The 66,604-nt window shown below is 30.7% G+C and overlaps 1 protein-coding gene across 1 annotated transcript; it reads left to right on the top strand.

Annotated features, from left to right (window-relative positions):
• Positions 1–20,744: 20,744 nt before the first annotated feature.
• On the top strand, positions 20,745–33,138 carry LOC147816099 (uncharacterized). The gene is made up of 4 exons (XM_087158153.1): positions 20,745–20,853; positions 22,778–22,805; positions 26,877–28,427; positions 32,087–33,138. The coding sequence occupies exons 1-3, from the start codon at positions 20,747–20,749 to the stop codon at positions 27,786–27,788; spliced, it is 1,047 nt and encodes a 348-aa protein (XP_087014279.1). The 5' UTR covers positions 20,745–20,746; the 3' UTR covers positions 27,789–28,427; positions 32,087–33,138.
• The last annotated feature ends 33,466 nt before the right edge of the window (positions 33,139–66,604 follow it).

Below are 66,604 nucleotides of genomic sequence, written 5' to 3'. Positions count from 1 at the left end.
TTTTCATCTGCATATGAAAAGAATTCACATTCTAATATCATGTGCAATATTTTCTCATTTTGAATGAGGAAGAAAAAACACATGAGTTTATTTCAAGTGAAATGGACCAATGACCAATGTCGACATATGACAGATTTTCAGAAGTAAAAAAATTATCGAACAGTGTTTTTTAAAAAAAAAAAAAAAAAAAAAAAAAAAAAAAAAAAAAAAAACGGCTGAAAATTTTTTTTTGAAAATTTTGAGATTAAAACTATGTTTAGAGATCTACTTTGAAATATGACTCAATAGGGAGATTTGTTAAGACACGGTTCCCACCAGATCACCGAAGTCAAGCATCACTGGCTGCGGTCTGTGTGAGGGTGGGTGACTACAGTCTGCGTAGGGATCGAGGATATGAGGTATTGGTTCTCGTTCGTTAAACACTGCTACTGTAAAGTGTAGCGGGGATGCCATCTCCTCTGCAGAAGATCAAAATCGTAATGGCATGTCTTCGGATCAACCTCAGGGATGTTTCTTAAACCGTCACCAAAAGCCCATTGTGCAGCTCTAGTGCGATGTAAATGAACTACAACAACAGCAATAGGGAGATTTCGCACGTTAGCTTTCTTACGTAAGATTTTAATTAATTGCGCACTTCTACTGCGCATATATATAAAAATTATATGATATAGAACTATCATATAATTTTGTATGATAATGTAAAATTATATGATACAAAACTATATATCATATAATATTATTGGTGATAGTATATTATGATATACTATACTATCATAAGTACAATTCAATCGTAATTTTTGTAAAAAAAAAAGAAAAAAATGGAAGATAAACCTTTTATCTGCAATGATTAATGAGAAGGAACCACGAGGGTTGGTGAACAAAAGGCAGAGCCTTCTAGTTTTTTAAATCATTAGTTTTTTAACAAGCATACTTTAAAACAAATAAGAAATAAATTTTTTTGTATTAAGAAATAAAAGTTAAAAACTGTCATCAACTGGAATAGAACCCACGATCTCTAAGTTTTGCCTTAGATTTCATAATCATCAGCCCCGATTATACACACCTGCTTTGCGGGTTTTATATATTTATTATTATTTTTTTTTAATTTAATAAATTCAGAGTCATTTGAACACTTGACGTTCCTGATTTTGATGAAAATTTTCGATACCTTCTTTATGTTAAACTATTAGACACGCGTTTTTTTCCATTCAATTTTGCGAGAGAAAAAATTGAGATGTCAAAATAGAAGACCTTCTAAAATATTATGAAAAACATATCTGTTTGCATGCTGCAATACAGTATCTTTTATGAAATGTGATCCATGGTACTGACCGCACTGAGAAAAAAAAAAGCATGGTCAAAACTATATAGAATATAGTAAAATTTAGAAGAGCACCAAAAACAGGATAATTTTATTCCGTAACGATTCGGTCAAAACTTCTCATGAAATTAACATAAAAATATAGTTTTTTACCTTACGGTTCGGTAGCAAATTTGGTAAATTTTAGTAGTTTTAGCTCGATACCGTAGAGAAGTAGTTCTAAACTGTGTTCTATGAAACTTTAGGGTTCTAGGAATGTTAAAGAGGTTTCGCGAATTAGTACTTTTCATTACCAGGGATAAATACTCTTATAACTTCTGGTTAGTACTTTTCATAATCTCTGATCATATTTAGATCCAATCTATAAATCATATCTTATTTCAAATTTTTAGTTTCCTTCATTAAATTATTTGAAGTAAAATACCAATTAAATCGAAATGGCATTTTTTAAAATTAAAATATATTTCTAAGAACAACATATTGAATGTATAACAAATTAGGAAAAGAATAAGTATTTATAAAATATTACATTAGTATTTCATACTACACGGTTTTAGCATTACCTTAAGAAGACTGATTATTTAGGGTTCCGAAGCCTAAATAACACTTGGGAACCGCTGAGCATGGCAGAATAATCAGTAATTCAGTTAATTTCATTTTGCATTTTTATTAAATGTGTGATAGTAAGAGCAATAATTTTTAAAACCAGAATTTTCGATAAACTGTTTGCAAATGACCAAATGAATGGTTTAAATATTTTGATTTCATTGGCCAAAATAGCTCTTTTTTCCTTCTTTTGCGTCATTTTGTGTTCTTCCACCTTAACTCTTTAAACATAAATACTAAAAATGGACTTTAGCATTGAATGTCAAATCCGCTTTTGAAAATAAAGCTATTTTCTTACACTTTGATTTCTACACTTATTTCAAATAATAATATTGCAGGTAAACTATTTTTATAAGACAATGCAATAAATTCATTTAATTTTCTTCTCTGTATAGCAATTAATACCTTACATTTTATTTACATAAAAAGTGTGTATTTTTAGAAAAAAAAAAGTTTTTTTTTATGTATTCCTGATTTTGGTACTATCAGTAAATTTTCTCGTTTTTTAATGTATTAGGTAAGAATAAATTATAATCATCTAGCAATGATGTACTTGTTAAAAAATCAGCCATGTTGACTAAAGAAGCAATATAGAGAAAAAGCTAATCGCTACAAGGATGAAAACGAATGCAACCAGCGACCCCCCCCCTCCAGCTGTTTAATACCTCCTTATTCCAGTTAATAATCGAAGTAAATTTTTCAACATTATGAAATATACAAATGTTTTTTTATTCTTCTTCTAAGCCCTACACCCTGGAGCAGGGGAAGGCCGGTTATATTAATACTGTTTGTAAAAAAAGAATAAGTTTGCAAGCTGATTTTACTTAATTGATGTTTACATTAAAAATATTTCTTCATTACGTTTGCTTTCTTTTTAATTGTTTTAAGTGCATTTGTTTCATTTTTGTGCTAGAATAAAAATTATCATTTATGTATATTTTTTGGCTTACATTTTTAAGGATTTATTAAAGAGTCTATTAAATATCAGAGAGAATAAATGTGACGGATTAGAAGTATCAGCTCTGCTCTTACCTTTTTTACTTAATTTTTTGAGAGAAGTTTAAAAAAATAATATCCAGGGCATTAACTGAAATTAAATTGGCTTTTTTTTTGTATGCCTTTTTTACTTACATCATCCACACTCAACTATCTGCTCTAAATAATGCGAGCATGAAATGAGATAGCAAAACAAAACGTCTGGAGTTATCTGAATTCATATTCAAAAGTATTAGTTAATTGTTTTTTTAATTGACAATTTCAGTCATTTTTTAGGTATTTAAAACTGCTGCATATCACATGAAAGCATTAAATGTATCATTTGTGCAATTTTAAAGTAAAATAAAAAGGAATTGCGATCCTTAGAAACAGATATTAAATAGTCTCATGAGCAAATGATGGGACAAAATTACCTTTTAAACAAATCAACAAACTCTTTTACCTTTAAAACTAAAAAAATTGCTTATTTTTAAGTAATTCATTAATACTCAAATTATTTAAGATATGATGCGTTCCTTTCTAATGACAACAGAAGTTTTTTATTTTATCCGGTCATTTATTTATATTTTTTAAATTTCCTTTTCATTTGTTTTTATTTTATTAAATTAAATGCACAGACTTAAAATAAAAACAAATCTGTCAAAACTTCATAAATAGTTTCCATTTACAATTTTAAAAACTTGTTTCGACTTTGATTTAAAAATTTAAAAGTCTTATAAAAATTTGAAAGCCTTATTACTTTAAAGACATAATAACAGCAAAAATAAAAAAGTTAAAAATAGAAGAACGTATGTTGTTGTTATTGTTAATTTACGTCGCATTAGAGCTGCTCAAAGGGCTATTGGCAATGGTCTGGGAAACATCCCGGAGGATGATCCGAACTCATGCCATCACAATTTTGATCCTCTGCGGAGGGGATGGCACCCCCGCTTCAGTAGCTCGACGACCTGCGCGCGAAGTCGAGCACTTTACGTTAGCACAGTTTAACGAGGACCCATACCGCACACCCTCGGTCCCTACGCAGACTGATCCAAATGGTCTCCCACCCGCACACTGACCGTAGTCAGTGATGCTTGAATTCGGTGATCTGCTGGGAACTGTGTCTTAACGATCAGTCCACTGCGGGACTGAAGAAAAGTGTGATTGATAAACATTTATGTACGAAATATAATATTTTACAAATTAAACATATTTCATATTTAGGGAAAACATGAAAATTTGATCAGACAGGAGACTTGAACATTTTTTTTACATATATATTAAAACATTTGTTTAGCTAATGATCACTTGATTTCAATGCTGTATCAAGCAATATCACATGGTGTTTCTGTCTTTTAGCCGTAAGTAAAATTAAAATAAAATCAGATCTGTAATCTGAATTTCATCCAGAGTAGACCAAATGAAAAATTTTAGTAAATCAAAGAGGGAATTGAATAGCAGTAACTAAATAAATAAATAAAAAACTAAATAAATTAAAGAAACTAAATAAATAAATAGAAAAATATATATTTCTCTCCATTAAGTTCAAATTGCTGAATAAACCTTAATATTCATTCCTTAATAAGCATTAATATTAATATTTAACAATGTAGCTTCAGATTTCTTACTATTCAACAGTAAATAACAATAAGATTTGATGTTTCTTTAAGCAAAATTATAGCATTTTTTAGATATACTTACTTATTGCTTTGTTGGTTCACAAAATACTCATCCTGCAGAGCAAAGTGGGTCAAGTTACCCTTTAGTAAGAAGCTTTGGCTTAGTTCTTCACCTCTTAAAAATTATTTATAAAACATATTTTTTAATTTGACAAAGTTTTTAATTTAAGTAAAAAGTATTGATGTAAGCAGGGGCAAATATAATAAGCTATTAGATAATTGATAATTTCATTATGTTAAAAAATGTATAAATGAAAAACTGTGCAAACCTTTCACATGTTTTCCTTTACCACAAAGTTCATTTAATAAAAACCTTTACTTACCTCCAAAGGTGAAAAATTTATGTCTTCTTGATGTCCTTCAATATAGAAATTCGGAGTTTACGAATTCATGTGCGATTATTTTGGATTAATTAAACAATATAAAATCAATTACAATAATTAAGTAAATTAAACAATTAGGCTAGTTGAAACATTTAGGATAATTAAAGGAAAAAAAAGCCTTTATTATAAATTAGAAAAAAAGATCTAAATTTTGCAAAAAAGAAAAATTAGAAGTGAACGAGTGATACAACGGAAATCTCGAAGCAGAGTGACCCAAATAAAGAAATACGAACAAGACCTTATTAGCAGTCTTAGAAATTTTTTGTTCCAAGCAATTTATGACCAGAAATCAAACAAAGGGGTGTTTCTGTGGATATCCGATATTTCCGGAAGTAAGAACAAAAAGAGTCCAAGACAATTTAAAGAAGCTAAAAACTTTTTCCAACAGTGTGAAGTGAGGCAGCTATTTGACAATTCTGTGGGTGGTACCTACGACAGCAGGAATGTTTATATCAGTTTTATTGCTCTTTTGGTTAGAAAAGTGAAGACAATTATTTTAAATTTGTAAGCACTACGATTAAATTTTGAAAACCGTCCGCCAATGTGAAAAAGAAAAAAAAGATGTATTTTAGGTTTCAGAGGGCCCCAACTCCGGATAAAACTTTAAAAAAGAAGAAAAAAAAGGGGGAGGGGGGCCTTGCCATCTCGGGGCCCCAAGCTACAGCTTACTTAGCTTATTCTAAACGTAAATCCGGGCTTGCACATTGTGGACCCACTAATTTGTTGATAATTATGTCCTTTGGTAAGGTAGCATAGAGTATACTACAATATAGTAACTGGTCGAGTGTGAAAATTATAGGTTAATATTACGAGGGTTGTTATTTATATTTCTGGCCTTGGCAACAGTAAGTGTTGCTAGGCGACCGCAGACGATTTTCAACAAAAGTTTGATATTTTTAAACATAAATTCAGTAGACGACTTACCATTATAGCTTTATTTGTGTTGTTGACAGTAAATTGAAAAGTTCTTCTCTTTCAAAAAATGGAATTGAATCGTGAACATTTTCGTGCCATTATTTTTAATAACTTTCGACGTGGATTGTCAAGACAAGAATGCTTCGATGAACTTAATTCTTTATTCAGCGATAAAGCGCCATCCTACAGCACTGTAAAAAATTGGTATAACGAATTTAATCGTGGTCGATGTTCGATCCAGGACGAATCCTGTGCAGGTCGTCCAAAATCCGTTGTTGTGCCAGAAAAGATCGATGCTGTGCGTGAACTGATAAAGCAAGATCGTCTTGTGACATACCGTGAGATAGAGGCGTCTTTGGACATTAGTATGACTAGCATCAATAAAATATTGCATGAGCATTTGAGCGCAAAAAAAAATTTGTTCGCGTTGGATCCCGCATAATCTGACAAACGCTCAAAAAAAGGCTCGTGTCGAATGGTGCAAGGAAATGTTGGAAAAATACGTTCAAGGTACATCAAAGGCTGTGTATAACATCTACACAGGTGACGAATCATGGATCTATGCATATGAGCCGGAAACAAAACAGCAATCAACTGTATGGGTCTTCCAAGACGAGGAAAAACCAACAAAAGTTGTTCGAGGAAGAAGCACATCGAAACAAATGATTGCCTGTTTCTTCGGCATTAACGGTCAACAGTGGCGTTAGAGCAACGCAAGACGGTCAATTCTGAATGGTACACGACCATTTGTTTGCCAGAAGTCATTGGAGAAATTCGAAAAAAGCAGAAGAACAGGCGAATCATTCTTCATCATGACAATGCGAGCTCTCACACATCGACTCAAACAAAGGCATTTCTGACGGAGCGAAAGATCGAACTGATGGGTCATCCGCCGTACAGCCCTGATTTGGCACCCAATGACTTCTTCTTATTCCCACATCAAAAATAAATTACGTGGACAACGATTTTCGACCCCCGAAGAAGCGGTTGATGCATTCATTTATTTACGCAATAAATAAAAATTTACAAGATTATTTGAATGAGCAAATAAATATTTTCACCACAAATCCACCTCTATTTTTTTTCGCTTTTTTTGTTTGCTTTCTCTCCAGAATACAAGAAGCAGCGACGTCTAAATTACGAAAATACGAGCTATCCCACCGATGGATAAAAAATACGGAAAATCTTATTTTCTGTGCGTGAAATCGGAGAAAATAGCTAATATAAGTAAACATGCGGAAGGATTAGCAGCAAGGACGTAGTTTGAATTTTCTGTTTTTCTTTGAAAATCGTAAATAAATATAATAATTTGACTTCAACGACTGAATTTTTTTTTAAAAAAAAAAACGGAATATTTATAAATAAATAAATAAAAAAAACGAAACTTTTAGAGAATCTGAGTTTTTGATAAAAAGGCTGAAATTCGAGAGACAAAAGCGAAAAAAATCTCATCCCTGTATAAAGGTCAACCAGTTTTATCCCAAGGATGATTTTTAGAGAAACTTCAGAGGGAGGAATGAGGACTTCAATAATTTCGCTCCGCGGAAAATTAAATTCCTCATAAAATATTTTAACTTGTGCAAAAAAACATTTCGCCGGAAATTAGCGGGAAAAATGGAAAAATCTGAGAAAAAGCGGAAACCCGCGAATCCGCGGAAGAATCTCATCCCTGTTATAAGAATGAATATAGTTCGGCTTTACCCTGTCCCGCCCCCATTTCGGGGCATCCAGGGAATACTGTTGAAGGATCGGTTTAGGCCAGATCCTCCATTCTGTTTTCAAAAAGTCTTTTAAAAATCTCTTCAATTCCTTTGTTTAGTTTCTTTTGGTTCCAGTTTCTTTTAATGGTATCAAAGTTGAAATTTCTCGGGAAAAATTTAATTCTTAAATCATCATAAACAGGACAGACAGTAAGTACGTGTTCGATATCTTCATAAGTTTTACAAACTTTGCAGTTCGGGTCTTTCCCGAACAATTTTGACTGATAACTACCTTGAGCTCCATGGTCAGTTAGAAATTGATTGATATACAAGTTAGAGTAGATTTTTCGATTGCTGACTTTTGGGATATAATATATATATATGAATACATAAAGGATGAATATATAAAGAATGAATAGATATTTTTTTTCTTCTAAATTTAATAAGCCACAATAAAGGAACCTTACCTTGCTACAATGAAGAAATCTCCCTGTGCAATTGATGAGCCTGTTATTCTGCTAGCACTCATTCGCCTCAAATAACAATGCCGCCTATAGGTCATTGAGTTCGCGAATACTATATTATAATATCTGGTCGGGTTTGAAAATTATAAGTTAATATAAAGGGAAGATATAGGTCATTTATAAATAAAATACATGAACAACAATTTTTCTATTTTAACGATATTATACGGGCCTAAAAAAGAAACAAATAATAATTTTAAGAAAATAAATCTTCTATTAACGCTAGAATATTGTAAAATAAATAAAAATCACATTTATTTTTATTAGATATAAATTTTACTTATTGACCATAACCGTGGTTCGAACCTCCGATCAAGCACTTCGAGTAACTGCAAACTGATTTGTTTTGCACGTTAATTCAATCAATTCGATTTTCAACTCAACTGGTTAAAGATTCTTCGTACTGTCGGACTAAGATTGGAAGGTTTTCACCATTAAGGACAGGATCAAGGATAACATTAAGGACAACAAAACCTTTCTACGAATCTTCCGTTCAATACAGCTCATAAGTTAAAAACTTGGCACTTAACAACGAATAATTTATGAGAACTATGGGCATAGCTTGAAAGGAGTGTTTAGAAAAATAAACATGGCTCAAAACGTGGTTTTAAAAAGAGATCTAGCATTTGGTTTTGTTTTTTAAACTTCTCTAAAAATTTATCTTTTTAAAAGAATAAACGAGTGAACCCTCATGAATTAATCGACCATTTATTTTAATCCTTTTGGTCCGAAATTTCCAGAAGAATACCAAAGTTAAGCATCCCTGACTGCTGTCAATAAGAACGTGGGACCACTTTCTTCATCCTGCTTAGGAACCGAGGGTGCGCGGTATCTCTTTAAAGTGTTCGACTTCGCGAGCAGGCTACGAAAATGGATCTCCTCTCCAGAGAATTGTGAAGGCGGATCATCCTCAGGGATGTTCGCCAGAACGTTGCTAATAACCCATTGTGAACCGTGTTAGCTCCAGGGGATAGAGCATTCACTTTCCAATGAGATGAACCGGGTTCGAATCCCAGCGATAACAGATCGATTCGAATTCTGCACTCGGCTTCCACTGACCACAGAGCTAACATAAAATATCCTCAATAGTAGACGGATTATGAGACTTCCCTTGTCGTCAGGCTAACCGTGGGAGGTTTTAATGGTTTTCCTCTTCACATAACGCAAATGCAGGTTGGTTTTACAGAAAGTCACCCACGAAGGCAAAATTTCTTCCTATGCTTGATCCAGGAGTTCCCTTGTCTTCTGGATCGGGTTCAACTGAAGAATATAGTAAAGTTAATAAATTTTATCTGAAATTTTTTTTTATTTATAATAGTTAGTAATAGTAATAATAAAAAAGCAATAGTTGTTACTTATCATATAAGAAGTTCAGTGCTACAGCGTAGGTGGAGAATTCGAAAGCGAGTGTAAAATTTCTAAATTCGCATGAATCGACCACAGTGCTGACGTGAAATATCTTCAGCGGTGGATAGATCATGGGTTAGAGTCCCTTTTTGCCGTCTGACTAATCGAGGGATGTTTTCATGGTCTTCCTCTCCATGTAACGCAAATGCAGGTTAGTTTCACCAAAATGTCCTCCACCAAAAGTTTCACCTAAATTTCGCCCTTTACTTGATCTAAGATTTCCCTTTTCTTCTGGATGGGTTCAAAATTTGAAGACTACGGACATTTGTAGTCGTAAATCCAAAAAATTGGGTCGGATGTTCAACGACGGTTGTAAAATAAATTAATAACTCATTGTGCTCATCTAGTGCAATATTAAAAAAGTATCTACCTAAGTCACTTTTTTTTCAATCATTCTTTTTCGCGATTTCAAAAATAATTTCAAAAAACTAGGCAGTTATTTCTACTTGGTAGTTCCGGGTTTAATGAATTGATAAATTGACGTTGTACAAATTTAGATTTTTAAAAATGACTTCATCGCTTAGTGTGCTGAACATGAAAAGATTAGGCCCAACATGGAGATTTGGAGCACGCTCCAAACTGTTCAGACATTGCTACTCGTAAACAAAAGTTAAATCGGTTTTCATCTTAAGAGGAAGCGATACCACGGGAGAAACTTTTCATTGTAAAATCTCTTCCACCTTCATAAAGGATTTTGAATATAAACTATCGAAAAATTGAGATCAGGAAAATAGTTTCAAATACTGAAATGAAAATTTCAAAATATCAGAAAATAGAAACTTTGTGAGAGGATAACTTAGGAACACGCTACAGGGAAGTTGCCTTCCAATAATTGATTGCATTTTTATTTTTTCAAAAAAAAATTTTTTAGCAATTAAAATTTTTTGACTAACTTAAGGGGTGCCGGAACTCACGTTTTCTTTGCTTGAATTTACACTGGCTTAAGAAATTAAGAGAATTTGCAGACTTGGTCGATTATCTTTAGAACTACAGGACCGATTTTAAGGAAATGTACTTACTTTGATGCAATACAAAACAAATAACTAGTTAACATTGTTATGCATGATCGTGCGTTATACTCGTTGGAAGGTATGAAATAGCTGTTGCAGAATAAACAAAGAAAATGGGTTCTTACAGGCGTGATTTCATACTTGAAAAAAGGCAGTTTATTATTGTCATGTGGCTATTTCATACCTTCCGACTCCAACGAGTGCACGATCATCATGCGTGTGTATTAAAATTGTGTTATTTGTTTTGTATTGTATATACATATCAAATCCGTTCAGTAGTTCTAGAGATAATTGTCTGAAAATTCTCTTAATTTCTAACACCAGTGTAGTTAAGGAGGTAGTACTAAACTTGCGAAGAAATGTTACTCCTCTTAAGAGATGTTCTGTTATAAATAAACAATTTTATATAGAATTGAAATGTTCAGAATACAAATTTTTCATTTTAATACAAAATGTTTTTCCAATGCTGAATCGATAATATTTTTTTTCACTTTTCCATCAAAATAAAAGAGGCAAGATATACCTATAAAGTACACATTAAGAAAATTAAGAATTTGACTAGCGCATTTAAAGAATCACTTTCAGTAGGAACATTCCATTAACTTATAAAAATTGCGAATTGCAGTTCATTAATTTCTACGCTTCATTTCTAGTTTAATTTTTTGAAGAAAAAAATTGAATTATTGGGAAAATAAACTGTAAAACAAATAGCAACAGTTAAACGATTAACTTCTCAAAAGTTTAAACAAAATTGGAGCGGGCCCCAATAGCTCTGTGTCACTGAACAGGCCCTTCGCCGGAAACGTTTTATCTGTAATAAACCCAGCAATTCCGACCCCGTAATGATTATACTTAGTGTTTAGTGGATAGATCGCTGGCCTCTCAATGAGGTGCCCCGGGTTCGATCCCAACGATACCTGGTTGATTTGAATTCCGCATCCGTCTCACACTAATCCCACTACTGACTTAAAAATATTTTCAGTGGTAGACGGATCACGAGTTAGAGTCCTCTTTTCATTAGGGCTAACCGAGGAAAGTTTTCCTGGCTTTCCTTTACATGTAACGCAAATGTGGGTTAGTTACATCAAAATGTCCTCCGCGAAAACAAATTTCTTCCAATACTTGATCCAGAAGTTCCCTTGTCTTCTGGATTGGGTTCAAAATTTCAATGAGGTGCCCCGGGTTCGATCCCAACGATACCTGGTTGATTTGAATTCCGCATCCGTCTCACACTAACCCCACTACTGACTTAAAAATATTTTCAGTGGTAGACGGATCACGAGTTAGAGTTCCCTTTTCATTAGGGCTAACCGAGGAAAGTTTTCCTGGCTTTCCTTTACATGTAACGCAAATGTGGGTTAGTTGCATCAAAATGTCTTCCACGAAAACAAATTTCTTCCAATACTTGATCCAGAAGTTCCCTTGTCTTCTGGATTGGGTTCAAAATTTCAATGAGGTGCCCCGGGTTCGATCCCAACGATACCTGGTTGATTTGAATTCCGCATCCGTCTCACACTAACCCCACTACTGACTTAAAAATATTTTCAGTGGTAGACGGATCACGAGTTAGAGTCCTCTTTTCATTAGGGCTAACCGAGGAAAGTTTTCCTGGCTTTCCTTTACATGTAACGCAAATGTGAGTTAGTTGCATCAAAATGTCCTCCGCGAAAACAAATTTCTTCCAATACTTGATCCAGAAGTTCCCTTGTCTTCTGGATTGGGTTCAAAATTACAAGGCCACGGAGTTGAACATTAGTAGTCGTAAACCCTAAATTGAGTCGGCTGTTCAACGACAGTTATAAAATAAATAAAGAAATGAAGTATACTTAGTGTTTAATACGCGGTGGATAAGGGTATAGAGCATTCACCTACCAGTGAGGTGTCCCAGGTTCGAATACCAGTGGTGGCTGCTTGATATAAATTCTGCTCTCGGCTTGCACCAACCACAGTGCTGAGGTAAAAAATATTCCCAGTAATAGATGGTTCGCGAGTTGGAATCCTCTTGCCGTCGGGTTTACCATGGGAGGTTTTCGTAGTTTTTTTCGCCATGTGAAGAAATTGAGGATAGGTAGAGTTCCATTAAAAATGCACCAACGAAGGCTAGTTTATCCCAATGCTTGATCCTGGTGTTCCCTTGTCTTTTGGGTTGGGACCAAAATTACGAAATATTACATATTATGTACATAATCATAATATGCTTAGTGTTTAAAAAAGTAATTCCTCTCTTAGTTGTTAAATTTGGGTTGAATATTGATTTTTTTCTTCAATTTTTTTAAACATATTTCTTTGATCTGTGTCCAGAACAAAAAGTTCACTGACTGCAGGCATATTTGAAGCTCAACACCGTAATTTCATATTAAATTAAATTGACAGTTCATTTTCAAGAAAAGCCATTTCTGTCCTGCATATCATTTAAAATACGCAGAACATTTTTCTTCAAACATTTATTAAAATCTTAAAGGCTTATAAGTGCTTGTATTTTGTAATTGTTTATTTTTTTTATTAGTGATATGAATTTAAATGATTATGAATTGTGATTAGGAATTTAATTTATTAATGTTTACGAAAAAATTTTATTAATGATTATGAATTATGATGAATTTAAAGTAAATAGGAAAAAAACTCTACTTTAAAGTGGTTATAATCTGGAGAAACTTTACACAAAAACCCTAATACAGTAAATAACAGTTTTTAAACACTTTCAGAAAAAACTAAAATATGCATGAAAGTTTCGAATTTTCAGCGTTTTCTCTAAAAGATTTGTTACGACAGTACTGTTTAAAATCAATGCAAAGAATAGATTTAAAAATATATATATATATATGTAAAATGTGTCCGAATTTAGAGTTTTACAAGTTAAGTAAAAAGTAATCGCTTTTTTATCTGATTTCGCCAATTTGTATGCAAACATAGCCAACTGGCTGAGATTTAGCTTCGTCATACTTAATCGTCATAATCTGGTAACCCTTCAAATTGTTTTAAACATTCGCAATTTTATTTCACTCTGTTTGATAAAACTTTAACTTGAGCTTGCTTTCTGCTTTATATTAGCCTTGCACTAAAAATTTAAGAAATCTTTGATTTCGACCGTTTGATAGATATATTCTTACTGTAAGTACATTTTATCTTAAAGTGCTAATTATTGTATTTTTTTAATGGAATTCTGATTACTTTAACTCTTATTTCTTAAAATTTTTTTTAATGTTGCCTGTTGAAATATTTTTCGAAAAATGCCTTTCATGATTAATATCAATTATATATATGTATGTAAGCCATTTTTTACCTAGCTCTAATTTCAACGAGAGCTTAGTACTGGTAGAACGAGTTTTTCTTTTTTAAGAGTTTTCTTTTGAAGTTTTTCTTTTTTAAGTACAATCAAAAAGTGCTTGCTAGAGTTTGAATTTTAACTCTAAGGTTGACTGCTATCTCTAAGAGATTGTATTGTCTGACATAATAAAAAATTAAGAGGGAGAATATGGCTCTATAGTGTCATTTAGTATCTAAAAGGTGTTATTGCCATATAGAAATAATGAAAAGAATATGGATCTTCAGTGTCGTTCAGTACAGAAATGTTGCATAAATTTAATTCTCATTTTAATTAGATAGATTAAAGAGTAAAATCAACGTCATTTTATTTTAGTATTCTGTAATTTATGAAACAAATTAAAATATAGTTTTAATAGTTATAAGATTTTTAATTTAGATCTATACAAAATAAACTTAATTTTAACACGGCAATAAATAAACAAATAAATAAAATCCAAATATAATAAATTCTGCTATTCTGCTGTAGCATGTTTAAAAATATTTATTGTGAAAAATGAAATATGTAATATTATGATTTGTTTTTTTTTTTTTTTGTTTTTTTTTGTATTCATATGATGGAAACTAATAAAATTAGCTGAATTACAGTTTTGAATTTTGTACGTTCTGAATAGTTATCAGAGAAATATAAACTATTATAGGTGAATTTATTTTATTTTTGAATGGAAAAACTGGAAATTTTCATGTGTCTTCATCATGTGTCATGAATCTTCAAGTGTCATAATTTTTTCTACTTTTTAAACAATTCTAAGATAAATAAAAGAAAAACAAAATACATTTGATAGCAAAGAAATCGTATCTTCCACCAATATATTTTAATACTTAATTTTCTCTCCTAATGAAAAAGCTAAAGAAAACTCAAATCTGAAATTCAGTAAGCAAACAATTTTAATAGTTTTAGACAGGATGATTCTAAAGCAGGGGTGTCAAACTCAAAAGCCAACTTGGGCCAAATAAACGATGCTTAACTTCAGGTGGGCGGCAAAAAAAATTCAATGTTCATAGAAACAAATATTTTTATTTTGAATTGTAATAAACATATATGAAGTTAAATTATTGTTTGCGTCCTGATACTTGACATCTCTTCTCTGCTATTATCTTTTCTATTTCGGGAGAAATTTTATTCTCCGAATCTACTTTTAAATTTGACCCAACGTGAGCTTTATTAATACGGTTTCGGACAGGAGATTTATTTCCATTCATAACAGAAAATAATTGCTCTCACTGATAAGTACTTCCAAACTTGGAAATAATGTCATGCGCGAATTTTCGAGTATTTTCAAACCTTGCTGGTAAATATTCATGAAATTTAGGCACACCCACTTCAATGAATTTTGCCTTCAAATTTGAGTCTCACTGAATCTCAATCACTATCATTTGCATATAACTGGGTACTGAGTCTATATTTATTGAGAAAATCGAAGAAAACAAACAAAATTTGTCTTCCAAAGAATTAAAATCTTTAACCCTTGTTTCAAATTCTGTTCTAAGATTTGAAATTTTTTTTCTGCGTATTTTTGATACGATGCAGTATCATCTAAACTAGATTTGTTCTTGTTGCACTTTGGGAAGTGCGTTAAATCTTCATTTTTCAGTTGCTTTTCCCAAAGATACAGTTTACATTTGAATGCTTTAATTATGTCAAGCATATTTGTAATGATCTGATCCTTGCCTTGTAACAATAAATTTAAATCGGATAAGTGTTTGGTTATATCAACCATATTTGATCGGAGAACAAGCTTGTATCTTGATTTATAGTTTGTAAAAACTTACATATTTTTTCTTTCAAATCCCAGAATTGATTGAGAACCTTGGAGCAAGATAACCAACTTACCTCGCTATAATAGGATAAACCTGATTATGTACTATCTAATTGATAGCTTAGTGTGAAATGGACTCCATTTCAGCCAATTCGAATTTTGCATTTTTGAGCGGACAATTTAAAATGATCCGTATAGTTTATAAATAAAGTATATTATAATTTTATATGCTGGTTTCGTTTCTAATTCACACTTCAATTTTATTTTTACTTTGTTTGGGATATATTGACTGGGCCTCATATGTTCATCTCGGGCCGCATGCGTCCCGCGTGCAGCGAGTTTGACACCTCTGTTTTAAAGTAATAATGGGTTAGTTGTAATTTAATAAAGAAAAACTGGAACATTAAATCATACTTGTTTTTTTGGTAAGAAGTTCATATTTTTACTAAGAACATCGAAATGTTTCGTGTTATTCAATCCTATCTTAACAAAATTAATTCAAGTGATGAACACGTTTCATAATATTTTTGAAAGTTTTTCAAAATAAAAAATGCTGGTAGCAAAATATGTGTTAGTTTGATTTCAGAAAAGTTCCAATTTTAAGGAATGAATATTTTATTTAATAAGCAATCTTGAATAGCCGACCCAATTATTAGTTTACGACTATCAATGATAAACTCCGTAGCCATGTAATTTCATAACCAATCCAGAAGACAAGGAAGCTCTTGTATCAAGCATCGAGACTTGGCGATAGAACTAACCCGCATTTGCGTTTCACGAAACGAAATACCACGGAAACCTCTATCGGTTAGCCCGAAGACAATGAAATTCGAACGAATGATCTATTTTTTGTCAGCGCTGCGGTAGATTAAAATCAAGAACAGATATCTCACCAAAATTCTTTTATATTTATTATCCAATTCTGAATACCACTTACATTAAAAAATTTTAATGAATATACTTGTTTTTCTTCGGCTTTTGTGCATTTTACAACATAGGGATAAAATAAAGGACTTGAAGCTGTTTTGCTTTGATACTCAAAAAGAATTGTGAAAAAAAATCTTGTAAACTGTTCGCACTTTCAAATTAATATTCAAGTGTATATGTTTCGAATTTTGTACACAGAAACCAAATATATATTTAGAATTTTGTTCAGAGAAACCAAATATATATTTGGAATTTTGTACAGAGATGAGTTGGATGAACTATTTATTCTAAATTTTAGTTTTCCAATAAGCACGCTAAGTCAGGTTGAAGCAACGTATGCAATAAGTGAGCTCGTTATGTGCAGCAATCGAAGGGAACTACGCAAGCAGTTCTATGAGCTGGCTAGCATTAGCGAGCAGGGCACATAGCATCCTAATATAGCAGTGGTGCCAATCTATTACAACTTAACCGTAGCTGTTACCATTTCATAGTAAAGCTTGCGATTTTACGATTGAATAATAAAAATTACACTTTTTAAGAAATTTCGTATTAATTTGCGTAAAATTAATTTTTTCTTCCTCTTAACTACTAAGAGTTTAAAATTTTGGTGTTCGCAATTAATTCTATGATAATTTATTTTCTACTCCCTAATCAACTCTAGCAGAACAAATAAATAAAAAGCAAATGATTTGATAGAAAAAAGAGTTTTTTAAGGAAGGAAATCTCATCCTTTTTTCTCCCAACAAACTATTAAGAAACTAAAATCTTCTCACCGCATGGAAAAGCAAAAGAACGTAAACTCAAATATGAAATGCAGTGGGCAGAAATTTTCAGTGGTTTTAATGCGAAATGGCAAAATAATATGGACTAGTTTGAATTTAACCAAAATCTTGACCATTGATTCCATGAAATCAAATTTTTTCATGTTATACCAAAGTCGAAATTTTTTATGGTTTTCTATTGATGGACTAACATAATTTTGATGGCAACCATCAATAATTTCATCATGGAGCATTTTATTTTTGATGGTGACCAACATAAGTAACTATCACCCTAATTTAAGAATTCGGACTGATTTATGATGGTCCAACGCAACTTGTTTTGATGGTTCGTTCATGTTGAACTATCAAAAATTTCCATCATAGTTTGTAAGAAATCAAATGCTGGAGCGATCATGAACCACCATCAAAACAATATAGGAAATATTTATGATATACTAATTGTTTCTGCTGAACCAACCAGAATTCTCACTAAACCATCTGGGAAATGTATTATCTTTTATGGAAAAAAAATTTTTTTTTTTATATGTAATTAGAAGCCCATGTGTTAATATTCTATACCTATATAGAATTAAATAGTACATACATCTTAAAATTGCACTAATTTTATCGCTAAATGTATATATTTCTGCCTTATTGTATTTCTGATTACTGATAGATAATTTGGGAAATTGGAACCTCCGTGAGTTTATTTACGTGTAAATGAAAATAGCTATGAATATTTATTAAGCATTATAATCTAAGTTATAAAATTACATACAGATACTTTGTCCCCTCTTTGAAAGCAAATATTGAAATGGTGTATAAAAAATAATACTTTTACTTAATTTTACTTTTAATTTATTATACTACAATATTGTGTAATTTTATTGTTTGTATTTTATTGTATTTCAGTTAATTTAAGTTATTGCACGTTTAAATCACTTTTTATGTGACGTAAAACGACGAGCAATTTTTACTTCAGAGATTACAGTGTTCTTGTGAGCAGTTTGCTTTTTCGAGCCTTTCTTAATTTGAAAATTTTTCTTTCTCGGGGAAAACTTAAAAAAAAAAAATGTTTACAAAATATTTTGAATTTTAGTTATTGTACTTGTTTGAACAAATGCATTTAACATGAAAACAATGGAGTATTTAAAGATCTAACAAAAAAAAATGTAACTGTAAAAAAAATGTAATAATAGCTTTTAAAAAGTTTCGAAACTTTTAAATTTTTTTACTAGTTTTTCATACATAATTCCATATTTGTTCTCTAAGAGGAAGGGATGACAAAATTGCGACAAAGTGCTTAAAAACTCATTTTTTAAAGAAGATTTATTCAAAAAAGGAGAACCATCTTTCATTATTTCCTTCCAAATACAAAATTAGCTGAATTTTAAATTTTGACAAGTTATGATAAAATAACTGGATTCTGGTGTTTCTTTCCTATTTCAGTATCGAAAATCTGGTAATTTCTGCAGAATTGAATTTTTTCCTATTTTTACATTTTTAGGAAAGCTTAAAAATTAATCATTGAAAAAGTTCAGTTTTTTCGTATTTATAACAACATGGTCTTATATTGCGTAAAGAGATACGGTTCCCAGTAGAACACGGAAGTCAAGCATCACTAGGGTTGATCACAACCTCTGCACAGGGGACAGCAGCGGTATCTGTTCTACCGAAAAATGCTCCCGCGCAGAGGTATTCGGGGCTACTAAGGCAGGAGAGCCGTCTGCAGAGTTTTAAAATTGCGGTGGCATGTCTTCGGATCAACCTCAGGGATGTTTCCCAGACCGTCGCCAATAGCCCATTGTGCAGCTCTAGTGCGACGTAAATAAAGTGTCTACCTACGACAACGCGATTTTTCAACGCCCACTATGAGTTGAAGAAAATTAAAGTTAGCAAGTCGAATTTTTCTCCCTAGGATTTCTCCTATACGAATGATCTCAATTTTGATTTCTCATTGCACTGACGAAACGTTAACGCATGTGTGGATTTCGTTTCCACTCGTTATGAAATAATTATTCGCTTTTTTAAAATTTTAATTCAGTTCTATTTATTTTCCTTACTATTTGTTATCTTCATTAATATCGGAAGTTTAACTTTCCACACGTAATTTTATCGTTAGGAGAAATTTATTTCTTCGGTTTTATTCTCTTTGAATTCTTATGTCGCAATTCGAATATTTTTGAAATTTATGAAGTCGAATTGCCATCGCGATTAACAATTCTCATGGTTTAGGACTTTACATGTTTTCCGAATCTTAATCATATCACCCGATTTACTCACTGCGAATCGCAATTTAATTTCAATACGAAAGTGCGTGTATATATATATATATATATATATATATATATATATATATATATATATATATATATATATATATATATATATATATATACACACACATACATACAGTGTTTTCATCTCAGAAAAAAAATGGGTGAGAATTTCTCACCCTTTCTCAAAAACAAGGTGAGATTTCAAAAATTAAAAAAAACAAAAACACAAAGAGACTTGAAAAAAAATCATTTCTTTAATTATAATGCATTTTTAACATCTTCTAATTTAAATCATTGAATATTTTTGCTGCATCATCATATGGAAAATGTTCTACATCTACTTTTTCATCAGCTATTCTCATTAGGTTGCTCAAATGCGTATTTGTTTCGTTTTGATCGTTTCTACCCACATTTGTTTCATTTTCATTTGTCCGTTTCGGAGAAGATATTGGCTTTACAAGGTATTTGTCCATCTTACATTAACAAGCAAAAAATTTGAACGTCTTACATGAAGAAACCTTACCTACGGTAAACACGTGGTTGCAGAGAAATGCGTTCTGAAAGAGGTTCCGTGGTTCGGAAGGATGGTGTTCTGTTGTTCTTAAAAGTTCTGAACAATACTGGTAAATAGGGAAGCTAGATAATGGGGCAGATGTTGAAAATAATAAAAGATCCAGGAAGAAAAGTGAAACTGATTTTATTCTAATTGGCGCAAATGAGAAATTTTTTTCAAAATGCGAGAAATTCGCGAATTCTGAAATTTGTTTACAGAATGCGCGAATTTCTCGCGGTAATCATTTTTTAATGCGAGAATATAAAAAAATATGCGAAATTCTCGCGCTGTAGTTATATATACCCTCTGCCTTAAATTTTGATTGATTTCCAAAGAAGGCTTGCTGTCTTGACAAGTGACATTAGAAACAATTAATTAAAAAAATATCAAATTTTTTATATCATTTTTCTATTCTTTTTATTCAATGATTGAAATATTGTTCAAATCTGTGTCAAAAATATAAATTTTATTAATACGGATTGATATTAATTAAGATAAAATCGACTAATTGTTAACCAGATGTTTTCTTCCTTTCATCATTGTCAAAAATTTATTGCGTCATATATTAAATGAATTAATTTTTTAATTTACTTATGTAGTTTTGACATTTTTAGATTTAAGAATGAAGCGCAGTTTTGATGTAGCTGCCGGGGGCTCAAGTGCTCCATCCGGATCAGCGTCTGCTTCAGGCCCTTCTGGTTCTGGACAGGAGGGTCAGAGTAAAAAAAGGTATGTTACATTAGAAACCTTTTTCTTAGTTTTGAGGGTTCATATAGTCGATTGGGTATTTATAACTACAATATACCAATTGAATATAACTGACTTCCAAGCTTCATTTTACTATGTATTATAAACGTCATTGAGCAGTCTACCCAATATTGGGTTTACGACTACTAATGCTAAATTCCGTAGCCTCCTAATTTTGAACCCAATCCAGAAGACAAGGGAACTTCAGGATCACGTATTGGGGGAATTTTTCCTTCGTGAAGGACTTTGTGAGGGAACTTACTCGCAGTTGCATTACATGGAGAGGAAAATCACGATTAGCCTGATGACAAAAGGACTCTAACCCATGATCCGTCTACCACTGCGGATATTTTACGTCAGCACTGTGGGCAGCGAAAGTCAGAAGCGAAATTCGTATCGACCAGCCATTGCTGGGATTCGATCCCGGCTCGTCTCATTGGATGGCTAACGCTCTATCCACTCTTTTAAAATGTATTACGATTATTTTTTTTTTCCAATCCATAATAATAAGAAAAGGCATGAAACTAATTGTTCTAAACTTAACAATTACTAGCCGAACTGAAATTTCGCCTTGCCCCTACTTCATATTTAAGAAAGCATTAAAGAACATGTAATTGTTATTGCAATAATTATTGCCATTGTTAGTGCAATAGTAGTAATATAATTATTGCCATTGTTAGTGCAATAGTAGTAGGAAGTCTGAAGATTTCAAGATTCCTGTAGGAATGCTTTCGTTGGTAAAAAATGAATGAGTCAGTATTAATGAATGAGTAAGTATCAGTACTATATCTTTATATAATATAAGAAGAGAGTGAAATGATGATACATAGCCAATCACAGAACATTTGCGTTTAGTAACGCACAAAACAGCCAATTAAAATTGAGAACGCATATGTGTGAAAAGGATTTTTATTTTATTTTGAGTGTCTAATAATGCTGTCAGAGTTTTCCATTGTTGTCCGTGCATTTCTATTGGCTTAAAAATCACGAGGTGCGATCCGGTTTTTCCTCATTCATTACTAATTGCCTTGGTTGTCATCAGCACAAAATTAACAAAAGTCGTAAAGGTAACGTTTTTCTTTAAATATTTTTGTATCCCTAAATTAAAGTTATTTTCCAGTACCGCTATTATTAACGAAAATATTAAATTATGGTTGTGAACTCATCAAATTTATTTGAACACTATATATATATATATAAGAATAACACTATATATATATATATATAATTATAAGAATATAAATGTTATTTTAAAAAATGATTGCTTCGAAAAATCACTTCTGTTCACCAAGAGATCTAAATGTTTATAATACTAATTGATAGTAATATTTGGAGGTGGGAAGTACAGGCGCAAGAGTAAGCAAACAGTGAATAAGTTTAACTTTAGTAGAAAAACTGTTTTTGCCAAGAAAAAACAATTATGGCGAAGCTATCATCGGGGTTGGTGAGCGGTAGCGAAAAGGGGGCTTAGCCCACTAGTGTGTATATATATATATATATATATATAATTGATATATATATATATATATGTATATATATATATATATATATATGTTCTTAAAAAGCCTTTAACTATATATATATATATATATATATATATATATATATATATATATATATATATATATATATATATATATATATATATATATATATATATATATATATATATATATAGTTAAAGCATATATATATATATATATATATATACATATATATATAGTTAAAGCATATATATATATATATATATATAGTTAAAGCATATATATATATATATATATATATATATATACATATATATATATATATATATATATATATATATATATATATATATATATATATATATATATATATATATATATATAGTTAAAGGCTTTTTAAGAATTTTCTATTTTTCTTCTAGAAGGAGAGGATTGGAAACGCCAGAGAAGGTAAGTTTATAATTTTCCTTACCTGTTTTAAACAATAGTCGCTTACTTATAAATAAAACGCTTGTTAAATTATTAAAATTAAAAGCCGTAGTAAATGAAAATTAACGTTTTAATATTATTTTATAAAAATAATTATCCAAGAAATTATGCAACGAGTTTTATGGATTAAATTCCAAAGTAAGTGTAAATCTGAATGCGGTTATTTATTTTAATTTCCTAAGCAGCAAGATTTCAATTAACTCTTTCAGAACATTCTCCAGACTAAAAATAAATGATAAAGATGAATAATAATATAAAAATAAGACATTTTGACCCATAATTTTTTATAAATGTTGTAACAGTTTTTAACACCTGTTTCAATTTGTGAATGAAATAGTAGACAGATTGTATTTCATAAAAGGAATTCTCAAGATAATCTAAATTTAAAAAATAATGAAAATACAATTCTATTTTTTCCTTAATGGGACGATTAGCTGTAACATTTTTTATTATTTTCTTCTTTTAAAGAACACATTATTTCTAATTAAGTCGGTTGTTTTACAGACATCTCTTAACTTTTTTTTAATTGCCAGAATAAAATAAAAAACAGGTACGGACACCTTTCATATTTAGGAAATAGAATAGCTTAGTCAAAAGTTTTAAGATAATAAAGGATGTCCCAAAAGTAACGCAATGTTTGAATTAAATAGAAAACTCAGTTCTTAGCCTTTTGATTGTTATGTTTGCATTGAATCATAAAGAACATAGGATAGTGTTATATCGGGCAAATGGGCTCCACGGCTTTCCTGGCACATGCGCACTCTTCTGTCGAAATTTTTCCTCTCCTTTTGCACAATTGTAGCTGAATTTTGTTGATGCAGTGTTTAATTCATAGAGTTGAAATACTGGGTAGAGAGAGTAGAATAACCCCCGACCCGTGGACAAGATAAAGTCACGTGACTGTAGCCCAAACTTGCCGTTCACTGAGACCGCTTCGATTCCCGTCCATTCGTTTAGCATTGCGATCGTCTGATGCAATTAACTGTCTGTCTTTTTAATTCAGAAATAAGAATGGTACAAAAGTCCTGAGCATTTTGCTGCACGGAGAAGTTTTCTAGGGACTGTCCGATAACTTTTTACAAGAAAGGGCGACATTTTTTTTCACTTTTTCTATTTTAAAATTAATTTTAAAATTTATCCGATGCTCAATCATGCTCTGATAATCATGTTTTATTTGCTTTAATAATCAATTACGCTCGTTTTTGCTCACTTTTTTGGCATTTAACATAAGTTTTTATTGTTTCTTAAACTTTAAACTTATAATGTTTAAGTATATTTCAATATATACTCTATTTTTAACTGAAATAGCTGCAAAGCTTTATTGGCTTCCTTGGCGAGATACTTTAGCGCCAATTTTTTTTTTCATTTCTGTATATTCTGAAGATTTTGTATATCTTTACCTCTTGATTACTAAAACCCAATATTTATCTTGTTCTAAAATGTTTCCTTTAAATATATATATTTAAATAAAAAATATGGTACATAAGAAGTTGTGTTTTTTAAATTACATAGGAATGCTTAAAATTTCTAAATTAAACTCTTTTATTATTTTATTTGATTAGTTTAATGCTTTTAATCTTATATTTTTCTCTATTCGGAGCTGAAAACTTTTATATTAGAATAAATATTTTATTTTATATTTAGACAAACTGTTAAGTATTAAGTTAAAATGCAACAGCAGTTTATTTTTGAAAATATCTATTTTAAGTGTCAGGAAAAAAAGAAGATAACAATAACAATAGAAATAACAATAGAAAATAACAATAGTTAAATGTAATAATAGTTATTACAATATATATTGTTAATTTTTTTTTTAAAATGGGTCTTTGCAATAAAAACATTTAAAAAAAATTTTCTGAATATAGTAATAAATATAAGTGATGCAGAATATCGTTTTTTATTTTTATATAATGAATAAATTTTAAGGAATAGTGTTAAGGGTAAAGACGAGAACTACTGAATTTTTTTTTTAATAAAGGCAGTACTTTAATTAAAAATTATTTGTTCAGAAAAAAAAAACTCATGTTTTAAAAACCCATTTAATAATATTAAAGAAATGTGATTAACGAAAATATTTTTTTTCCCTCTTTCAAATGTTCCGATTATTTGCGCATCGGTAATATCGAAATAAAGCTGTTTAAAAACTTAGTGCGCCAACATTTGTGATACTGCGCCAAGTATTGCACTCTTTCCATCACGTGATTGTAACTCTTTGCTTGCTATCTGTGGCGTGTCTTTTCGGATGGAATAAAGCGAACTTGGTTCCTCTACCTACTATTTCAACTCTATGGTTTAATTTCCTCTTGTAATGAATGGGTGGTTGAGGGCTTATAAATCCTTTGATTTCAAATAACCCCTTAAGAAGAAATCTAATGGAGTTAAATAACATGATCTAAGGGCCAATTCTTGTCATCGAAACGAGGGAGTACGCAACCAGAAAATGTCTCATGCAGTAATTGAATTGCCTCACTGACTGTTTGGCACCGTCTTGAACGCTCCATTTTTACCAACTCTGCTGTCAAATTGTTCTTGTTTCAATTGTTTCTCTCAGCTGTCAAATTGTTCTTTTTTCAGAGTTGTCAACAATTTACTGCATGATAAAAACGGCAAATTCAAATCTTATGTTTATTTTAGAACACTCTTTAGTTTAGCCGAAGAAATGGAGAAAACTGCGAAAAGAACTTTGGAAATCGTAATGAAACAGAAATTTTTAAAGAAAAAAAGCATAAAAACTAAAAGCTGAGAGGGGAGCAAAGAAAATCTGATAGTTTTATGTTTCCTTAGAATGTTCTGGGGGTTCACTTTAAGATAAAAATACAAAATTGATAATATGAAAGAGGATTATTTTAGTTACAAAATGACGCGTGTTAAAGTAATTTTAAACAAAATCCGTAAGTTTGTAATAAAAAATATTTGTTTCAAACTCAGTAAATTTCTATTTTTTCACAGATAAAGTTTTGTTTTCGAATTATTATCCTTTTATACTATTACTATTATTAATTTTTATTTTATCGTTGTAATCTTCATCATTGTTCCTTAACGCTGTTTTTCGAAGCTCCGTCGAAAAGAAAAATTCCGTCGAAACTGTGGCAGTCGGTGCCTCAATTTAAGTCTTTTACAATTGTAGCAGTTCGATGATTTTAAACTATAGATTATATATATTTTTTATTTTATAACCGTCGATGAACAACAGACCCAAATTTTTGTGTTTAAAACTATTAATGTTCAACTCCGCAGCCTTCTAATTATGAACCCAATCAAGAAGACGAGGGAACTACTGGGCAAAGTATTGGGAGAAATTTGCCTCCGTGCAGGACTTTTGATGGAACTAATCTGCATTTGCGTTACCTAGAGAGAAAAACTCCCCTAGTTAGCCTAAGGGCATGGGGTCTCTAAATCATGATCCATCTAAGACTGATGATATTTTATATCAGCTATGGTTGGTGCAATGCGGGATTCGTATCGACCAGCCATCGCTGGGATTCGAACCCAGTTCACCTCTTTGGAAGACGAACGCACTATCCTCTGAGACATCACGACTCAAACTATCTATACAATCTTGCCATGAAGAAGTATCTGGGCTTTAGTACAGATAAATAACTTAAATATTTTAAAACTCTTTCTTCGAAAATCTCCAATTTGGGGAAATTTTTTTTACCTAGAATTATCAAAATCACTGCCTCAGTTTTTTTCACATTTTTAAGAGCCCACGTAAAGCAGCATTGGAGTAAGATTTTAAATATTAATGCTTTTCACAAAACTGTGGTTCTTCTCCCTATTGACGTTTTGAGCCAATAAACGTAGTCAGCACTAACTTTAGATAGACTAAATTTGATCAAACAGTGATGAGTAACAGTTGAAAACTCACAGCAGTTATAAAAATAGCATATTATTCGCAAAAAAAGCATAATTTCGACAGAGCCATCGAAAAACAGCCTTGGAAATGCTACTTGTATCAGTATGTTTTTGAAATTACTCTTTGATTTTTTGTTATTTATGTACTGCAGTCACAATTCTGGCATTCTTTTTTAGGTGAGGGAATACAGGCAGGGAAAGGAGAAGTCCCAGGCCATGCGTGACATCCATGCTTGGTATGCTCAGGAAGAACGCCGCAAAGCCCAGCTGTACCAGAAGCGAAAAGATGAGCAGGAGGTGAAAAGGAGAAATGAAGAACGCCAACGCATCATCGAGGAAGCTAGCGCCCTAGCCACGCGACTAGCACACGAGCAAACCATCACATTAACGAATCGATTCATTGACAGGATGTCACAGGGAGCATCATTTGAGGAGGCACGAAATCAGCTGGCAACCGACATTGACGAAAGAAGTGAAACGCTGCGAAGATCGATTCAGGATTCTCTAAATCAGTCTTTCCCTCCTGAGGTACTGGATGTTGTTTCTTCTCCCCCAACTGTTTCTTCTCCAGTTCAACAACCTTCTCCACCACCACAAGTCCAGGATTTGCCGTCACAGTCACCTGAACCAGTACCATCACCGTCTCCCATAACTTCTCCACCACCACCGTCTCCCATTCCAGCAGCACAGTCACCTCCTACAGCAGCAGCACAGTCACCTCCTCTAGCAGCAGCACAGTCACCTCCCCTAGCAGCAGCACAGTCACCTCCCCCCGCTGCTCCACAGTCACCTCCCCCCGCTGCTCCACAGTCACCTCCCCCCGCTGCTCCACAGTCACCTCCCCCCGCTGCTCCACAGTCACCTCCCCCCGCAGCTCCACAGTCACCTCCCCCCGCTGCTCCACAGGCACCCGCTCCCTCTGCTCCAGCTGCACAACCTTTGCCTCAACGAAGAAGACCAGGAAATCCTGGCAGACGCAGCACAAGATTGGCCATGCTGTCAGAAGCGAGTTTAGCTTTTCTGAAGGTGGAACCATACATCGACCGTCTGAGAATGAGGCCTCTCATGCCAAGCCGCTACACAGCTTAAAGTCATCATGGTTCTTTTTAAACATTTAAAAGCTCCTCCTCCTCATCTAAAGTCTTTAAGTGGTGGTGAATAAAATAAGTTCAGTCTCCAGCTTTTTTCATCCAATATTTTTCCTACCTGTCATCTTAGAGTGTCGCAAAGAATCCTATCGTGAAGACGATCGGGACGTTCCCGAAGACGATCGTCTTTTACTCATCAGTAGACTTCGTCATCTACTCATTCTACCACTTCGTCATCTACTCATTCTACCACTTCGTCATCTACTCATTCTACCACTTCGTCATCTACTCATTCTGTCTCATCGTCTTCAACTTCATTATCTCCTTTCAAGGTGGTGGTAAAAAAATCAAGTACCCGAAATCTTCTCTTTATTATCTTCTGAAATTTACTATCCCATTTCTATATGCCCAGAACATTGGCTATTGGCACCATTAGTTCTCTTGCCTTTTCATGACTCAGAAATTTGCGCCAGAAGTGCATCGATTCCTATGCCTTAGAAAAATGAAATCTCTGAAATCTTGGACTATTTGAAAAAATCAGGCAAATATCCTGCATCCCATCTACAATTTCGTTGAGTGGAATAATGCTGTCTTAATCTGTGTTGCTATCAGCGTTGCTAGTTCAGCGTCCAACAATCTAGTAAGTTATTATTTTGAATTCTAGAAATTTGTCTTCCATTTATTAAATTTAAACGTTTACATGTGATCTTTGGCATTTAAAAAATTAATAATTCACTCAAAGCTTCTTTTCCGCTGGTGGCAACGTTTGCTTTGTTTTGAAAACACCAAAGCATTCTGCCCCTTCATGATGTGTTTCTAATCTAAAACATTTCGCTAAAAAATAACGAATTCTGAAAGAGATAAAAATAAACAACTTAAAAAATAAAAATGCTGTTGCCAGCCATAGAATTTTTTGAAAGTTAACTTAGCAAAATAAATCAATGACATAGAAGCGCAACTAGATCTAAATTATGATACCTGAGCGCTTGACGTAACAAATCCTTCAATTCTAAAAGTGTTGTATCGCCAAATGCCCACATTAACAATTGTGTTCTTAAAGAAATTCTATAAAGTTTTAAATAAACAACCTACTTCTACAACTGATTCTTGAAGAACTTGGCTCATTGATTAAAAATATTGTTTTAATTTTACAGTACTAACTTTACTTCTACTTTCATTATTGCTATGACCCTCTTTCATTATATTTTACAACTTCATGCTAAATTTGAAGACTTTAAGTTGTTTTGTGGTTGAATACTGACAGAAATGTGTACATAAAAAAATAATATTTAGAGGTTAAGAGTTGCCTCAGGAAATATTGAATTGTTGACATTGAACTTAACAATGGAAACAATCGTTTTTGTGAAAAATTGAATTGTATTGTTGACATCAAAACTAAAAATATTGTGTTTCAACTTAACAATACTACCTTAATTTATATTTTAGAATTGCCTCGGAGAAATTTGAATTGTTAGCAATGACATAAACAAAAAGTTTTATTTTAACTGACAATTACTATATTATAATTTTAACTTTTTCTGTGACTATATTCATTTTTTTGTGATAAAATAAACTTATAGCTGTTCTGCTTCTGAACACTGATGAAAACACAAAATGATCGGCTTCATCAACAATCAAAAATATATAAATTTATTTTACAAATTCCATATTATTAAGGTGGCACCCTTCAGAGAATTAAAAATACAAAATTATCTTCATCAAAACCGATGCTTTACATCCAGCGCTCAGTGGCAGACTACTATTTCATATTGTTTTACAACACATGGTTTTAGCCCTCTGGTGGGAAAGACTTTAAAACAAAACTTACAGCAGTTACTTTCCTCAACTGAAATTTAGAATAGTGTGATTAAGAAAAATATGTGAATTGTTTGCAAGTTCAAATTAATATTGAAATGTACAGATTTATATTTTTCTACAGTGAAAAGTTTTCGGAACTTCAGTATTCAAAAAAGTATACAAAAACTGGACGTTAAGAACGTATCCAATGAGCGAGCAAAGCGAGGATTGGATTGCGAAGCAATCCGAAATGAACTGTGAAAGCAGTTCCGGGGGTTGGTGAGCGCCAGCGAGCAGGGAGCGAAGCCTCCTAGTTATTATTATATATATAAAGATTGTATGCATACTGTTATAAGAAATGCCCTGGTGTTTTCAAAATATGTTGTGCTAAAGTTTTACTATGTACTTTTCCCAATTTTAAAAAAGCTTCTTTTCCTTTGGAAGAAATAGAAAATTTCAAATTGAAAAAACTATGAGAAAAATCACCACTATAAAAACTAACAAAAAGTGTTTATATAAAAATAATCCAGATTAATTTAAAGGTCATGATACTAGAGTGTACCTTATCTTAAGACATTAGTATTTTTATACATATAGCGTTTTTCGCTTTTCATTCAGGATGTCATCTCTACCGGAAAATTCTGAATACTCGTGGGTGTGTTAGCAATGTGTTACACGCAACTTGATTCCAAATATTATTATTTAGCATTAAAACTGTATCGAGCATAGTTTTAATCTAGAATAAAGAATATATTATAAAAACTCATACAACGGTGCATACTTTTTTGTTATCAATGTTAATTTTAATAAACTAATTCAAATAAATTTTACTTTCTATTTCCTTTTAAAAAAGCATTTTGTTTATAACAATAATTAAATGATTAGATTATAATTTTTCAAACGTTTATTCGTATCTAGAGCTTTGAAAAGCTCATAATGAGCCTTGTAGGCAGAAAGTTTTTAATATAGTACTTTATTTTTACTATTTTTAGTATTATTACTATTTTTAATAAAATTTAATTTTTTTTACATGTTAGTGCAGTTTTTTTATTCAACTTTTAAACTATAATCATTCATTTCATTATTTCATATGCATTATTAGACTCACTCTAAGATTCGATCTTAATGATCACGTGATACAGCTTTATTGTTCTAACGCGGTTCGGTAAGCGTATCAGTTAGTAAAAGTATTGCATGCAAAACATGTCATTAATAAAACACTGTCTAATAATTTGTTCTAAATATAATACCTGATATAATGAATATTTATATACCGTCTAATTTATCCAATCATCAAATTTACATTATATATCGTCTAATTTAACCAATTGACACACTAACGCAAACAAGTGCAAACCGGTTTCAGTCACGTAAAAACAATAATGCTGTTATAGTATCACCTGATATTTAGGATTTTTCATAGAATCTTACAGTGCGTCTAATAATTTGGCCAGGGACTGTGCAATACAAATTTTTGTTATTTGGACTATTAGTAAATCTAAAAATTTTACTTACAATCGAAAAATTTGTAAAGTTTAAAAATGCAATGCAGAATGTAACCTTAAAATGAATATTTATGTAAGAAAATAATAAATAATTAAGCATCCTTTATTGTCTTCTAATTTAGATGAATTCAGAATCACAAATATTTGATATATGCACATGAGCTGTGTCAGGCTATTTCTTAGGCTAATCTGGCCCATTGCTCTTTTCGAAATGCATTGTTAGTCCTATGCAATCACCACCTGTTTAAAACCCATATTTGCAATTTTCTAGTTTCTTTTTTAGAATCATTTTAATATACCAAAAAATAAACTACTTTTAACAAACTATGTTACATAAGATTTCACTCTCAATTCATTTTCGACCAAAGTTGCAACAACATTTCAATAAATATTTTTTTTATTAAAATGGTTAATGACAAATGAAATATTTTGAAAATGTCTGATTATTCCTTTTAAGATTTATCATATGTTTTTACGATGAGCTAAAGTTGCAAGCCAGAAAAAGAAAAAAATTTCATAAACACAAGCGTTCAGCTAAATGGTTTACGCATTAATTTGGTGAATGATGACTACATGCAGCATCTTATTTCTTAAATAAAATATAATTTTTCATACACGAAATATTTTTTTGTGTCTTAATGAAATATAAGCATATTTCAATGAAAATAATGCTACATTTTTATCAAATTTCTATATTTGGCCTGAAATGGGTTAAAATAATTTATTTGAATAATATTTCAATTGATTTCTTAGAAAGGAGAAACCAAATGTTTTACTGATATTTTTTTCAGTATTTCTTAAAATTTTAATTGAATAAATGCCTAATTAAATCCTTTTTGAATGTGTTTTCAATGATATAGATTTGCCTCTTCTGGCGCATTACTTTCAATTTAATTTGACAGATTATCTGGAATGTTTTTCATTTTATTTAACTCTGTGTTTCATTTTTTCATCTTGGCATTCAATTTTAATCTTATAAAAAAAATTCTTTTTTTAGAGCAAAAGTGAACTGGATGCCGTTTCTTCAAGACTGTTTCCATAATTAAAATGAGACCATGATATCTTCAATCTTCAATACAGAATATGTTGTGTTCAAGCTTGATGTAGCAACAGTGATGTCCTCTTCCAACATTTGATGACACAGAACTTACTAACAGATATGTAATTTCAATTTATCTACAATTATGTATAATTGTGAAAACTGTTTTAGTGTAACTCATTTGGTTTAATTTTTGTTAAAAGACAAAATGTTTTGCCTCAAAATGAATTTTCTGATTTTTGTGAGGGCCTTCCCCTTAGTTTTAGTAGCAAGACTGTGTGAAGTATTGGGGAGACATTTTCTTTTATGAACATGTAAACCAGATCACGTGACTCATAATGTTGACAGCATTTTAACAGCTGACCAAAAGAGTAGAGGGTGAAAAAAAAAAGCCCACAATTTATTGCAACCCACGAAATGAAAGATTTGTAATGAAAGAAAAAAAAAATTCAAAATTGTAATCGGAACAATATTCGAAACGATATTTAGGCGTATTCAAAACAGTTAAATGTGAGAAAAACTAAAAAAAAATCTTAGCCAATGGTAAAGATTATTACAAAAATTAAATTATTCAGAATTTCATAGCTAAGGTGGAAATATTAAAGTTCTAAAAAGTTAAAAGATTCTAAAAATGAAATATTAAAACTATTAGATAATGTAACAGGACAAATGTTTATAGTGAGTGCAGTTTAGTGAAAAAGGATGGTTTTCCCTCTGTTATACAATTTAAAAGAAAACTCTCATGATGTGAAGAATTATTATTCTCATTATGTATTAAAAATTCAGTTTTTTTCCCTGCAAAAATGAAAGCTAGCCTTCATCAGGCAGCAGAAAAGATATAAATTTTTTAAATTAGTGTGCTCAAAACTGAGGGAATAGTAAAATGAGAATCCAAAAAAAGGAACTAGAAAAAAAAATCAAAATGAAAGAATCAAAAAACGGAAACTTTCTTTCAATAAGTGATTCAGCACTCATAATTCAAATAACAAATATGACTGTAGTAACAAAAAGAGAGATACCACAATGTTTAGTTCAAAAATTAATTATTGTTTAAAACTCAGTTAACGTTGGCTGTTGTGGCTGTCAATTTTTTTTCTAGTGTTAGAGAAGTTAATGCACGATTCTTTGTTTAAAAAATATAAAAAGAAAGCTGAAGCATCCAATAAATTCTATATAATATTTTATTTTTGAATTTTCATGACTCTTAATTATACTATATTAAAATAAAACTATATTACGGAATATTTCTTATGAAGTTTATAAGGGGGAATTAAAGGTCATGTATTCCTAAGTTGAAATCAAATCTTGTATAACAGTACCAAAAAATTTTAATTGTGTTCCGTATACTTAAAATTATTTAAATATAATTCAATAGACGTCAAAATTTTAAAAATGTTTAGTTGCCTTCATAGCTTGCAAAACACTTCAATTAAAAAATATCAAACAAATTCCAATTTTCTATGATTCCTTTTCTTATTTATGAAAAAAGTTCCAAATGAGTCTATACTGACAGAAAACTAGGAAAGGAATTTAATTGTCAGCATATAATATTTAAAGCTGGGTTTAGGTGTTTCTTAGAAAGTATTTTATTTTTTTAATTCTGTAAATATTTTTAGGCAAATTTTGGAATCGTTCGAAATGTTGACAACCCTCTTCTATATGATGAAAATTTCAAGATGTTTTTCATTTACAAAAAGAAAAATATATAAAAATTTAATGCAAGGAAAAAAGTGAATAAAACATAAATAAAAGTACAGAAATGGACATTTGGTTCTATAAACAAAAACCTTCCCCAACACCAGAGGATAGTAGAAAAATAAAGCAACAAGCATGTGCAAAGTTGCTCAACCAATAGGGACAAGTTTGAACAAGATAATAAAAGAAGATAAGAAATAGGTGTGATTGGGTTTGGCTGTGACCCCAGGATGCAATAGATTATAATAGAAAATAGATTTCCAATCATTGAGAAATAGTGGGATATTAAAAAGGTCATTGTAAAATTTATTTGAATTTTTTGAAGTATGGAATGATTCCCAGAAATCAAGTTCAGTAGAGGAAGAGTAGCGTTGAATGATTTTAGCAAAAGAAAACTAAAATATGTCATTAGAATTCCAACTATGTAGATTGGTTGAGAATCATTATTTTGGATAGATTCTTCGTGTTATTTAAATCTTAATTTAACAGTGCGTTTAGTTTGTAAAATATATATGCGAGATCTCGTTGACACAAAATTTGATAAATCGCTCATTTATTAATAGCAGCTATAGTCTTTAAAGCTGGTGAAATTCAGTTTATTTACAGAGCTGAAAACTACTTAAAACTCAAATTTGCTTAAAGTCTTAGCAAATTCGGGGACTGGTCAGATAAGGTAAAGCAATCTAATTGTTAAAGTTCGATTTACAAAGTTTGGAAGATTGCAAGATCAATTTTTTTATAGATGGAATCAATAATATTAGGAAAATCACGGCCTACAGCTATAGCTTTTAAGGGTACATAGCTTTTTGTTGATTAGATAACTAGTAGAACAAATTTCAGATGCACATTAAACATGTGCGTGCAAGGCCAATATTGGTTCCAGGGATGAAATGAAAAGTTATGAGGTAATAGTGAAACTGCACACAGTTTCTGAGAAACTATAGTAAGCTCTTATTTCTTGTTTAAATGTGATTTGTATGGAATTCATACTACTAAGTACATGATCAATGTCGCTTTTGTCCATCAATGTGGAACAATCGTAGATAAACTTCAATAAATCATTTCATATACGGGTTACTTGAGAAGGGGCTAAGTGGGTTTCCCATAGCTAAGCCATTAATTATTTGATACCATTAAAACTAAAGGGAGTTGATTTATAACTTTTTGTGGTTTACTACTAAGAGATTTATTAATTTATACTACTAACGCTCTTTCCAATTAACCTTGCTCCATTTTTTTTTTCAAGTTTCTTTTCATTGTTTTATTCAAGCTTCTTTACATCGTTTTTTTTCCCCAAGTTTCTTTACATCGTTTTTTCAAGTTTCTTTACATCGTTTTTTTTTCTTTCAAGTTTCTTTTCATTGTTTTTTCCCAGGATTTTAATTTCTTTTCAATTATATTTTTTCGAAGGTTGTTTTTCCATTTTGTTTTCCAAAGATAATATATATGGTGTTCATTTCAAAGTGTTATTCTTTGTGCGTTTTTCCAAATTTTGATTCAATGTGTTTCCAGAGTTTGATTCAATGTGTTTCCAAAGTTTCATTCAATGTGTTTCCAAAGTTTCATTCAATGTGTTTCCAAAGTTTCATTCAATGTGTTTCCAAAGTTTCATTCAATGTGTTTCCAAAGTTTCATTCAATGTGTTTCCAAAGTTTCATTCAATGTGTTTCCAAAGTTTCATTCAATGTGTTTCCAAAGTTTCATTCAATGTGTTTCCAAAGTTTCATTCAATGTGTTTCCAAAGTTTCATTCAATGTGTTTCCAAAGTTTCATTCAATGTGTTTCCAAAGTTTCATTCAATGTGTTTCCAAAGTTTCATTCAATGTGTTTCCAAAGTTTCATTCAATGTGTTTCCAAAGTTTCATTCAATGTGTTTCCAAAGTTTCATTCAATGTGTTTCCAAAGTTTCATTCAATGTGTTTCCAAAGCTTCATTCAATGTGTTTCCAAAGCTTCATTCAATGTGTTTCCAAAGCTTCATTCAATGTGTTTCCAAAGCTTCATTCAATGTGTTTCCAAAGTTTCATTCAATGTGTTTCCAAAGTTTCATTCAATGTGTTTCCAAAGTTTCATTCAATGTGTTTCCAAAGTTTCATTCAATTCATTGTTTTCTCCAAAGTTTTCCTTTTCTCCAAAGTTTTTTTTATTTATTTATTTTTTTCCCAGGGTTTTTTCATTGTTTTTTCGATTTTTTTCACTTTTCTTCACTTTTTTCCTCCAAAGTTCTTTATTTTGTTTTTCTAAGTTTTTTTCCTATTGCGTTTTTTGTAGGATACTTTTTTTCTTTTATTTTTAAGTTTCGTTCCATTGTGTCTTTTCCTGATTCTTTCTCCTTATTTTTTACATTTTTTTTAAGTCTGTATTTTCATGTTTTCATTATGTTATTTCCATTTTTTTCTTTTTTTGAAGGTATTATTTTTTCTATAGGTTTTTTTTTTTCAAATCATTTTTCTTTTATTTTTGTATTTTTTTAAAATTATTTTAATTGCAAATTTTATTTAATGATTCAATGCTTAGCTATGGGTAATTCTCTCAGTCCCTTAAGTAACCTGTATATCCACTACTTTAAAATGAATTTTTTGGGTCAATTAAAGTTCCCTCTTTATAGACGCCGGTCGACGATTGTTTCACACTGATTGCCAATAAAGACGTTGTTAATTTTCCCAATATTACGATTTCTATAGATCTTTGCATAGAATTAACATTTGGACACGAAAATAAGTTACTTGTCTTGGACGTCTTTATTTCTCGTAATTGTAATTTCCCTCATAACATTTTATTCTATCTCTCTAACGAAAAGATAGATGGCTTACTAAATCTTTAATACAGTGCTTCTAAATTTTGCACAAATAACTATCGCCTCATTGAAAGCTTTTTTACATTAAAGTTAACACTGTAGACTGTGGTTTTTTTTCTAATTTTGTTGATTTATCGACAGAAAATTACTCTAACAATTCACCAAGCTCTCTAATTCAAACTTTAACAGTTTGATTGTGTTACCGTGAGCAGTGCCTAAATTGCTATGATGATGAGAAAATTTGAGTTGATTCTCCCATGTTAATATATTTCCCCCAACTTTATACACCCTATTGTTCATATTAATATCTAGGGTATTAATCAAATTTTGTGTCAATGTAGCCTTGTTGTATACATTGGAAAATTCAAATGCACCTTAAACTTTGATTTAAATAACAAGAAATATATGTCCAATATCAGGATATTAACTGAACTTTATCAAAACATTCAATGCTGCTCCTAATCTACCGATGTTTATTTTTGGGAATCGTTCTATATGTTGAAAAATTCTTAGAAAGTTAAAGCTATTTCTAGTATCATACTTTTTTCCTTATGTTTGCAACGATTCTAATTGTAATTTAATATTTTGACTCAAGGAGCACCTTCCCCTCATCTGTTTCTTATCTCCTTTCGTTTATTATCTAATTCAAACTTCTGTTCCTATTAGTTAAAAACATGATCAAAGAGGTGTAGGTTTATCTATGTTTGTTTATAAAACAATAGTACTTTCATTTAAGCTTTATTTAGGTTTTTTTTTTCGCGATAGTTCATACTAATTTTAATCCTACTATTAGATTTTTTTTTTTCATTTTTAATTCAATTTCATCTAAAAGTCAAAAAAGTTAATCATTTTATTACACTTATTTTTATCTGAACATTTTGTAATAAACTTCTCTTTATAAATTTAATTTTACGTAGAATTTGATCATTTCTTTTCTAAAAAACATTCTTTTGCGAAAAAAATATTTACAGCGAACTTTGGAAAATTCCTATGTTAAATAATGCTAAAAAAAATCAAAGAAATTTTTGCAAATTCCTTTGAAATGATGGTTGAGGTAAAGGAGGAAGCGAGTATCTGAACAATCTAAAAAAATACTCATTAAATTCTATTGTACTGAAATTATCATTAAATTCAATCACTAATATTGCTGGAGCCTGAAAAAATTAAAAATTAATCATTTGAAATTTGCCTAAAAGTATTTACAGAATTGAAAAATTTATTAATATAAAATTGCGTACTAATCTTCCATATTTCATTGTTCAAAATTTCCCTAGTGTTGTAAAAATATAAAAGAAAACAATAATAAATCCTGAATGCTATAATTGAGTTAGTTATTTTTAAAAAGTCTGTGTTCATGCATATAACGCCTGCGTTGCAGAAAATAGCGTAAACCGAACAAAGCTTTGAAGATACAATTTTTTCAGTAGCTTCACTGATCTTCTATTTAAATACTGTCGTTCTAAAGATACTTTACTAAATATTCTACGCTTGTAATATGAAATTAAGATTTTACAGTTTTTTTTTCTGGTGCATCACTTATTGAAATAAAGACAGATTCCAAACCTGCTTGCAATTATGAGGTACTGCGTTAGTAGGGTCAAAAGGAAATTTTTAAAAAAAATTATTTTGTTAATTTGATATGCGATTTTTTAGTAATATTATTTAAAATAAATGTAGGAAATAAATCACTTAAATAAAATATAAATCTTTGCAATTTTTTTATTTACCTAAAGGTAATGTTAACTGAGGTGCAATACTAAGCACTGCAGCACCTATTGCTTTGCTGCATGGTTTCTGTTACCCATAATTTTAAAAATCAGGAAATTCATAAAGCAAACAAGTTTTATAAATACCCATTTTGTGTGTCTGCTTATAATGTTTTTGAATCTTATTATAATTTATTATATTGAATATGAATCTAAAATTGAAATGTAACAAAATAAAAAAAAGTTGTAGATGCATAAAACAGCATTAAGCAGAACTATAATATGCTGTTTTCATGAAAAGCTATTTTTTAAAATTAAAAATAACTTTATTTGACAAAGAAAAATTAAAAAGAAAAATAAACTTCTATTAGCTATATATCAAATTATATATTCATGCGAACATAATATAAATATTATTATTATAAAACTTTAAGCAAACTTTTGGACATTATAAATTCTGATACAAACTTAAATTCTTCAGCAGGAATTTCATAATTTTTATATTTTCTGCTTTAGATAATCTGAGTATATCTTTTCATGTTAAATTATGTTTAATTTTAAAAAATTAGACGAAATAACGAAACAACAAAAGTAATATTAAATCAATAGATATTTTTATTCCAATAACGGGACACTTGAAAGCGAAATTGCTTCGTACCTAAAAGAAAGCGACTGAAATTAAGAAGAAAAAAATAAAAACGAAACATATCATTACAGACAATTGCTCTCAAGATATCCTCAGGAAATTCTGTCAGACAATGATTTGCAATTTAAAAGTCATTTGCAAATGATTGCTGATCAACCTGCTTATCATTCAAAATACAATGCATTCTGGACTGTTATAGATTAAATTACTGCAGATGAGGATAATAAATCTTTTCTAACCAATGATGTATTAAGTTTTTTGTTGATTTATCATTTATCACCTTACAGAACAATAGATAAACTTCTGCTAAGTTTCAGACATACTTTACAAAAAAAGACTTTGACGAAGTCAAGCAACTACAGAGAAGAGGTGTCTGGTAGAACTCTCCAAAGTTTCTACTCCGGTGGTAGTTTTACCAATGAAGAATAAAGCTGTCAGCCAATTTTCGGCGATTTAAAATTTACTGCCAACAAAGTGAACGAGGCAAATCAATATGTTTCACAATATTAGATTTAAGAAGAATAAAGCATTCAGATGCCACGGGCATTTGTATTGCAATAAAAATTACAAACTCAGATATTTCCAAGTTGAAAACACTTAGTCCAGTGCTCAACAATGAAAAAAATTTCCCCAAATCACCCAAAGTTAAATTAAGAACAAGTCAAAAAAGAAATGAAAAGTAAATGCTTTTTATTTGAAGCTAATCACTAAAAGCTGAAAATGCACTTCCAAATGCAATTTTTGTTTAATAATTGCACCAGTTTGCATGTCAAAGCCAAGTAAAGAGAGTAAAACCATCAGAATCATCGAAGATCATTCAGAAACTGGAATAAGCTGTATAGTAGGAAATGTATCAAGGTGAGAATAGAAATAAATACGCAGTAAATGCTAAAATTGATACTCAACTAATCAAGATGGAATTTGATACTGCTGCCAATATATTAATTGTATGAGAAACTTGGATAAACTCCAAATTACCTTGGTCAAACATTTTCCCCACAACAATTAACCAAAAAGATTACAACCAAGTGTTAATAGGTTCAATATTTGCCACCTTTGAAATATAATAATGTACGAACTGATAAATATATGCTATGTAGTTTAAATAAAGACCGAAGCAGTTACATTATTCAATAAATTTTGGAAAAAAAAAAAAACATAACAAATTCAACAGAAATTAAAATTATAAAAACGAATGGTAAATCTGTTTTATAATATGGATCTATGACATGGCACGGCAAGAAAAATAACTTGAAAAAGTAAAGTATTTATTATCAACTGTTTAAGAAGAATCGAGTGCATCAAAGTAAAATTTCTCATGCAGAAATATTTAGATAAGAAAAACACAAACTAATCTGGAAATTAAAAACTGTAAATGAAAACGGATTAATCATATTTCTACATAAACCTGAAAATTTTAAAGTAAAAATTTTTTTTGTTTGGACCTCTCAGGGCTTTGAGAAAGAGGTAGAACTGAAATTACTTTGCGCAAGATGATTGCAAGCGGATTGAAAACAATAGGAAAGACATGAAGTAAGATAAGCGATCCAGACACAAATAGAATGAGATGGAAAGCTGTGATAGAAGATCTATGCTGAAATTTAGAGAGATGGAAAGCTGATAGATGGTAGAAAGCACCAATTTAGAGTGAGATGGAAAGATGTGAAGTGTTAGAAAGCTCCAATTTAGACTGTGATTGAAAACTGCAAGGTGGTTAAAAGCCCCAATTAAGAGTGAGATGGAACGTTGAACTGGTAGAAAGCCCGAATCTAGACATGGAAAGCTGTGAAGTGGTAGAAAACCCCAATTGAGAGTTAGATGGAAAGATGTGAAGCGTTAGAAAGCTCCAATTTAGACAGATTGAAAACTGCAAGGTGGTTAAAAGCCCCAATTAAGAGTGAGATGGAACGTTGAACTGGTAGAAAGCCCGAATCTAGACATGGAAAGCTGTGAAGTGGTAGAAAGCCCCAATTGAGAGTGAGATGGAAAGATGTGAAGCGTTAGAAAGCTCCAATTTAGACTGAGATTGAAAACTGCAAGGTGGTTAAAAGCCCCAATTGAAAGTGAGATGGAACGTTGAACTGGTAGAAAGCCTGAATCTAGACATGGAAAGCTGTGAAGTGGTAGAAAGCCCCAATTGAGAGTGAGAATGAAAGATGTGAAGCGTTAGAAAGCTCCAATTTAGACTGAGATTGAAAACTGCAAAGTGGTTAAAAGCCCCAATTAAGAGTGAGATGGAACGTTGAACTGGTAGAAAGCCTGAATCTAGACATGGAAGGCTGTTAAGTGGTGGAAAGCCCCGACTGAGAGTGAGATGGAAAGATGTGAAGTGTTAGAAAGCTCCAATTTAGACTGAGATTGAAAACTGCAAGGTGGTTAAAAGCCCCAATTAAGAGTGAGATGGAACGTTGAACTGGTAGAAAGCCCGAATCTAGACATGGAAAGCTGTGAAGTGGTAGAAAGCCCCAATTGAGAGTGAGATGGAAAGATGTGAAGCGTTAAAAAGCTCCAATTTAGACTGAGATTGAAAACTGCATGGTGGTTAAAAGCCCCAATTAAAAGTGAGATGGAACGTTGAACTGGTAGAAAGCCCGAATCTAGACATGGAAAGCTGTGAAGTGGTAGAAAGCCCAAATTGAGAGTGAGATGGAAAGATGTGAAGCGTTAGAAAGCTCCAATTTAGACTGAGATTGAAAACTGCAAGGTGGTATAAAGCCCCAATTAAGAGTGAGATGGAACGTTGAACTGGTAGAAAGCCCGAATCTAGACATGGAAAGCTGTGAAGTGGTAGAAAGCCCCAATTGAGAGTGAGATGGAAAGATGTGAAGCGTTAGAAAGCTCCAATTTAGACTGAGATTGAAAACTGCAAGGTGGTTAAAAGCCCCAATTAAGAGTGAGATGGAACGTTGAACTGGTAGAAAGCCCGAATCTAGACATGGAAAGCTGTGAAGTGGTAGAAAGCCCCAATTGAGAGTGAGATGGAAAGATGTGAAGCGTTAGAAAGCTCCAATTTAGACTGAGATTGAAAACTGCAAGGTGGTTAAAAGCCCCAATTGAAAGTGAGATGGAACGTTGAACTGGTAGAAAGCCTGAATCTAGACATGGAAAGCTGTGAAGTGGTAGAAAGCCCCAATTGAGAGTGAGAATGAAAGATGTGAAGCGTTAGAAAGCTCCAATTTAGACTGAGATTGAAAACTGCAAAGTGGTTAAAAGCCCCAATTAAGAGTGAGATGGAACGTTGAACTGGTAGAAAGCCTGAATCTAGACATGGAAGGCTGTTAAGTGGTGGAAAGCCCCGACTGAGAGTGAGATGGAAAGATGTGAAGTGTTAGAAAGCTCCAATTTAGACTGAGATTGAAAACTGCAAGGTGGTTAAAAGCCCCAATTAAGAGTGAGATGGAACGTTGAACTGGTAGAAAGCCCGAATCTAGACATGGAAAGCTGTGAAGTGGTAGAAAGCCCCAATTGAGAGTGAGATGGAAAGATGTGAAGCGTTAAAAAGCTCCAATTTAGACTGAGATTGAAAACTGCATGGTGGTTAAAAGCCCCAATTAAAAGTGAGATGGAACGTTGAACTGGTAGAAAGCCCGAATCTAGACATGGAAAGCTGTGAAGTGGTAGAAAGCCCAAATTGAGAGTGAGATGGAAAGATGTGAAGCGTTAGAAAGCTCCAATTTAGACTGAGATTGAAAACTGCAAGGTGGTATAAAGCCCCAATTAAGAGTGAGATGGAACGTTGAACTGGTAGAAAGCCCGAATCTAGACATGGAAAGCTGTGAAGTGGTAGAAAGCCCCAATTGAGAGTGAGATGGAAAGATGTGAAGCGTTAGAAAGCTCCAATTTAGACTGAGATTGAAAACTGCAAGGTGGTTAAAAGCCCCAATTAAGAGTGAGATGGAACGTTGAACTGGTAGAAAGCCCGAATCTAGACATGGAAAGCTGTGAAGTGGTAGAAAGCCCCAATTGAGAGTGAGATGGAAAGATGTGAAGCGTTAGAAAGCTCCAATTTAGACTGAGATTGAAAACTGCAAGGTGGTTAAAAGCCCCAATTGAAAGTGAGATGGAACGTTGAACTGGTAGAAAGCCTGAATCTAGACATGGAAGGCTGTTAAGTGGTAGAAAGCCCCGACTGGGAGTGAGATGGAAAGATGTGAAGTGTTAGAAAGCTCCAATTTAGACTGAGATTGAAAACTGCAAGGTGGTTAAAAGCCCCAATTAAGAGTGAGATGGAACGTTGAACTGGTAGAAAGCCCGAATCTAGACATGGAAAGCTGTGAAGTGGTAGAAAGCCCCAATTGAGAGTGAGATGGAAAGATGTGAAGCGTTAGAAAGCTCCAATTTAGACTGAGATTGAAAACTGCAAGGTGGTTGAAAGCTCCAATTGGGAATCTCAGTGGTAGTGTGGTAGAAAGCCCCAATTGAGATTGAGATGGAAAGATGTGAAGCGTTAGAAAGCTCCAATTTAGACTGAGATTGAAAACTGCAAGGTGGTTAAAAGCCCCAATTAAGAGTGAGATGGAACGTTGAACTGGTAGAAAGCCCGAATCTAGACATGGAAGGCTGTTAAGTGGTAGAAAGCCCCGACTGAGAGTGAGATGGAAAGATGTGAAGTGTTAGAAAGCTCCAATTTAGACTGAGATTGAAAACTGCATGGTGGTTAAAAGCGCCAATTAAGAGTGAGATGGAATGTTGAACTGGTAGAAAGCCTGAATCTAGACATGGAAGGCTGTTAAGTGGTAGAAAGCCCCGACTGAGAGTGAGATGGAAAGATGTGAAGTGTTAGAAAGCTCCAATTTAGACTGAGATTGAAAACTGCAAGGTGGTTAAAAGCCCCAATTAAGAGTGAGATGGAACGTTGAACTGGTAGAAAGCCCGAATCTAGACATGGAAAGCTGTGAAGTGGTAGAAAGCCCCAATGGAGAGTGAGATGGAAAGATGTGAAGCGTTAGAAAGCTCCAATTTAGACTGAGATTGAAAACTGCAAGGTGGTTAAAAGCCCCAATTAAGAGTGAGATGGAACAATGAACTAGTAGAAAGCCCGAATCTAGACATGGAAAGCTGTGAAGTAGTAGAAAGCCCCAATAGAGAGTGAGATGGAAAGATGTGAAGTGTTAGAAAGCTCCAATTTAGACTGAGATTGAAAACTGCAAGGTGGTTAAAAGCCCCAATTAAGAGTGAGATGAAACGTTGAACTGGTAGAAAGCCCGAATCTAGACATGGAAAGCTGTGAAGTGGTAGAAAGCCCCAATGGAGAGTGAGATGGAAAGATGTGAAGCGTTAGAAAGCTCCAATTTAGACTGAGATTGAAAACTGCAAGGTGGTTAAAAGCCCCAATTAAGAGTGAGATGGAACGTTGAACTGGTAGAAAGCCCGAATCTAGACATGGAAAGCTGTGAAGTGGTAGAAAGCCCCAATTGAGAGTGAGATGGAAAGATGTGAAGCGTTAGAAAGCTCCAATTTAGACTGAGATTGAAAACTGCAAGGTGGTATAAAGCCCCAATTAAGAGTGAGATGGAACGTTGAACTGGTAGAAAGCCCGAATCTAGACATGGAAAGCTGTGAAGTGGTAGAAAGCCCCCAATTGAGAGTGAGATGGAAAGATGTGATGCGTTAGAAAGCTCCAATTTAGACTGAGATTGAAAACTGCAAGGTGGTTAAAAGCCCCAATTAAAAGTGAGATGGAACGTTGAACTGGTAGAAAGCCTGAATCTAGATATGGAAAGCTGTGAAGTGGTAGAAAGCCCCAATTGAGAGTGAGATGGAAAGATGTGAAGCGTTAGAAAGCTCCAATTTAGACTGAGATTGAAAACTGCAAGGTGGTTAAAAGCCCCAATTAAGAGTGAGATGAAACGTTGAACTGGTAGAAAGCCCGAATCTAGACATGGAAAGCTGTGAAGCTGAAAGAGCACACTTTCATTCTCATGGAAAGCTGAAAAAGAATTTTAAAAGATGAAATAAACACTTTGATATCCTAATAATCTTTGTAAAGAAAAACACGATACATTAAAAAATATAGTTCTATATTGATAACAAAGAAGTGCTTGAAACACCATCATTTGAAGAAATTAGGAAATAGATAAAAGCTTAAGGAAGAATTTAAAAGATGGAATTAACAGAAAATTGAAACTCTGAAACTTAGCAGATCTTAAGTTAAGAAAAAAATGTTCCTCAGAAATGTATGTATGAAGTAGCGACAAAATTAAGTCTACATAATAATTAGTTGCAAATCAACGTGAGATCCAAAAAAATTATTTTAAAAAATTTCCTCAAATTTTTAAAAATTCAATACTAGTCCTGCCTTATTAACACTTTTCAATAACAATACTTTAAGTTAGGAAAAAGTTTTATGTGTCTACAAACTTGTCAGTAATGCTTTTTAATTTGTTAAAAAATGACTACCAAATGTATGTACAAATCGTGCGTCCTTATTTATGCACGATATAATATGTTTCTTTATTGTTCAAGAAATTTTGAATGTATGTATATATCTGAAATATTTTTTCTCTTAAGCAAATTTCTGAAATAAGCATTTCTTTTTAATGACTTTAGGTTACAAATTGCTGAACTATCAATATAATTCATTTACAGTAAGAATTTTCGTTCTCCATAATGTGATAAATCATTACACGTACTATGAGACAAACTTAAGCTTTAATATTTGGTTTTAAAGATGCAGAGAATTTCATTTAATGCTTGAGAATAAGATTTCTTTCATAATACTGGCCGACTTCTTTCATTAAATATTCTAAATATTTTCTCAATGTAATGTAAAAGTAATTTTTTAGACTTAAAGGTGACTGTGCATTTTTTTATAATCCTGGCGTTCTTCCTTTTTAATACAAATTCTTTGCAATCTAATATGTAAGTCTTTAGTTAGAAATTGTTATCTGAAATGTGGCAATTAAAGATTGCTGTTTTTTAACTGTACTTCTCCATAAATATTCTAAATATTTTCTCAATGTAATGTAAAAGTAATTTTTTAGACTTAAAGGTGACTGTGCATTTTTTTATAATCCTGGCGTTCTTCCTTTTTAATACAAATTCTTTGCAATCTAATATGTAAGTCTTTAGTTAGAAATTGTTATCTGAAATGTGGCAATTAAAGATTGCTGTTTTTTAACTGTACTTCTCCATAAATATTCTAAATATTTTCTCAATGTAATGTAAAAGTAATTTTTTAGACTTAAAGGTGACTGTGCATTTTTTTATAATCCTGGCGTTCTTCCTTTTTAATACAAATTCTTTGCAATCTAATATGTAAGTCTTTAGTTAGAAATTGTTATCTGAAATGAGGCGATTAAAGATTGCTGTTTTTTAACAGTACTTCTCCATAAATATTCTAAATATTTTCTCAATGTAATATAAAAGTAATTTTTTAGACTTAAAGGTGACTGTGCATTTTTTTATAATCCTGGCGTTCTTCCTTTTTAATACAAATTCTTTGCAATCTAATATGTAAGTCTTTAGTTAGAAATTGTTATCTGAAATGTGGCAATTAAAGATTGCTGTTTTTTAACTGTACTTCTCCATAAATATTCTAAATATTTTCTCAATGTAATGTAAAAGTAATTTTTTAGACTTAAAGGTGACTGTGCATTTTTTTATAATCCTGGCGTTCTTCCTTTTTAATACAAATTCTTTGCAATCTAATATGTAAGTCTTTAGTTAGAAATTGTTATCTGAAATGTGGCAATTAAAGATTGCTGTTTTTTAACTGTACTTCTCCATAAATATTCTAAATATTTTCTCAATGTAATGTAAAAGTAATTTTTTAGACTTAAAGGTGACTGTGCATTTTTTTATAATCCTGGCGTTCTTCCTTTTTAATACAAATTCTTTGCAATCTAATATGTAAGTCTTTAGTTAGAAATTGTTATCTGAAATGTGGCAATTAAAGATTGCTGTTTTTTAACTGTACTTCTCCATAAATATTCTAAATATTTTCTCAATGTAATGTAAAAGTAATTTTTTAGACTTAAAGGTGACTGTGCATTTTTTTATAATCCTGGCGTTCTTCCTTTTTAATACAAATTCTTTGCAATCTAATATGTAAGTCTTTAGTTAGAAATTGTTATCTGAAATGAGGCGATTAAAGATTGCTGTTTTTTAACAGTACTTCTCCATAAATATTCTAAATATTTTCTCAATGTAATATAAAAGTAATTTTTTAGACTTAACGGTGACTGTGCATTTTTTTATAATCCTGGCATTCTTCCTTTTTAATACAAATTCTTTGCAATCTAATATGTAAGTCTTTAGTTAGAAATTGTTATCTGAAATGTGGCAATTAAAGATTGCTGTTTTTTAACTGTACTTCTCCATAAATATTCTAAATATTTTCTCAATGTAATGTAAAAGTAATTTTTTAGACTTAAAGGTGACTGTGCATTTTTTTATAATCCTGGCGTTCTTCCTTTTTAATACAAATTCTTTGCAATCTAATATGTAAGTCTTTAGTTAGAAATTGTTATCTGAAATGTGGCAATTAAAGATTGCTGTTTTTTAACTGTACTTCTCCATAAATATTCTAAATATTTTCTCAATGTAATGTAAAAGTAATTTTTTAGACTTAAAGGTGACTGTGCATTTTTTTATAATCCTGGCGTTCTTCCTTTTTAATACAAATTCTTTGCAATCTAAAGGTGGCTATAATTTCTTTAGAAATTAGCTATATTTAATATCTAGTAAGTGTTGGTTGATTTCTAATAGTAGTATATCAATTACATTACAAGGGCTTTACTGCTATGGGGCATGTGAAATTTATTCAGGCACTTATATTTTTTAATAACATTTTGTAATGCCAACTTTTCAGTCTAATGTGACTAATGAATAAGGGTTAGGTTTTGAGACATATATTTAATCTTCAAATTTGCGTAGAGGCATCGATTTTTTAAAAGCTGGAGACTGATATTTCTTTTTTATAAGACATAAATCTTATCTTTAAATTTCAAAAGAGACTGTCGATTTTTTAAAAGCTGGAGACTGATATATCTTTTTTATAAGACATAAATCTTATCTTTAAATTTCAAAAGAGACTGTCGATTTTTTAAAAGCTGGAGACTGATATTTCTTTTTTATGAGACATAAATCTTATCGTTAAATTTCAAAAGAGACTGTCGATTTTTTAAAAGCTGGAGACTGATATTTCTTTTTTATAAGACATAAATCTTATCTTTAAATTTCAAAAGAGACTGTTGATTTTTTAAAAGCTGGAGACTGATATTTCTTTCTTATAAGACATAAATCTTATCTTTAAATTTCAAAGAGATGGTCGATTTTTTAAAAGCTGGAGACTGATATTTCATTTTTATAAGACATAAATCTTATCTTTAAATTTCAAAAGAGAAGGTTGATTTTTTAAAAGCTGGAGAATCCTTTCTTATTAAATTTTTCAAACCTCCTTTAGGTAATGGGATAAATTATAAAGACTATGAGACATATAAATTTTTTAATTTTCCGTAATCTTAGAAAATCTTTACTACGGCAGACGCTGATCCAATTCTAAAAATCCTCAACGTTACGTATAATGCATTCTTTTCTTAACTGAGTAAGTTAGTCATTTTTATATTTAATCATATTTGGTTGGTTGCAATTATGGTACTTGCTTCCATTTTATGGTTGAAAACAAATGTAGGTATTTTTACTTTTAAGTATATATACTTTTGATTATTAGGTAATCAAAATTAACATTATTCTAAATTTACTTCTTGAAAAATTGATTCGAAGTAATTTATTATTGTTTAACGAGCATGTTATGCTTTTTGATATTTTTTAAGAAAATGTTTTTATTTGGAAAACAAAAGTTTGTTTAAACAAATTATTTAATTATATTTTGTGAGCACTTCAAAGAAGCAAGTTTGTTATTTTGTTTTAAAAAAGTATTGTTTTTTATTTCTTATTAGTATTTGGATTATTTTATGGCAACAAAGTGTTGTTATGTTTGTTTAATTTTGACAATTTTTAATATTTTCAAGTATTTATTTTGAAAACAGAATTTTGTTCAGATTGTTTAGTTATATTTCATATGTACTCCAAGGAAGTACTTTTGTTGTGTTTTTCTTTCATTTTAAAAATGTTTTGTATTACTTATTTGGTATATTTTGTTATGACAATAAATTTTTGTCACGTTTACATTGTTTGTTTAATTTTGACTATGATTGATATTTTTAAGATATTCTTAAGTTTAATTTTTAAGTTATTTCATTGAAAAATTTCAACCAGCAACAGTTGAACTAAAGTAAAGTCATGGTATATAAGACATTGATGTGCATTTAATGTTTTTATATATTTGGAGTCCAACTTTAAAAATAGCATAGCTACCAGCTTATCTGTTATATCCTGAAGTGTTTTCTGAGTTGTAGTGGAATATAGAAATCTAAACTGTGTAGTTTTCTTAAATCAGATTTAAAAACTTTTTGTCCAGTACGACGCAATACTGCTTACAAAATTGACAGGGGAAAAAAGCAAACATTTCGTATTCATTACCTCTTTTATTATTTCAGAAAAATTTTGATATGTAACGCTAAATTATGTTAATTGGTTAAAATCTAAGTTCATTCTTGAAATTTTTTAAAGTAGTACCCATTATCGTGTTTGTTTAAAAGCATGCTCAATTAACAAAGGATTCTTGTAAATTAGCAAGCATTCTGACGGTAAAATGCATCATTAAAATTGCTGCCATAACTTGGACTCGTTAAAACTATAGTGTCTAGTGTTAGTAATACGATTCAACTCTAAAATGAACAAGAATATATAGCTAAATTAACATGGGTTGATGGAGTAGTTTCGTTGTTGTCAGAAGAGGATGTTTTCCGTTAAAGAACCTAATACGTTCTTTTTATTACCAAACGAAACTATAAAATCTTATTTACAGGAAATTTCGTTTTTTAGAAAAAAAGCAAGTTTCGCTAATTATCTTTTTATAGGAAACTAGTAACGATAATAGAAAACTATTTTAAGTTAAAGAGGATTAACTCAAAAGTAGCTAGGTTTTACTACACTTGGTTACTAGTTCAGTTTTTTTTCCCCCTTTTTTTTTTCACTTTGTAATATGATGTCAATTTTACAATGCATAAAATTTATTTACTTTAAATAATGTTCATATATATAATTTAAAAGCAAAAGGGAAAAAATACATCTTATATTTTTTTTATAATCAAAGTATGAAATAAATATTGGTATTCTAATATTAATGGTGATATTCTCAATAATTTTAATGAGAATTCTTTAACGGATTTTCCGTAGTTTCGAAAATTATTTTTCCAGTGGTAGCAAAGATAGTGCATTAATATTTTGATGAATTATAATTAAAATTTTCCCACCACATTTATAAATATTTTAAGCAGTAAATTAAAGATCGGATAGGAAAATGGTCGTTTTCCAAAGTTCTTATCATGTTCTTAAAAGAATTCTGTTGGCTGCCTCTGATAAATGTATTTTCCTCAATTCAAATGTTGTCTTTCCTGTTTTCTTGGTTAATCTGCTTCGTTCCTGTTTTCTTGGTTAATTTTTATTATTCATATGTTTTCCAGGTTCTAGTGCTCTTGGTTAATTTTCTTGGTTCTGTTGTTCTGTGATAATTTTATTTTTTTCTTGTGCTCCAGCATTTTGTTTTTTTGTTACAGTGTTCTTGCATTTTCTTCCTTTTTTTTTCTTTCAACATTTTCTTGTTCTAGTGTACTGGCATATTCTTAGTTTTCCCATTCTGACATTTTTTTTTTTCAGGTGCTTTGTTTTCCTTCTTTTCATTGTGTTTGTCTCTTATTTGTTATGTTTTTTTTCATTCTCCTTTTCATTGTGTTGATTTTTCCTTTGTTGAGTTTGTTTCGTTTTCCGTTTATTCATAATTTTTTCTCCTTTGCTCACCTTTCTTTGTTTTTCGTCTTTTGAAAAGTTTATTTTCCTTTATTTAAAGTACTTCTTTTTTGTTTATTCTTTTCTTTTTGTCCTATATGTGTTAAGAATACTTTGTTTCTCGTTTTTTATATTTTTCTCTCGGGGGAGCCTGTAACCCCTAGAGAGCGCGTCCCCAAGGTGGCGGATAGGGGAATGCCTCCACTGATTTTCCAGTGGGTGGTAGAAGGGAAATAAAATACCTTCCGCGGACCAACAGGTGTGCAATAGGGCTGTGCTCCATGCCTTCTGTCACATTTGACTTGCACTTTGACTTTTCTGCACTTGTCAAAAGACAATTATATTTTTCATATTTTCAATATATTTGTTTTTTCTTTTTTTTCCCCGTTTTTTTACAGGAGTTTGTTTTTGTCTTTTTAATGTGTTTTTGCTTTCCATTTTTTCATGGTTTGTTTTTTGCCTTTTCACCTTGTTTTTTATCTCTCGTGTTTTTTATTGGGATCTTTGATTATGTTTCTTTGTTGTTAATTTTCTTTACGGTATGTTTTTAATTTTCTCACGGTTTATTCCATATATTCTTTGCTAATTTGTTTTTCGTCTTTACAGTATGTTTATCTTCCGTTGTGATGTTTTGTTTTTCGCTTTATCAACTTGTCGTTTGTTCAGTGTGTTTTATGTTTATTTGATACAGTATATTTTTATTGTATTTGTTCTCGGTGCTTTGTTTTATCCTATTCATTCTGTTTGTTTTTTCTGTTCCTTTATTTATTTTTTTCGTTTTTCAATGGGCTTTGCTATTTTACTTAGGTTTTTTTTTTTCTTGTTCGTTTCGGATTCTTTTTCATCGTGTTTGTCTCCTATTAGTTTCCGGTGTTTTGTTTCTCCTTTGTTCATTTTCTTCTTCTTTTTTCTTCGCATTGCTTTGTTTTCCGTCTTGTGTTATTTATTCAGTTTTTAATTTTTTGTTCTCAGTTTTTTTTCTTCATTCTGGTTTGGTTTTCTTTGAAAGGTGTTCAAAGTTATGTCTGTTTTCGGTTTGCTCATGCTATTTTTTTCGTTCTTTCCTTTTTTTAAAGTTTGCGGTGCTCTGTTTCTTATTTTTTCGTTACCTCCTATTTGTTCCTTGAACTTTTTCAATTTTTTAATATGTTTGTTTTCCGTTTTTCTTTGCATTTTTCATTCTTTTTTTCTGATGATTTTTCTATTTTATTCTAGTTATTTTCAGTTTTTTGATTATGTTTGTTTTTCGTTTGTTCAGAATACTTTTTTCCGTCTTTTTATTGATTTCCATTTATTTATTCACTTTTTCACAGTGTTTGTTTAGTTTTTTGTTTTATTTCTCTCCTTTTTTCTTTGTTTTTTTAAAAAAATTATTATAATGTTTTGTGAAATACCTTTGTTGAGCTCGTTTCGCATTGCTAAATTTATTATTCTCATTTTCTCTGAATTGTTTCTTTTGTTTTCTTTTAATCTCTCTCTCTCTCCATATATGTATATATATGTGTATGTATATATATATGTATATATATGTGTATATATATATGTATATATATGTGTATATATATGTGTATATATATGTGTATATATATGTGTATATATATGTGTATATATATGTATATATATATGTATATATGCATGTATATATATATGTATATATGCATGTATATATGCATGTATGTGTATGTATATATGTATGTGTATATGTATGTATGTGTATATATTTTAAAATATCGGCTTTACTCTTCTACTACTGCTAAATATATTTCAAACAAAACTCAAATGATGAAGGGTTATGGAATAAGCACGAAATATACTAATATAAAGTATATTGATATTTTATATATTTGATAATTATTAAAACCTCACCAATACTAAAATGTTTTAATACTGCAGAAACCCGTGCTTTGCACTCCCTTGAAAGGGATATGAACCGGAGAAAATTACATGATACGATAAATTATGACTCATAAATTTGACAGCGATCAATATCCTCACACCAAGTGATGCAGTTAATTCTAATGGAATAAAACATGTGTTTTGTTTAATATAATAACGTAGAGTCAACAAGAAGGGCAAATATTTGAGATAAGTAAATGATAAAAGTTAATTTGTATTAATTGGAGATTTTGGTGAAGAAACCAGGTAAGTGACATTCTCAGAGGGGCTACAATCATAAATCTATTACTATTGAGCTATTATTATATGCTTACCCTGTTTATAATTATATATTAGTCCTCTAAAATAAGTTTGTGATATTTCTTTCTTTTCTTAAGTAGAAAGCTTCTAGAAAATTTAATTGTTGGCTTAACATGCAGATTAGGAGTTCATCATTACAAATAAAATCGCATTAGACTGTTACCCTAATCGTAAAACCCACCACTCCTCCTGAAACTATCTTCCCCTAAAAACTTACTCCCCCCCCTTGATCACATTAAATCAATCTAAACTGATTCTTGAAAGAATTAATTATAATAATGATTTAATGGTTCTCACTTAGTTTGGCGAAATTGCTAAAAAAAACAGTTTCATGTAGGTCACACAGTCTTATGTAGTATAAAAAATATGGAAAAACCAAAGTACATAAAACAGAAAAGATTGCCAGCTATTTTTCACAATTAAAAGATTTTATTATGCTTTTATAATTTTTTCTACGTCACTAGCCAACTTATAAAGTTCTAAATTGAGTTATGCCAGAGTTGAATAAACTTCCTGGGTAGTGCGTGAAATTATATAGTTTTTAATTGAGTTATGAAAGAATTGAGTAAGCTTGTTAGACACAACGTTAAGTTCAACTAAGCTAAAATATTGAAATTTTCTTTCAGAAAAATGACGAGTTGTGAATAAGGAAAAGTGAAATTTATTTACGCAGAACAAAATGTAATTTACTCAATTGAAAAACAAATATACAGCTTCGAAGAGTTTGTCCTAAGTGTATTTTTTTTTTTCTCTAATCAATAATTCATTTACTATTTTCTTTACAAGATTCTTAGTAGCTGCCGATTGACAATCATAGATGAGCAGTTTACCTATATTATTAGTCTATGAAAGAACTCTTCTGTAAGTGAAGCTAACTTTATTTATTCCGTTTTGTACCTTGCATAAAACAGAAAGTAATATTTTATGTGAATATGGATAATGAAAAGTTTTTAGCTTCTTCTGAGTTCAGGGTCCAAAAAAAGAGAGAAATAATAGAGCGCCCAATTGCAAAGCTGATTACATCTAAAAGACAAAAATTTACTCATCCAATTTACGACATCGGTAGTCTACTTTTCACTTTTTAAAAAATGCTGTGCAATGTTTACTTTTAACGATTACATTTTTGATTTTCATAAAACGATTTTTTTTGAGGGAAACTAATCAATATTTTAGATTTTTTTTTCAGTTCCTAGAAGTCATCGTTCTCTTGTGTTCTCTGATTTTATTCGTATGGATGAATTTTGTATGCATACACACAGATGAAAAGAGGAGGAAACATTTAAAAAATTCAGCAAGCTTGTCTTTTCGTATTTCAGGTAATCTTAAAAATTAATACTAAATATTGAAAGTTTTGTGATTCATAATGTTTTGAAACATATTTTCCGTAAATGTTGTTAATAACTAAAGAGATTTTTTTTTTCGGTGAGTAAAATTCCGAAATGAAGTACTCTCGGAATGAAGTGAAATACAGTGCGTAAACAGATCCCTATGAATAATTTTTGATCTAATGATCAGATTTTTCCGTACTATGATTCAATCTTAAAAACTCAAGAGCCAAAATTTAAAATGTGCTTATTAGTTATTGCAGACGATAGTTTTAGTTATGAAAGTATTTTCAGTTGCATTTAGCACCTACTTTTAGTTATAAACGTTCAAAAAACTTACTTTATCTTTATAAATATGCCTTTTTTTCCCTACACATTTGGATTCCTGACTTTCAAAATTTGGGAGAGGGGTTGTTGGAATCTGGGATATAGTACCCTAAATCATATGAGAGCGTTCGAAAGTTAGGTTTTAGTCATACGTCAGGAGAGCGGTTTAAATCATATCGGATCAGAAGAGCGATAGTGGTCCGAATTTGGATTTCTTTAACGTTAAATTTACTTTTTAAGCGAATTGAGCTCAATTACAATTTTTGCACTCAATTACAAAATGGATAATTCCCTGCAAAAAGCATTTAATAATTAGTTATCATTTTTAATTGATTTATTTTCTAATGATCGAAAAATTTTGAACAATAAGGTACACAAATTTTTGCCCCATTTTTAATAAAGTAATGCTACGGGACAAAATACAAAATTTGAACAAAATCGGGTGAATAGTCCTTGAAAAATTGAATTTTAAATGTATGATCATATATCTGCGCACTGTAAGCACTAATTCATGTTTTGTAAACGCATCGAAATTTTTTGGGTTCTCCATCTTCAAATAAAACAAAAGAATTAACATCGTTATTTCAACTCAAACAAAATCGCTGATGATCATAGCTGCCAACTTGTTATGGTCACCGGGAAAGATTTTTGAAGAGTGGTATCATAATATAACTTAAATTTCACTACTTCGCCAGCACTTTGTGTCACTGAGGGTTTCTCAATTCGCGATCGCAACACTCGAATACGCCATCTGGGGAGAGACCGGTTTCATGCTTTCAGCCCTTCTCCCTTCCCTCTCCTCCTCTTTTCAGTTGTATAGGAATGTACTACGATATTTTACCTTTTCTTAATATTTTTCCTTTTTATTTAATCAAAATATTTTTTAAAATTTCCATGATACTTTTCTTTAGAACTATGTTTAATGCAGTTTTCAGTTTCATATAGTGTTTCAAGTTGAAAGATTTTAAACTATATGAAAATCAAGAGAGAAACTAACGTACTTCCTTCCTCTATGACTTTCCACACGCTAATGGGGAAAGCATGTGAAGTGTTGCCATAGGAAAAGAGTTCTGCTCTACGCCACCTGCAGCCCATTTCGATCGCCAATATTTTTTTACCTAAATTGTCGACTTTTCTTTACAGGTGATTTTTTAAATAAATTTCATAAACAGTGAGCATATTAACGAAAAAAAGACTAACTGTTAATCCGTTATCATTAATTAATTTACTAATTTTGGCTTTATAATGAATTATTTTGAAAATAATGAAAGTCAAGAATAAACTTTCTTCACTTTATAAATCTTAACCGTTTGAGTCCCGTATTGTCAAAGAATCCTAGACAGCGCTCTATATGAGTACGAAAAGGTTTTATTTTACGTCGAAACATACCAAGCAGTGTGGTTTGTTTATTTTTCATCGATGAGTCCCCAATCGGATCAATAGCGCTTCTTGTATTTTTTAGGTATCTCGGCTTTTTCTCATCATTTATTGCAGTTTGCAAAGGACGTATTCTAGCGTAAGTGTTTGTTAATAATTGTGTTTCAAAATGATTAGACTATGCAACGCAAAAAATTAATCTGCATTTACTGTTGGTGTATCCCCAAAAAGGTAGAAAGAATCGAAAATCTATGAGCATAATCAGTAATCCATGTGATCATATTATTGACGACTACAAAGACTACATTGTTCCTGCAAAAGACAACACATTTTCAGTACTTCAAAGGATAGTGATAACAATGAAATTAAAAAATTTATTTTGTAACGTATTATGCATCGAAGTGGGACAATAAAATGAGTACCAAGCATGCTTGGGAACAAAACACTGAGGGTTTCGAGCTCGGCTGACCACCTAGCCGGAACATCTGCATCCCAGAGCCCAAAGCAGGAATACTGAGATGGGCACAATATGCCATGGCCCTCTATGGACTGTCGTGGCCACGGAATTTAGTTTAGTATTTACATTAAAAAGAGCTGTGTTATGGACTTGTTACAGTAAATCTGAGCTCTCGACTTCAACAATCTGTAACTCACCGTCAGTTGTCCACAATGCTCGAAATGTACTAGGTTTTCTGGACATAAAATCTCAGCATCGCTTGGCAAAACGTGCTGCTTGGGACTGTAAAATAAGGTTGAATTTGCACTTTGTCTTGGTTTCTATATTTTTATTTCTTAGATAAAGCCGAATAGTGGTTTTCATTGAAATAAAAACAAATGCTATAAGCACGACGACAGTATTATTTGACATTGCTCCAATCATCAACATTTAGAAAGGGTACACAAAAGTTTGGAAAACACTGATATGGGATATATTGGGCAAATGTATACCTGGTAGTGGCACTGAATCTTAAAAAAAAAACAGTGTATGGTATATCGGGCAGTGGTACTTAATTAGTACGCAATTTTATGTCAACACATTGTTATTTATTATCTTAAATTGTCTGTAATTTATTATTAAACGATTGCACACGCTTGAAATTTACTCACTTGGAAATTCAGCTTTTTTGCCTTTTGGCCAATCTCATCCCTGAGTATTAATGCACGATTTTTGTTACCACTAAGAAGGAAATATATTTTCTGAAAATACAGAAATTCTCTAGTAACAGAGGGATATGTTTATGATGAACCCAAAAATAAAAAGGGATGGTCCTCTTGTTTCAGTGCTTAGTACCCATTCAGATGTAATAATAATCTATATTATATAAAACGCTTATATGTATTCTGGTGGCCAAGGTACGTATGTATCAATAAAACCGATGATATTTCTTTTCTCGCGTTGACAACAGTTTACATTTTTAATTGTAGGCGCTTTGTACAAATCTCTAAACTTTTTTTTGTATATATCCACATAATTAAGAAGTTGTGAACTCATTACATAAACACAATAGTATTTGTCTTCGATTCTCAACGAATTCTAACCGAATATGGGTGTGCCACATCTCCGATTTTCGCCAAGAAAAAAAATGGTTGGTTGGTTTTGAGTTCTGAAATAGTTCCTTTTCATTGGCAGAAATGAGAAGTGTTTTGAGTTGAGCTCTTTACTATTCCACGCTTTGTTATATTATTAGATGCCGTTTTATTATTTCACGTTTTAAGTTAAATTTTATTAGAGTTAAATTATGAATCTTAATAATATGCTAACGGTATATAACAATCTACGAAGAAGAGAAAGCCGCTCTACTGAAACTCCAGAAGAGCGATATCAACGGAGAACAATTAGAAATGCTACAGAACGAGTTCTGTGGTTGAATACTGACATTTAGAGATGTGTACATAAAAAAAAATAATATTTAGAGGTTAAGACTTGCCTCAGAAAAATTTGAATTGTTGACATTGTATTTAACAATGGAAACAATTGAATTGTATTGTTGACATCAAAACTAAAAATATCGTGTTTCAACTTGACAATACTACCTTAATTTTTACTTCTATGATCCTTTTTTATATTTCTACATCTATTTATATGTATATATATATATATTTGCATTTAACAACTTCATATTAAACTTCTGTTGTGTGTCTGAATACTGACATTTAGAACAAAATTAAGGTTTAGAATTGCTTCGGAGAAATTTGAATTGTTAGCAACGACTTAAACAAAAAGTTTTATTCTAACTGACAAATACTATATTATAATTTTAGCTTTTTCCACGACTATACTCATTTTCTTACTCGTTGTTTTTTATACATTTTATATTTTTGTGATAGAATAAAAAACATATAGTTTAAGTGACAGTCCCGCGTCCCGCCAATTTTTAAAAATGTCCCGCTTTTTAGAAAATATCTGCATTTCTTATTTTAAATGTATTGTAAAAATATATTCCTACTATTTATTAAGTATTATGGTGAATATAAAGAAATAAAAAATGCATAAAAAACATATAAAATGCCTGCAGAGTAAACTAAATTAGGCAACATACCAAGTTAGATTTACTCGGTGGTGTGCAATCATTGTCTTTACGTCTCGACTTAATTCAGATAAGTGCGGACTGCCGTTATGCGGTTTGTTGTTTTCAATTTTACGTTCGGTTTGACTCGTTATTTGATTGACCAAGGTTGAGCAATAGTCGCCACAGAGTAACGGTCAATAAGGTAAAATTTAATACTCTTTTTTAGCCTTTGTAATAATTTTTTTATTTATTTCTCGTATTTACCCACGAAATAAAAGATGAGTAAAAAAAGAGAATGCAAATTTAATGAAGAGCTAAGCAGAGAATTTCCATTTATTAAAAGTACCAAAATAGACTATATGGTATGGTGTGATAAACGCAATGCTGAATTTTCGGTCTCACATGGTGGAAAAAAACAATATTACTAAACATCTAGCGACAAAGAGGCACAAAAGATTTTTTAATAATGCCGCTTCCTCATCTAAGCTACGCGAGCTACGAGTAGCGAAACTACTGCATACTACTGTGGTTTGCAGCAATTCCTGGCAACTATTTTTAACGTTAGTTGAGTAAAGAAATAAAGTTTAAAGGCAAAAAAAAAAAAAAAAATCGAATTTGATTGGCGCAAATCTTTTGCGGACCCGTCAATGTACTCTATGAGAATGCCTTTGTGGTCGAGATTTAATAAGATCATCATCTGATCTATGCAAAATCGGTCAAATTGAACCTGAGAAATCGAATTCGTAAAAAGTGCTTTTGAATAAAGAACTATTTCATTTAAACATGAACTAAAACTTTTTTATATCTCCTCATATTTAATCAAAATAATATTTTATTCAAATCCATTTTGAATGCTTGTGAAAATTGAGTTTTCCGGTCAAACCTGTTGTCACTATATCAACACTTTTAGAAGACATTTCGAATGTAGTTTGTAGTCATTGCATTTAAAAAAAAAAGAAGAAAAAGCAGTCGTTGTTAACTACAAAAAGAATGTTTTTCCAACCACTGCTTTTGATAAATCGTAATTTAATGAATTATTTGAATCAATATAATTTTTAAAAAAAAATTTACACACACAATTCCTATTTTAAAGGCAAAACCATGATAGTTCTCAATTTGTTCGGGTTTAAAAAAAGTTAATATTAATTATAGAAATATTTTGATATGAAAAATAATAAAGGGAACAAAATTAATGTATTTTAAAGTAATATGTTTGATATTGTAACAAAAAGTTTGCACATTTCTAGGTTTTAGAAAAAGTCCCATGAGTCCTTATCCTTCGGATGATTGTATGTCAGCAGTCCTGGCAGTGGTCCTGCTTTGTGCCAAAAACTCCTTACTTCCAGACTACAGGCATCTCTGATCTCGGAGAGCTTTCGGTAAGTCATCTTCAGTATCAGATATTATGATAACAAAAGCCCAAAAATATTGCATTTTCAAAGCTCAGCACTTACCATAATTGTTTGTGTAAAAATTATATCATGATTGGAAAAAATTATCTTTTTTAATGAATTTATTCGATTTTAAAATCAATCAAGTGAAAGATTGTATTTAATCTCTTAATAGGGGCATAATGTCAAAGAAAAAAAATCTTAAAAGACCCCTTTTTAATTCAAGAAAATTATACAAAACTAAGTGCTTATACAATATTACTCATTTTTAATTTTTGAGTTGATTTTTAGTTTACATTTTTGATGAGTGCTGATATCTACTTCCAAATAAACTATCTCTAAACACATGCAAATAGTCTGTCACTGCCATCTGGTGTGTAGATTGGGTAATATGCATAATTTGGGGCATAAGATTGCTTTAATCTTACTGGCGCGTTACTTTTGAAAACATCAGCGCAGAAATATCACGGACACGAGAAATAGAGGGTTGAACATCACCAGGGCATAATTTGACGGGAGCAAGAAGGTACGGGTTAAGATAATTCTTTTATCCGAAACATGATAATATTTGCTGGATAAAAATTACTTGTTTGAATGGTTTATTATTATTGGTATGTTACATTTCCTAATACCACGTCAATAATTTTTTTAATAATTAATTAATGTAAATATTTGTATATCATAGCTGCAAAACAGTTAACTAAATTTTGCCATCAATTCTCCTGGTTTTTATTTGCTGTTCTTGATATAAAAAAATTCTCTTAAATTGCTGTATATCTATATTATATTTTTCACAAACATTGATTTATTTTCTTGTAACTTTAAATTACATTTATATTTTCTGATACTAACACAGACAGTTTTAATTATGATTGTTTATTAATCATAAAACTGAGTGTATTTAATCAAAATGCTATACTACACATTAAATACTATTAAAAAGTAAAATTTCGCAAAAATTTATAATTTAAGATTGAATATTGCCCTCCCCTTTTAATTATATAACCCTCTTAATTGAATAGATTTGGTTGGAACCGATGGTATTTCTTTAAGCTGGGGTTGACTGTATTTGTCATTCTGGGCTTATTTACTCAGTCCATTATTTGTTCTGGATTTTAGCTATATAATAAATAATGAAATAAATATCATTTAGATCTGGGGTTTCCAACTTACATGAGGCCGGGCCCTCAATTAAAAACACAAATCAAATGGCAGGCCGCAACTTTATAAAAATTTTATGTAGGACACTTTTATGTTTGAAGGAACATTAAATATTACTGTCAGATTTTTACTAAGTTGTACAAAACAAAAGTATTCAATTTCAAATTAAAATAAGAAGTAGATTTTTAAAAATATTTAATTGCATATTAAAAAATTCGGCCTACAATAACTTTAATGCGCACCTATGTATTAAACTATTAATGTGCAACAGATATCTAATTGTTAAAATATAAACCTTTTAAAAGGTTGGTATCAAAACTTACATAGTAACACACAAAATATTCACTGAGAAAAGTGAGGTTTGTCTGCTGCAACCACCAGTGAATAGATATTTTAAATTTAAAATTTAAAAATGTGTGTGTAAATATTTTCATCCAAAATTAGTGGTAATTTCTGATACACACATGCTAAATTATGTTAATAAAATACAAAAAAATGAAATAAAAAATAGCAACATACACGATTATTTTTGTATTTGAATAAATATTTTCTTGGATACAAAACCTGAGAAATAAATTTTTTTGCTTCATTGGAATGTTAAATTTCACAGAAACGAAGAAATTATGTTTTTATTAACGAGAAAAGTATTTTAAACCCATACAGATTTTTTACGAAAATTGTCTGCAAAAAATGACAACTAATATATCTTGGTTCGCGGGCCACAAAAAAAAGCTTCACGGGCCGCCAGTTGGAGACCACTGATTTAGATCAACGAGTTTTACACTTATGAATGAAGAACAAATTTGACTTATTCTTTAAATGTCATACTTTTTATTTTATTTTTGAAAAAAAAATATTTTTGTTTGAATTTAGTTTCACAATTTTGTTATTTGAAAGTTTTTAACCACTGTATGTTATTCAAGAATAAGTAATATGGTAAAAAAAAATGTGTGTATGTCGTACATAATGTTTTTTAAACATTTATAAGTGACGTCTATTATCTACCAGAATTCACTCTCGAAAAATGTTTGCGAAGTTTAATCCTTTTAAAAAAAGTTTTTTTTTTCTATATTGACACTTTAATAACAATTAAAAATGTGTGCTATCAGTTATAAATAATTGCAGTATGCCATTATAGTTACAAAATTCAAAGGAAAGCCAAGAAATTTTTTTTTTTTGGATATTAGTGACCAGCCCGCTGATGGACAAAATTGATTTTGAGCACTTTCAGATTATGCAATCTTTAAAGAAGTGCTAACGCATTTTTCTGTAAGTTTATCAATAAAACTGTGTTAAAAAGAGTATTTAGTTTTTAAGGGCTTAAGTAATCAGTGAAAAATGAAAAATAAAAATATATATTCCACAATATTATACGACACAGGGTTGCCACAGGCTACTAAAATGCTACTATTATCGACTTTAGGCGACTAGCGACTTTTTTTGCCTGATAAAGCTAAAAAAACAACTATTTTCAGGAATAGGCGACTATTAGGAGACTTTTTTTACTCTTGGCAAAGTTTTTTCGCAAAAATGAACGTTTCTTTTCAGAACGTTAATAAAAGAAAGCAAACTTTTATACAATCATTTATGTCCTAAGAGCCGGAAATTTAAATTTCCATTGGATTTAATAAAGTACTTGTTATATTTTCTCTCTGAGGGGCAGTTTTGTTATTTTTAATTGTTTTTTCCTTCTATTAACATTCATATTTTATTGTAATTCGACTTTTATTTAGGTACCTATTTTCTAATATGTATACCTTTTATATTTGTACAAAACTTTTTTTTTTTAATTGGAGCATAGTTAGGACTGGGCTATAAAACGATGTATTGCGAAACATCGATTTAACGCATAAACCAGTAGGCCGATGTAGTGACTTTCGTTTTAGGAGATGCATCAGAAATGTGATTTAAGCCGCCGGAATAAGATTACAATTGCGGTTTAACGATTTAATATGCAAGGATCCTTGACCAGGCTAGTGCTGTTACTACGCTAACGAAGTCGATTTTGATTTCGTCTAGCTGCAGAGATGTAGATAGCGTTTTGCTATTAGGGTGATGTTAGTTTCGTGATGTTGAATGACGAAGAGCGAATTGAATCAGAACTTCCGGTTTCGTGCGAGGATCAGTGTTGTAATATAGAACGCAATGCATGTTTTTTTTATGTCCATTTTTGGCTTTGGAATTTTGCTTTTTTTGAAGATTATTTTCAATGGGACTTGAGTCATTTTGCGATCGTTGTGCATTTTATTTCGTCGAAAATAATTGTCGGGTTTCTTGTAAGTTATTTTCAGTGAGACTTTTGCAGCGATCGTTTCGTTCTGCATTATTTCATACTATTTTTTTTCTGTCTGGGTTTGACGATTCTTGTCAATTATGTTTAGTAGACCTACTGTTACTCTGCGATTGCTGCACAATCGCTGTTATCTTAAATTTTTGTTCTGAACTTAATAGATCAACTCATTGATTTTTTTCAATTATTGTTTTTTATTTTAAGCGATACAATTTAATAGGGGTATTTTGTATTTAACTTTGTTATAAAAAGTTAGTTTTTTTAAATTTATCAAATGTAGGTAAGTATAATAATTTGATTGTTTTTCAACCTCAGTCTTTTTTAATTATAAAAAAATTAAAACAAAGCTTACCTTTATTTAATTTGCTTTTATTTTTGAGAAAATGAAAACAAAGTTTTAAGAAAATTTGGCTATTTAGTTAAAACAAATTTTTTTTTAGAATCAAATAAAAAGTTTGTAATGTTTTGAGGTTTCCAATTTATTTTACATTAGTACTTAAAGTATTTTTTTGAAATTTTTATTAAAATTCTTTCAATACTTGTTTGTTTTATAATTTGTTAGATAGTCAGTATCATTTTTAAACAAATAGATCTTTAGTCAATTTTATTTTCAAAAATGAAAATAATAATAAATAAGTAAAAATATTTTTACATTTATTAAGTACAGAATTTGACCATTAGTTAATACTACTTTTTATTATTTTAAATAAGTAAATAAAAAAGAGTCTAATGATGTTTCAAAAGCGTGTTTTTTTTCCAACAAATAATAAAAAAAAATTTTTCTTTCTAAAGTAAATATTTCTTTGATTTGTTTTCTACTTCCCTTTTTTTTTCTTCTTTTAATTTTTAATGCATGTATGTAAAATAATTTGTTACAGTATTATTATTTTTAAACCAATAAATCTTAAATCATTTTTAATTTAAGAAAAATGAAATAAAGCTGGGGTTTGCTTTTACTTAACTTCTTTATTAATTTAATTGAAAAAATTAAGCAATGATATTGATGTCATAGTATAATATGCTTAGAATTAATATTTTCTTTTGTAATAGATTTATTCCTTTTTATTTATTTTTGATTGATTTAAAGATTTCCCATAGGTAATTTTTGAACATATGCTAAATTGCGATACATTACTATATCGTGATGTCTAACTGACGATGTATTACGATTTAAAATTTCTGACATCACCCTGTCCTAATAATAGTATTTGGCAATTAAGCTATAATTTTAGTTATTTGGCTACTATTTTTGATAAATTTTTGCTCCTGTTCAGGCAACTATTTTCATAGTTTTAGGCAACTATTTTCATGCTTGAGGCTACTAAAAACAACTATTTTTGTTCATTTTTTACTGTGGCAACCCTGACGACATAAAAGTCCAGTCTTTTACAGTGTATGCAGACATATAGTGTTCATACAGATCAGTCTTTTACTTATGTATTTCAATATATTCTAAACTATTCATTCTGCAGAAAAATGTTATTGCTTTTGTGGGAAATTTTATAAGCCATATTTTATAGTTTAAACTTTTTCACTGTTGATTTTGTCAGAACGTCTTTAAGGCCCTTGCCATTTATTGTTGGAAAATATTAATTCAGGAAATTGTTCTTACAATTCTGCGAAATAATAATAATTAAAAAAAACTGATTCTGACTTTTTAAATTTTTGAAGCAAATATTTGTAATATTGATGGACTTCTAATATCATTTGTGCTTTTGATTATCATGAGTGATCAAAATTTAATAATTAGTTACAAGCTTATTATCTAATTTTTAATTCTTTGTTTTATCAACTATTTTAAAAATTCTGTCATGCAATTTCTTAGACAAATGTCAACTTGAAAAGTGTGAATACTTTATTTCATGCCTATAATTGCGAATTCATACACACTTAAAGTGAAACCTAAACACCAATAATTGAAGAAGCTTAGATGTATTTGTAGATGTTTTTTTAATGAAATTTATTCAATTTAAGATAAGAAATTAATTAATAAGAAATTAGTTAACTAAGATAAGAAATGAATGAGGAAGTGAAATATAAGTAGAGATGTGAATGGCCTCTAAGATGATTATTGTAAAAAGATGGCTAACTGTTAGATTTGTTTTGTTTACTGTAAAAATAGACTAAAATAATGAAGAAAAAAATATATTTTCTTGTAAGGAAAAATAAACAGGTCATTGTTATAATGTAAGGGTCATTTTTCTGAAAAGGTACATTTTGCTGTCAGTGAGCTATTAATTTCTGGAAATTCTGCTAAACAAATCATACCTTGAGAATTAGTCAAAAAAGTTCAGTGTTGAAACTTTTTTTGGAGTGGGTACCCCTAGAGTATGATTAAAAAAATTTTTTGCTAATGTAAGAATGTTAAGTTTCAAACATTTATTAAACAGCTCTTTAAAAAGGTCTTTCTCCTCATATAAGAGCTTTATAAGAACCCAAAAGTGCTAGAAGATATTACAATATAATAATTTGCCAATATTTTGAAGATTCTCCATGTACAGGTTACTACAGGCATTTATTGTAAGTGTCTAATTAATATTTAAAAAATATGTTTATATCAGTAAAGTTTATTTAGTATTAAAGTTTGTGTTTAAAAAATTAATTCCTACTTTTTAATGGTTTAAGAAAACTTTGTAATCACAATATGAAATAAATGTTTAAAAAAAATTCAATATGTTACAAAAAAATATCTTTTTTTTTTAGTAAGGGAAGTTAGTTTGGACATTAGGCTAGATTAGACATGAGTAATAACTTTTTGTTTTAATTTATAGGTCAAATTATTTCTGTGAGGTATCATAGCTTGGTAACATTACTGTACAGTGCATAATAAAAACGGAGCACCCTGAATAATTTTTGATCTGATGATCGGATCTTCATGTTCTAGGACTCAGTCTTAATGGTTAGAGAGGGTGACCTTAAATAGGCTAATTAATTAGAACACACGAAATTTTAAGTTACAGTTATAAAATTCATTTATCCAAAAATAATTCAATTCAGAGAATAAACTTTTTGTAAATATTTATAATTTTTCATTGCAAATATCTATAATTATTTTATTTAATAAAGGGCAGAAAGATTTTGAATTGTAAACTATGTAATTTGTACTTTAAAGGATGTAATTTTACACGACAAATTACAGAATTTGAGTAAAATTGGTCGAATAGTTCGTGAAAATTGAATTTTAAAAATACGACTTTTGTAAA

Source organism: Parasteatoda tepidariorum, chromosome 2, assembly GCF_982258835.1.
Source record: "Parasteatoda tepidariorum strain Cologne lab strain chromosome 2, Ptep-v5.0, whole genome shotgun sequence".
NCBI lineage: Eukaryota > Metazoa > Arthropoda > Arachnida > Araneae > Theridiidae > Parasteatoda > Parasteatoda tepidariorum.
Note: the sequence above shows the minus strand (reverse complement) of the source record. Positions and strands in the feature narration are given on the sequence as shown.

Bases quoted from the DNA above. Each gene is read 5' to 3' on its own strand.
- LOC147816099 (XM_087158153.1), top strand. From the start codon at position 20,747: ATGAAGCGCAGTTTTGATGTAGCTGCCGGGGGCTCAAGTGCTCCATCC. The intron at 20,854-22,777 runs GTATGTTACATT...TTTTTCTTCTAG, and splicing joins GAGGGTCAGAGTAAAAAAAG to AAGGAGAGGATTGGAAACGC. The intron at 22,806-26,876 runs GTAAGTTTATAA...ATTCTTTTTTAG, and splicing joins GATTGGAAACGCCAGAGAAG to GTGAGGGAATACAGGCAGGG.